Source organism: Siphateles boraxobius, unplaced genomic scaffold, assembly GCF_051911475.1.
Source record: "Siphateles boraxobius isolate OS27281-9 unplaced genomic scaffold, OSU_SipBor_1 74, whole genome shotgun sequence".
Taxonomy (NCBI): domain Eukaryota; kingdom Metazoa; phylum Chordata; class Actinopteri; order Cypriniformes; family Leuciscidae; genus Siphateles; species Siphateles boraxobius.
In genome coordinates this window covers 454,263-526,351 of record NW_027509202.1, presented here as the reverse complement: position 1 = coordinate 526,351, position 72,089 = coordinate 454,263, and the positions used below count along the sequence as shown (strand labels likewise).

Sequence of the window (72,089 nt, the reverse complement as noted above, 5' to 3'; positions counted from 1 at the left end):
ATTACCCGAACACAAGAAAAAAGTGGTTCAGTCTGAATTAGAGGCGATGCTCGAGATGGGGGTAATAGAAGAATCCCACAGTAATTGGGCGAGCCCGATAGTTTTAGTACCTAAAACGGACGGCTCAGTTCGGTTTTGCGTGGATTGCCGCAGGGTTAATGCCGTGTCGAAATTCGATGCCTATCCAATGGCCCGGATTGACGAACTGCTTGATCGGCTCGGCACTGCTCGTTTTTATTCGACGCTGGATTTAACTAAAGGATATTGGCAGATCCCCTTATTCACAAAATTATCGGAATGCATAGTTGATATCAAAAATTGGATGACTAGTAATTTCCTACTACTAAATTCTGAAAAAACAGAGATTCTAATTATTGGACAAAAAACTTCCACACGTAATAACCTTGAATACCGTCTAACACTTGATGGCTGCTCTGTTAAGTCTTCGTCGTCAGTAAGGAACCGGGGTGTGCTCTTTGATACCAATCTTTCATTTGAAAGTCACGTGTCTAGTGTCTGTAAAACCGCATTTTTCCATCTTAAAAATATATCTAAATTACGTCATATGCTCTCATTGACAAATGCGGAACAACTAGTTCATGCGTTCATGACATCAAGGCTAGATTATTGTAATGCTCTACTGGGTGGTTGCCCTTCACGCTTAATAAACAAACTACAGCTAGTTCAAAACGCAGCCGCTAGAGTTCTTACCAGAACCAGGAAGTACGACCATATTAGCCCGGTTCTGTCAACACTGCATTGGCTCCCTATTAAACATCGTATAAATTTTAAAATATTGCTGATTACTTACAAAGCACTAAATGGTTTAGCTCCCCAGTACTTGAGCGAGCTCTTAACGCATTATAGTCCTTAACGTCTATTGCGATCTCAATACTCCGGCCAGTTGATAATACCTAGAATATCTAAATCGACTGCTGGCGGTAGATCCTTTTCCTATTTAGCACCAAAACTTTGGAACAATCTTCCTAACATTGTCCGGGAAGCAGACACAGTCCGTCAGTTCAAAGCTAGACTAAAAACACATCTCTTTGACCTAGCATTCACATAACACTCTATAGACTTCTATAATTCAATATTAGGCTGCATTACATTTACATTTACATTTATTCATTTAGCAGACGCTTTTATCCAAAGCGACTTACAAATGAGAACAATAGAAGCAGTTAAACTAACAGTAGGACAACAATACGCAAGTGCTATAACCCCTCTCAGTTTAACTTTAGTGCTTTTTTTAATTAATTTTTTTAATAGAATAGAAGAGAAGAGAAAGTGTTAGTACTACTGAATCAAGTGCTGCCGAAAAAGATACGTCTTCAGCAGTTTCTTGAAAGTGGCTACTGACTCAGAAGCTCTGGTTGAGTTAGGCAGATCATTCCACCAACAGGGAACAGTCATGGTAAAGGTCTGAGAAAGAGATTTTGTGCCTCTTTGAGATGGTACCACAAGACGACATTCGCTAACAGAGCGCAAGTTTTTGGATGGCACGTAAGTCTGAAGTAATGAGTTTAGGTAAGAGATAGCAGTGCCAGTGGTTGTTCTGTAGGCAAACGTCAGTGCCTTGAATTCAATGCGAGGGGCAACTGGCAACCAGTGCAATTTAGTGAGCAGAGGAGTGACGTGTGCTCTCTTTGGCACATTAAAGACTACTCTGGCTGCAGCATTCTGGATCAATTGTAGAGGTTTAACAGAGCAAGCAGGAAGACCAGCCAGGAGAGCATTACAATAGTCCAGTCTGGATAAAACAAGTGCTTGGACAAGGAGTTGTGTAGCATGCTCTGTAAGGAAGGACCTGATCATCCTAATCTGCAGGACCGGGCAGTTCTAGCAATGTGGTCTGTGAATTTCAACTGATCATCAATTACAACCCCAAGGTTCCTAGCTGACCTTGATGGAGTTATGGATGACGAGCCTAGCTGAATGGAGAAGTTGTGATGAAGTGTTGGTTTGGCCGGGACCACAAGTAGCTCTGTCTTCGGAAGGTTTAGTTGAAGGTGATGGTCCTTCATTCAGCCAGAAATGTCTGTTAGGCAGGCTGAGATACGAGCAGCTACCGTTGGATCGTCAGGCTGGAATGAGAGGTAGAGTTGTGTGTCATCACCGTAGCAATGATAGGAAAAGCCATGTTTCTGAATCACAGATCCTAGTGATGTCATGTAGATGGAGAAGAGGAGTGGTCCAAGCACTGAGCCCTGAGGCACCCCAGTAGCTAGATGTTGGGTCTTATGCCACACCTCTCCATGACACCCTAAAGGACCTACCTGAGAGGTAAGACTCGAACCATTGGAGTGCAGTTCCCGAGATGCCCTTCATCTTTAGGATTGACAGGAGGATCTGGTGGTTAACTGTGTCAAAAGCAGCAGACAGATCCAGCAGGATGAGGACTGAGGATTTGGAAGCTGCTCTTGCCAGTCTCAGAGCTTCAATTACTGAGAGCAGGGCAGTCTCAGTTGAGTGTCCGCTCTTGAAACCAGACTGATTGTTGTCCAAGAGGTTGTTCTGTGTAAGAAAGGAGGAGATCTGGTTGAAAACAACTCGTTCAAGTGTTTTCGCGACAAATGGAAGAAGAGAGACCGGTCTGTAGCTTGTTAGATGTGCTGGATTTAGATTGGGTTTCTTAAGCAGTGGGGTTACTCGAGCCTGCTTAAAAGCTGTGGGAAAAGTACCAGTGTGAAGAGAGGTGTTTATGATGTGCGTGAGTGTACAACTGAGGAAGAAATGGCTTGAAGTAGATTAGTGGGGATTGGATCAAGCGGACAGGTAGTAGGGCGATTGGAAAGGAGGAGTTTAGAGACTTCCGCCTCTGAAAGTAGAGAGAAGGAGGGTAGAATGTGTGCGTTTGTTGGTAAAATGTGTGTGTCAACTTGTGGATTGGTAAATTGGCCGCTGATGGTGGTTGTTTTTTCTATGAAGAATGTGTCAAAATCGTCAGCTGTTAGGGTTGATGAAGGAGGAGGAGGGTTAAGAAGAGAGGAGAAGGTTTTGAAAAGCATGCGAGAGTCAGAAGAATTGAAAATTTTGTTGTGATAGTAAGCCATTTTAGCAGCCATTTTAGCAGTAGAGATATTAGCAGAGAAGGAAGAGAGGAGGGATTGATAAAGACCCAGGTCTGTCGGATCTTTCGATTTGCGCCACATCCTCTCTGCACCCCTGAGTTTAGTACGATGTTCGCGGAAAATATCAGATAACCAGGGGGCAGAGGGTGTGGCGCGGGCTGGCCTGGAGGAAAGGGGACAGAAGTTGTCCAAGCAGGATGTTAAAGTGGAGAAAAGAGTATCAGTTGCACTGTTAGTATTTAGTGTTGAGAGCTGATCAGGTGGAGGAAGTTTGGATGAGACCAAAGAGGATAGGTGAGAGGGGGAAAGTGAGCGTAGGTTCCGTCGAAAGGTGACCTGTGGAGGAGTGTGTGTTGTGTTCTGAGGCAGGTTGAGGTTGAGAGTGAGGAGGAAGTGATCTGAGGTGTGCAGTGGAGTGACCAGTGTATTGTCCGTAGAGCAGTAGCGTGTGTAGATAAGGTCCAATTGGTTACCTGATTTGTGAGTAGCCACAGTAGATACTCGTTTGAGGTCAAATGATGCAAGCAGGGTGTGGAAATCGGCAGCCTGAGATTTTTCTAGGTGGATGTTGAAGTCTCCAAGAATTACAAGAGGAGTACCGTCTTCAGGGAAGGATGAGAGTAGCACATCAAGCTCCTCCAAGAAACTGCCAAGTTGACCTGGGGGACGATATACAACTACAAAATGGATTTTTATAGGACTAGTGATGGTAATTAAATGTGATTCAAATGAGCTGTTGTCAAATAGAGGTGGTAAAGGATCAAATTTCCAGTCATTTGAGATGAGCAGACCAGTACCACCACCCCTTCCGGCCTGAGTCGGGCGGGGGCTGCTTAGATTAGGTCAGCCGGAACTGGGAACACTTCCCTTAAATCCTGATGTACTCGTTACATCATAAGAAGAATGGCATCTAAGCTAATTTTAGTGTCTTTGTTTATCCCGAGGTTTTCCCGCAGCCTGCCGGATCCAGGCCGTTTCCAGATCTGACGAAGTACTTTCGCCTGGACCTGATGACAATGCAGTGCTGAAGTGCCAACTAGCCTCTCCCTATGGAGGATCCCTATACCACTCTACAGATAAAGCGTTGTGGAATTTTTCGGGTTCGTGTACCTACCCAAAGTGATAAGATAAAATAAAATTCTGTATCAAAATTTATAGACAAGTAGTTTGTTTAGGCATTGGTTGTAAGGAATTATAAACCTGCGCACATATATTCAAACGCACATAACTATAGAATCAATTCTTAATGCGCATGTGAACACCATCAGCGTCTATCACAGGTTCACGTTTAAAGTCTGTTTAGAGAGAACGGTGTCGTCTTAGCGGACCCTAATTTAATAACAAATGATCATTTAGACGGAAGTGAATCAATCAAAACTAACTTTAGCTGGAAAAAACATTTTTCAAGAACCACTATAAACCAAACAAATCTCTGTTACCTTAAATTATATGTTTATCTCTGTAAAGTTGCTTTGAAACAATCTACATTGTTAAAAGCGCTATATAAATGAGGATGACAAGGTTTGTGCCTAATTATTCGGACCTTGCCAGCCCGCTGACTGATCTCACTAAAAAGGAATCACCAGATCCGGTTCAGTGGACGGAGCAGTGCCAGCAGGCTTTCACCCAGGTAAAGGCTGCTCTATGTGGTGGTCCGCTACTACAAGCTCCTGATTTTTCTCTCCCCTTTTTGTTACAGACCGACGCGTCGGACAGGGGGCTGGGAGCAGTCCTGTCCCAGGAGATGGAGGGAGAGGAACGGCCGGTGCTGTACATTAGTCGCAAGCACTCAAAGAGAGAGACTAAGTACAGCACCATTGAGAAGGAATGTTTGGCCATCAGGCGGGCCGTCCTCACCCTCCGATATTATTTCCTGGGACGGGAATTCACCCTCTGTTCGGACCACGCACCCCTCCAATGGCTCCACCGCATGAAGGATACCAACGCGCGGATCACCCGTTGGTATCTAGCCTTACAATCTTTTAAGTTCCAGGTGGTCCACAGGCCGGGTGCACAGATGGCTGTGGCTGACTTCCTCTCCAGGATGGGGGGGGGGGAGGAGGGAGGCTGCAGGCCGGACGGCTCCCCGGCCTGAGTCGGGCGGTGGGGGTATGTGGCAAGGGGGGCGTGGTTCAGCGAAGTCTGTGACGGGAGAGAGGATCGGGAGACAGGTGCAGCCTAAGTGGGTTAAGTGTGAATGACAAACACCTGTTTCTTGTTTCAGTAATTGGCGTGGGGAGACGGATAAAAGCCATGAGGAAACAAGAGAGTGGGAGAGAGAGACCGGCAACGACCCGTGGGTGAACTGGACTGAGATGGAGAGAGTGAGAAAGGAGAACGCTGAGAGCGAGTGACTTTGAAACCTGAGTAGCGTCTGTTTTGTCCAGCGCGTGGTGCGCATCTTTTGTTTCTGTTTGAGAATTCTGATTTGAATAAAACACCCACAGTCACCTGAAGCCGACCCTGTCCTCTTCCTTCCCTTTATCTGAACATTTCATCCACTACACTTATAAATAATGTTGAATGAGTGTTTGTATAAATAGATCATGCATTTGTATCATCCAGACACGCATCATCACATGGTCAAAGAAAGAACAGATGACAGAGAGTAACATCATATATATATATATTTAATATAAATATACATTTGTATTCTGTCTTTATTTCTAACTAATCTTTCTTTTTACCTAATCTTTCTTTCTAACTTTTTATTCTTTCTTTCTAAATAATCTTTCTTTCTTTTTTCTTTCTAACTTTTCTTTCTTTCTTTCACTCTTTCTTTCTCTTTTTTCTACTCTTTCTTTCTTTCTTTCTCTTTCTTTCTAACTTTTCTTTCTTTCTTTCTAAATAATCTTTCTTTCTTTTTTCTTTCTAACTTTTCTTTCTTTCTTTCACTCTTTCTTTCTCTTTTTTCTACACTTTCTTTCTTTCTCTCTCTTTCTTTCTAACTTTTCTTTCTTTCTTTCTAAATAATCTTTCTTTCTACCTAATGTTTGTTTCTTTTTTCTTTCGTTCTTTCTTTCATTCTACCTAATCTTTTTCTTTTTTCTTTATTTCTAACTAATCTTTCTTTCTTTCTAACTTTCTTTCTTTCTAACTATTCTTTCTTTCTTTCTGTCTTTTCTTTCTTTCTAAACTTTTCATTCTTTCTTTCTAACTAATCTTCTTTCTTTATAACAAATCTTTTTTTCTTTCTAACTAATCTTTCTTTCTTTCTAACTAATCTTTCTTTCTAACTTATCTTTCTTTCTTTCCTTTTTCTTTCTAACTAATCTTTCTTTCTTTTTTCTTTCTTTCTAACTTATCTTTCTTTCTTTCCTTTTTCTTTCTAACTAATCTTTCTTTCTTTTTTCTTTCTTTCTATCTAATCTTTCTTTCTTTATAACAAATCTTTTTTTCTTTCTAACTAATCTTTCTTTCTTTCTAACTAATCTTTCTTTCTTTTTTCTTTCTTTCTAACTTATCTTTCTTTCTTTCCTTTTTCTTTCTAACTAATCTTTCTTTCTTTTTTCTTTCTTTCTAACTAATCTTCTTTCTTTATAACAAATCTTTTTTTCTTTCTAACTAATCTTTCTTTCTTTCTAACTAATCTTTCTTTCTAACTTATCTTTCTTTCTTTCCTTTTTCTTTCTAACTAATCTTTCTTTCTTTTTTCTTTCTTTCTAACTTATCTTTCTTTCTTTCCTTTTTCTTTCTAACTAATCTTTCTTTCTTTTTTCTTTCTTTCTAACTAATCTTTCTTTCTTTCTAACTAATCTTTCTTTCTAACTAATCTTTCTTTCTAACTAATCTTTCTTTCTTTCCTTTTTCTTTCTAACTAATCTTTCTTTCTTTTTTCTTTCTAACTATTCTTTCTATCTAATCTATCTTTCTTTCTAACTAATATTTTTTCTTTCTAACTAATCTTTCTTTCTTTCTAATTAATCTATCTATCTTTCTTTCTAACTTATCTTTCTTTTTTCTATCTTTCTAACTAATCATTCTTTCTAATCTTTTTCTTTTTTCTTTATTTCTAACTAATCTATCTTTCTTTCTTTCTAACTAATCTTTCTTTGTAACACATCTTTTTTTGTTTCTAACTAATATTTCGTTCTTTCTAACTAATCTTTCTTTCTTTCTAACTAATCTATCTTTCTTTCTTTCTATCTAATCTTTTTCTTTTTTCTTTATTTCTAACTAATCTTTCTTTCTAACAAATATTTTTTCTTTCTAACTTATCTTTCTTTCTTTCTGACTAATCTTTCTTTCTAACAAATCTTTTTTCTTTCTGAGTAATCTTTTCTTTCTTTCTTCAAACTACTTTAAACTTCAAACTATTTTAAACTTCTTCATACTATCTGGTCCGGCTTTTTCAAGCCAACTTAAAGTTTGTCTCATCAAACTTTTTTTTGTAGTTAATATCTTTGATCTTAACTTATAACTTTGCTCACTCTAGAATACAGGTGAAACTCGGAAAATTAGAATATCGTGCAAAAGTTATAATTTTGATGATTATGGCGCACAGCTTATGAAAACCCCAAATTCAAAATCTCAGAAAATCGTCTCGGTTACGTATGTAACCCTCGTTCCCTGAGTAGGGAACGGAGACGTTACGTCGGATGACGACGAATGGGGTTTCGCTTAGAACACCTATCGACTTCGAGTATTACAAAACGAGCCAATGGCAAAGAAATGCCATGGGTCTGCGGAATTTGCATAGCGTATCTCCGCCTTACCTCGTGGGTATAAAAGGAGGACGCCGGCAACAGGCAGATATGTTTCTTCGCTGAGGAGCCAAGACTGAGCTCAGGCGATCCCCGCGGTACAGCGGAAAGTGGCAGGAAGACGTAACGTCTCCGTTCCCTACTCAGGGAACGAGGGTTACATACGTAACCGAGACGTTCCCTTTCGTTGTCACTCCGAGTTACGTCGGATGACGACGAATGGGGTTACCAGTCTAATCACGCCACCTTCTCAGCTGTCTTCCAGTGCCCTGCGTAAATCTGAGATCCCTGTCGTGAGACTGGCACGGACGAAGGACTCCTATTTAGCACAGGAATACCAAGGTACACTGGGGAGCATATCCCAAAGTTTAGGGGAAATATGCAATTACTGCCAACCCAGAGGGGGGGGACTGAGAGAATACACATATGACCCGAAGGAGACATATGGAGAACACTGGGGTGTCCAGCCGCAGGTGGAATATTTCAACCCCAGGGGTGGCAAGGTGGCTTGCCAAGGGAAAGACACATGCTCAAAGAGGCTTACAGTGGAAATACACATGTGGGGGTCGCTCAGAGGAGGGACCATGCACACGGGAGGCACCTAGCCGACACGCAGGCAATAGACACTGGCGCCGACGTCAGGAGTGCTGGAGGAGCTCAGGGCTTCCGGGGAAGCTCACCTGAGGAGAATATCGCACGTATCCAGTCCGTGGAGTGGAATGGCGAGCAAGCGAAGACACCTGAGCGGGTCCGGTACTAGCTGGTTGAAGCGAGTACACGAGAGGACACTGGCTCCACTCGGAGATTAAAGAATCTGGCGAATGTGTTAGGTGTCGCCCAGCCTGCAGCTCTGCCGATGTCTGTTAGCGAGGCGCCATGCACTAGAGCCCAAGAGGATGCCACACTCCGGGTGGAGTGGGCAGTCACACCAAGGGGGCACGGTCGACCTTGCTGCTGGTATGCCAAAGCAATGGCGTGCACTATCCAGTGAGACAACCTTTGCTTTGAGAGAGCCTTTCCCTTCAGCTTCCCACCATAACAGACAAAGAGCTGGTCTGAGGTCGTGAAACACTGCGTCCTGTCTACATAGGCGCGGAGAGCGCGTACTGGACAGAGCAGTGCAAGGCTGGGTCTGCCTCCTCCAGGGGCAGCGCTTGCAGGTTCACCACCTGGTCCCGGAAGGGAGTGGTAGGAACCTTGGGCACGTATCCAGGCCGGGGTCTCAGGATCACGTGAGAGTAAGCCGGCCCGGACTCCAGGCACGCTTCGTCAACGGAGAATGCGTGCAGGTCCCCTACCCTCTTGATGGAGGCCAGTGCAACCAGGAGCGCTGTCTTCATAGACAGGAATTTAAGCTCGACTGATTGCAGGGGCTCAGATGGAGCACTCTACAGGGCAGTTAGAACCACTGAGAGGTCCGAAGAGGGAACGAGAGGAGGGGGCGGATTTAGTCTCCTCGCTCCTCTCAGGAACCTGATAACCAGGTCGTGCTTCCCCACCGACTTACCTTCGATGAGGTCATGGTGTGCGGCAATAGCGGCAACGTAGACCTTCAGGGTGGAGGGAGACAGCCTTCGCTCCAGCCCCTGTTGAAGGAAGGAAGGCACAACGCTGATCGAGCATCTCCGGGGGTCTTCTCGGTGAGAAGAGCACCAGCTGACGAAGAGGTTCCACTTCAACGCATAGACGTGTCACGTGGACGACGCCCTAGCGGAAGTGATGGTAGCCACCACCGCTGGTGGTAGGGTACTCAAACCTGCCTCGTCCCATCGAGGAGCCACACGTGGAGGTTACAGAGATCTGGACGAGGGTGCCATAGGTGGCCCCGTCCCTGAGGAAGAAGGTTCTTCCTCAGAGGGATCGGCCAGGGAGGTGCTGTCGCGAGGAGTACTAGTTCGGAGAACCAGGTCTGGGCGGGCCAGTATGGCACGACCAGAATGACCTGCTCCGCGTCCTCCCTGACCTTGCGCAAGGTCTGCGCAAGAAGGCTCACTGGGGGAAACGCATACTTGCGGCCCTGCGGCCAACTGTGCGCCAGAGCATCCGTGCCGAGCGTGCCCTCGGTCAGGGAATAAAGCTGGGCGCAATGGGTCGAGTCGTGGGAGGCAAACAGATCTATCTGTGCGTCCCCGAACTGGTCCCAAATCAGCTGAACCGACTGGGGATGGAGTCGCCAATCTCCCGGGAGGGGCTGAAGCCGTGAGAGCTCGTCGGCTGCACAGTTCAGGGCTCCGGGGATATAAATGGCATGAAGCGACCTCAGATGCTTCTGACTCCATATGAGGAGGTGGCGGGCGAGTTGCGACATACGGCGGGAGCGTAGACCACCTTGATGGTTGATGTACGCTACAGAGGCGGTATAGTCTGAACGGACTAGTACGTGTTGGTTCTTGAGCACGGCCCGGAAGCGGCGCAAAGCAAGACGTACGGCCAGCAACTCGAGACAATTGACGTGCCAGAGGCGTCGGGGTCCTGTCCAGGAGCCCGCGGCAGCACGTCCATTGCACATGGCACCCCAGCCCGTGGAGGAGGCATCTGTCGTTACAACAACATGCCGCGAAGCTTGTTCCAGTGGTACTCGGCCCGTAGAAAACTGAGGTTCGACCACGGGGTGAAGGTCTGACGGCAGGTCGGAGTAACTGGTACTCGGAGGGTGCCGTGTTGCCATGCCCACCTCGGGACTCGGTCGCGGAGCCAAAGCTGAAGCGGTCTCATATGAAGCAATCTGAGCGGCGAACCACGGCTGCAGATGCCATATGCCCCAGGAGCCTCTGAAGAAACTTCAGTGGAACCGCACTCTTGCGCTTGATAGTCTCAGGCAAGTCAGCAATGGCTGAGTGGAGAAGGCGACCAAGTCCATACCGAGAAAAGAGCTCCTCTGCACGGGGCAAAGTTTACTCCTTCCCCGGTTGACCCGAAGGCCCAGACGAGCTAGGTGCCGAAGCACTGGGTCCCTGTATTCGCAAACCTGGTCTCAGGAGTGAGCTTAAGACAGCCAGTCACCGAGATAGTTCAGGATGCGAACCCCGTGTTCCCATGGAGGAACAAAGGCAGCCTCAACAACCTTGTGAAGGCGCGAAGAGACAGGGCTAGCCCGAATGGGAAAACAGCGTACTGATATGCGCGCGCCCTGACAGCAAACTGTAGGTATGGTCTGAGTCGAGGGAGAACGGAGACATAAAAGTAGGCGTCCTTCAGGTCGATCGCTGCAAACCAATCCTGTGGCCGCACACATCCAGAAATGCGTTTGGCCAGGAGCATCTTGAACGGCAGCCTGTGAAGGGAGCGGTTCGGACCAGGATTGGCCGTAACCCACCAGACTTCTCCGGGACAAGGAGGTAGGGGCTGTACCCCTGGACCTCCTTTCGGCTGGAGGGACAGTCTCAATCGCACCCTTCGCCAGTAGGGTAGCAACCTCCGCTCTCATGATAGGGCATAGCCATCGACCAAAGTGGAGCGGACTCCCCTGAAGTGGGGAGGAGACCGTGCGAACTGAATCGCATAGCCGAGCCGATGGTTCGCGCGGAACAGAAGGGAAGCTCTAGGCAGGCTCCCAACTGTGCCAGCGGCGTCGAGAACCACAGACGTCCCTCCGGTGGTGCAGCGAAGCGGAATGACCGGCCCAGACGTGGACGGCATAGCGGCCCGGTGTGGGGGCAAGGTCAAAACCGCACCCTGACAGAGGAGGCCAGGGAAGGACCAGCGTTCCACAGGGGCCTGCTCTGTCAAGGGTCTGGCGACAGAGGGGGACAGGGGCGAAGCGGTCGTGGACGGCACGCCGTGTCAACCACCTCCGGGACAGAGGGGGACGAGGAGAGCACGGCATGTGGGCGGCGCTCTGTGTCGTCCGAACTCTCTGTGTTCAGAGACGGGAGAGTCAGTTCTTTGGAGAATAAGGATTCTTCCCCGGCCCTCACCCGGGGAAAGGAGTGGTCCTGCTACCAGCTCCTGGAAAGAACTGAGTCCCATCTCTGAGGAGCCCATCCCAAGAGCGCCGCTTAACCCGGCGTGTAGCGGGGGGCGGGGCTGGAGAGGACTGTTTTGGCGTCCGACCGCGGCCTCCAGAGCCGGCCCGGCTGAGCGGGCGGGGTGGGAGCCGCGGGGGAGCGCCCACGGCGGTGGGCAGACCGAGGGACCTGAGCGGACGGCGGGGCCGTCGGGACAGAGTCAACCTCAGTCTGCTCCATCCCCGAGGAGCCCGTCTCAGGAGCGCCGCTTAACCCGGCGTGTAGCGGGGGGCGGGGCTGGAGAGGGGCTGTGGCGTCCGCCCGCGGCCCCCAGAGCCGGCCCGGTGAACGGGCGGGGTGGGAGCCGCGGGGGGGCGCCTTCGGCGGTGGGCAGACCGAGGGACCTGGGCGGACGGCGGGGCCGTCGGGACAGAATCAACGTCAGTCTGCTCATGAGCGGCTGAGAGCTGTTGGTCAAGCCCTCAACCGCACCGCCGGAGAGGCCGACCTGGGATATGGGAATGTCGGACAGACGGGTCCGTGCGACATCCAGCACATCAGACAGGTTCAGCCACAGAATGGTGAGCATCACCTGACCCAGGGAGCGTACGGCCACTTTCGTCGCTCGGAGAGCAAGGTCAGTGACGGCGCGCAGCTCAGTGAAGAGCCCTGGGTCAGTCCCGCCCTCGTGCAGGTCCATGAGCATCTGGGTCAGCCATGGCATGCAGAGAGGCGGCTGCCAGTCCCGTGGCACTACAGGATCTCGCCACAAGCGTAGACGAAAAACTACAGGCCACGGGCGGGTGCTTAGGATTGCGCCGAGAAGAAGCACTCTGAGGACACATAGCATCGCAACAGAGCGTTCAGCCGGGGGAACCCCAGTGTACCCAAGGGCAGCGGCCCCATCGAGGGGAGGAAAGGCGGATGAGATCAGCGAGCGGTCCTGAGAAGACAAGGGGGTCTTCTAGGACTTCGAGATCTCATCATGCACGTCCGGGAAGAAAGGTATTGGGGTTTGCCACGGACGAGGGTCGGCGGCCTTACCCAAAACCAATCGTCCCAGGAAAGCATGGCCGTCATCTCCGGATCAGACTCAGGCACAGCCGTATGCACACCGGAAGGTGGCAGCTGTGACGAGCCCTCACTTCCAGAAGACTCAAGCCCACCTAGTGATGCTGCAACAGACATGGCATCTTCCTCTGTAGCTTCAACTGAAACACGCGTGCCACCAGAGGGTAGACTCGCGGAAATCAGCAGTTCACTAGCGGGCACCGTCATTGAAGAGGGGGGCTGGGGTCACGGACACGTAGTCGGTGCCTTGTTCCAGACCGTAACCCTCAGGTCACCCTGGCCACCAGCCGAAGATCGGGGGGTGGATGAGGGGACTCTCACTCTTGCGAGTTCACCGAGTCTCGACCTATATATGACGCGATGATCACGTTCCCTTGCGAGAACATGAGTCACCCACGAGCGCTGTTCAAGCATGATCAAACACACTAGACAGCGCTCGTGCCCATCAGAGTCCGATACCAGTCCGCTGCAACCAGAAATGCACGGGCGAGCCGTCTTTAAAAAGACGTGCCGCGTGCGAGCTCTTTTATGAGAGGAGAGAAAAAAACTCCGCGATGTTGAAGCGCACAGGGAGACACACACACACTGGCAGATTACTGCACAGATCAGCAGGCACCGTGAGCTCGCTGCAGATCGCCGTCACACCAACACCGGAGAGAGAAGCTCGTCTCGTAGAGCGAAGTCAGAGATGACTGTGGAGTGAAGAAATACTCTTGGCTCCGAAGCGAAAACATATCTGCCTGTTGCCGGCGTCCTCCTTTTATACCCACGAGGTAAGGCGGAGATACGCTATGCAAATTCCGCAGACCCATGGCATTTCTTTGCCATTGGCTCGTTTTGTAATACTCGAAGTCGATAGGTGTTCTAAGCGAAACCCCATTCGTCGTCATCCGACGTAACTCGGAGTGACAACGAAAGGGAACTGAATATTACATGAAATCAATTAAAACAAGGATTCCCTTCAATTACAGCAAATAACCATTTCACAAAATTACATGCAAAACTGTTAAAAAATACAGAATTTACTTTACAGTCAAAATGTATTAAATTACACTATATGACTGTTGATAATGGCTTATTAAACCGTGAAAAAACGGATAAATTATGTCAAATTACAGTATATGACTGTTGATAATGGCTTATTAAACCGTGAAAAAATTGATAAATTATGTCAAATTACAGTATATTACTGTTGATAATGGCTTATTAAACCGTGAAAAAATTGATAAAATATGTCAAATTACAGTATATTACTGTTGATAAAGGCTTATTAAACCGTGAAAAAATTGATAAATTATGTCAAATTACAGTATATGACTGTTGATAATGGCTTATTAAACCGTGAAAAAATTGATAAATTATGTCAAATTACAGTATATTACTGTGGATAATGGCTTATTAAACCGTGAAAAAATGGATAAATTATGTCAAATTACAGTATATTACTGTTGATAATGGCTTATTAAACCGTGAAAAAATTGATAAATTATGTCAAATTACAGTATATTACTGTTGATAATGGCTTATTAAACCGTGAAAAAACGGATAAATTATGTCAAATTACAGTATATGACTGTTGATAATGGCTTATTAAACCGTGAAAAAATTGATAAATTATGTCAAATTACAGTATATTACTGTTGATAATGGCTTATTAAACCGTGAAAAAATTGATAAAATATGTCAAATTACAGTATATGACTGTTGATAAAGGCTTATTAAACCGTGAAAAAATTGATAAATTATGTCAAATTACAGTATATGACTGTTGATAATGGCTTATTAAACCGTGAAAAAATGGATAAATTATGTCAAATTACAGTATATTACTGTGGATAATGGCTTATTAAACCGTGAAAAAATTGATAAATTATGTCAAATTACAATATATTACTGTTGATAAAGGCTTATTAAACCGTGAAAAAATTGATAAATTATGTCAAATTACAGTATATGACTGTTGATAATGGCTTATTAAACCGTGAAAAAATGGATAAATTATGTCAAATTACAGTATATTACTGTTGATAATGGCTTATTAAACCGTGAAAAAATGGATAAATTATGTCAAATTACAGTATATTACTGTTGATAATGGCTTATTAAACCGTGAAAAAACGGATAAATTATGTCAAATTAAATTAAAAAGACAGTCAAAATTGATTAAATTACAGTATATTACAAGAGAATTCAACCAGGCGCTCAGGTGAAGTATATCCGTTATAGGTGCTCTTGGGATAGGGAAGGGTCCAATGAAATAAGATGCAGGTCCCAGGCACTCAAAAAAATGGATAAGGAGGAGAAGGAGAAGGTAAAAAAGCCTTTATTTAAATATGGCTTATTTCATAATAAAAAAGTCACAAGCCAACATGTTTCGACCCACAAATGGTCTTCTTCAGGGGAAAGTAACATACACAATGAGAATGGCGGAAAATTATAAATAGCGTCCCACCTGTAATCAGAAATTTATTTTTATGAAATTAAAATTAATTTCTGATTACAGGTGGGACGCTATTTATAATTTACCTGTCCTGAAAAGATACATAATGCTGAGTATCTTGAGGACATTCAGGATTACGGGTTGATCTGGCTTCAAAATTGCCCCGAGCCTCTTGAGACATTTCTTTATAAACTCAGACCAAGACAAAACATCCCCCAATGTTGGGAATGAACTTACAATAGGAAGGTTTACCTTTCCCTCAGAGTTGTAAGCCCTTATAAAGTCCGAGTTATTACTGTGTTATGAATTAAAATCCCCACCACTAAAAGTCAAAACTCGTTAACAGTTGCAGCAACAGCAGAAACCATGTGATTAACGCGGAAGTTGCCCATCTGTTAAGTGTGTGTGTGTGTTGTGTTTGTGTTTTAATATCATAAATGTATTATAAATGTCACTACTGTCACTTTCAATTTAATGCATCTTTGATGAATAAAAGTAACATTTCTTAAATCATAGTGATTCCAAACTTTTATCATGCAAATCTTAAGACTGATGAAAAAAGCCAGAATCAAGATATGCATGAAACTTTATGACTTATAAATAATGTTGAATGAGTGTTTGTATAAATAGATCGTGCATTTGGATCATCCAGTCACACATCAACACATGGTCAAAGAAAGAACAGATGACAGAGAGGAACATCAGGTTGCAAAATGTTTATTAGGACACTGAAATGGTTGTGGATGTTATTTCAGTCTTTGCCAGGCTGAAACACAGTTTTAAAGCTTCATAAGGTAACAGAAGAACAGCAATACATAAACGAAATAGTTGGTTGGTTCACGTATTAATATTCTGCATAGTCATCCAGCTGCAAGGAAAAACAATGAAATTTCAGCAACAATTATTAGCATTGTATGACTTTTACAACCAAACAGTTCACAACCAGAGAATTGCTGTGCTTTATTCTAACATTACACGAAGTGAATACCTGTAATCATTCAGCCAGGTACGACTGCACAAAACATGCAAACTAATAAAAACATTATAAACTGATGAACACTTGTAGTTGAGGCATAAGTTCTGTTCGCGCTGAAACTATATTTACTTTTTACCATTACTTACGAATATTTACAATTAAACCTGCTCGGGGAACTCATGAATATTCATGTCAGCCCCGCCCACTGAAACCAAAAATCTCGGATCACCGGCGCTAAGTGTATTCCGGTTCTGGGGAGTAAACTACAACTTAGCCTAGTTTTGACGTAAATTAGAGCAGTTACATCTTAGGCACTACTAAATATTTTTGTGTTGCAGCATTAAACTTAGTTGAAGCGCAAATCTATGTATAAACAAAATATTTACGGAAGCCTCCGATCAGTAGGCTAGTAGGCTAGGTAACGTTGGGATAAAATAGCAGACTTGACTGAACTGCATCAATAAGCTCTTCTTTTACCTGACAGACTTACATTTTTAGACGGATATGATAATGCTGACATTTATACACTCGCTTATATTTAAGAGAGAGAACATTATGCGAATAAACTTACTTTGTTAGCGGTCCGTACGGAACATAGCATATTGTGCATGTCATAGTATATAACTATTTCCTATGTTTTTTGTATTAGTATTTATTGATTTATCCTAATATGTTATTTACATATAAACACCTGTTAGTCATGAGTAGCGTCATATTTAATAGGGACGTTTTTCCCCCGTTATTAGGCTAGATGAGGCAAAATAAGTTAGAATGAAGGATAAACCGAAATTCACAGCATTTAAACACAACTTCTGTTAATGTATTTGAAGGCTTTTAGTGAATTATTGAGAGTAAATGACTCGGTTACTAACATAACCTCAGTTCCCTGAGATAGACGAGATGGTAAAAACTCCTTTTTCTCCGATTACTGAAGCATTTTATAAAGTAATGCAGTGCTACTACACAGCCATAACAGTGCTATTTGGAGTTTTCACTTTACACTAAATATATACCATTAGCAAAATACACATAATACAGAAGGATTAGATATGTTCAAACTTTTGGCATATTTACATAGATATAATAATAACAATAATAAACTTTATTTATATAGCACTTTTCAGGCATAAAATGCAGTTCAAAGTGCTAGTCAAATATCAACAGTGACATCACATTCAATAAAACATTCAGATAAAAAACATTACAGGATGAAATACTAAAACACATGAATGACAAACATAAAAGTAGGCTTACAAGTAAGCTACAACACATCTAATGGGAAATGGTAAAACATATAGGAGACAATTTATTATAAGCACAATTCGGAGTAACTAATTAAATGGCAGAGTAAAAAGATTCATTTTTAACTTTCTTTTAAAAATACTAAGATTAATTCCCTAATATCTGATGGCAGTGAGCTCCATAGTTAAGCTGAAGTCTATTCTTTGATTTTTGTGGGCGAGCAGTAAAAAGTGCATTTCAGTCAAGTCTAATTGAGCTTGATTTGTTTTTTCTGCACCTTTCTGGATTAAAAAAGGTCGAATTTTAGTTTTCTTAGATGAAAAAATGAAGATTTTGCCACCTTGTTAATATGGGAGTTAAAACTTCAAACCTGAGTCAAAAATAGCACTTCAATTTAACCAGATTCTGGAGCAACATTTCTCTTTTAGTTTTAGTGCTAACTAGAATATCAGTCTTATCCTCGTAATAATTAATGCCAAGTGCAGCAGGTAGCCTACAATAAAATCAATAAAGGACTAAGCCAGTGCTTCATGTTTCTCAGACACTTGCTCTCCAAGTTTAACATAAAAATCTCTCCCTTTAATATATGTTTTAACCCAATTTAACACACCGATAGCTTTTCCAAACGATTGATTAAAATATAATCCATTAGACTTTTTACATTTGTTTAGTCCCTTTCCCCCCACATGTAGGATTTGATCATCTTTTACCCGCTGTGTGTTCTTGTTCAGCTTTAGATCTGCACTAGTCAGCAAAACTGTAGATTACTGATTAACTGTTAGCAGTTTGTGGGTCAGAAGCTCCTCCGGCAGAAAGTCAGATCCTGATGGAGAAACACGATGCTTCAGGACAGGAGCAGAAGCGATGCATGTCGACCGATGTGCTCCGTTCCTCCACATCAGCAGATGAACGAGTGTGTGTCTCTACGGTACGATCAGGCATCTTCTCTCTTTAATCAGCGTGTTTTACAGAATAATGTAAAATGCATGATCATTATGCTCATGAATGATGCATGATGTCGTTTTGTGTGTTATGCATCCAAATTCATTTTTAAATGTTCATATTTGCTATTATTGTGAAATGTCATGGATTATGGAACAGAGAACAGGGTTTGTTGACTTTATGTGAGCAGAAGGACTTTGTCTTGTGTCTGTATTGGCAAACACTATGATGGTGAACTGAACAGAATCATGAATAATGCTGAAGATTATAAACAAACCTTCAGTATCTGAACACACACTGACACTCATAAAGTTTATTTGCTGGCATCGGTGGTTCCATGACGAGCTTTGGAAACTTTTAAATGCACAAAAGATTCTTTGTAGTGGAAAAAGGTTCTTTAGATCACTGCTTTTCAATCTTTTATATCCACGGATCCAAGATATGATCATCCTCATGCGAACATTTGAAAGGCAACTATACATTTAAATTTATAAAGACCCAATTAATCCTATTAAATAGGATATAATTTTCATTGCATCATTGTATTTTGTACTGTACTGTTGTTAGTTCGATGTATTTTATTAATGTATTTATTTTTTATTTTAATCAAATGTATTTATTTAGTTATCTTGTTAGTTATCTTGTTCTTATTTTTTTAAATCAAGTTTTATTTATTTATTTTATCAAATATATTTATGTTAATTATATTTATTTATTTTCATTAAATGTTTTTATTTATGTAGTTATTTAGTTTTTATTTAAATATTTATTAAAATAAATAACATATATTTATTCATTAATTTATTTTAATTAATTTATATATTTAATATAACATTAATGTAGCATTTATGATAAGTTATAATAAGTTAACCCTTTCATGCATAGAGGTCACTGTAGATTTCAAAAAGCATTCTCTTGTGCATACATGGGTTCTGATGGCAGTGGACACTCGTGCATCATCATACACTGCCTCCTATTGGCGAGCCTTTGTATGTGGAGTTTTTATTATTATTCTCCAAACCAGTCACAAATGCCAAGTTGCTTCAGAATTTCAATCCAATCCTTCTATCCGAGACTCTAGCAAGCAACAACAACACAAAAATTGTACATCAAGTAACATCTAGGGAATCAAATCACAGTTAAATCTTCCAATTACTGATTTTAGATTAGGAGGAAATTCTGATTAATCATCTGTCCACTAAATTGGAGATCCTGCATCACTAGCTATATTTCAGAAATTCATACTGTGATTGTTGTTCAGAAAGTAATCTGATTGCATAATGCAGTTTACTTGTAATGCATTACTTTACTCTTACATCAAAAAAGTATTCTGATAATGTAATGCACATTACTTGTAATGCGTTACGTTACATGTTGCATCAAAAAGTAATCTGATTACGTAATGTCTTGTAATTCATTACTTTATTCTTACATCAAAATATTAATCAGATTATCTGATGTACATTACTTGTAATTCATTACTTGTTACATTAAAAAGTAATCTGAGTACGTAATGCACATTACCTGTAATTAATTTCTTTACTTGTTACATCAAAAAGTAATCTGATAAATGTAAGTAATTTGTAATGCGTTACTTTACCCGCTACATCAAAAGGTAATCTGATTATGTTGTGCATGTTACTTGTAATGCGTTACTTGACTCGTTACATCAAAAAATAATCTGATTACATTATGCATGTTACTTGTAATACGTTACTTTACTTGTTACGTCAAAAAGTAATCTGATTAAGTTATGCATGTTACTTGTAATATGTTACCTTACTCGTTACGTCAAAAAGTAATCTGATTATTACATGTTACCTGTAATCTGATACTCCCAATTCTGTTCATTTCAGATGAGATTGAAAACATCAGTAGATCAATGTATATTTCTGTCTGAGGTTTTCTCAGAGATGAGAGCTATGGTACAAGTTTGTCGTTTTTGAACATAATCAGAATTATCAAGTAATAAGGGTAAATTTACTACTTTGGGTAGACTGGTAATTTATTTGTTTAATTATAATATCTCGTATTTTAATTCTTAGTTCTCTTACGAGAGGTTCTCTCGTATTGCGTAAGTTTAGCTTACGCTACGGGAAAGATTCATCTTCTCAGATACTGAAGCCAAAAAATTATCCTTAATTTTGTATTCATTGTCAATCCAGTGCAGCAGCTAGCAGACCTAGAGCAGGCCATCTCGCGTGCTCATTGGCTGCCCTGCGGGCAACTGCTGCAGCCTACCAGTGAGCCCGGCATGACGTCACGCCCAATGAAGGGTGCCTTCATAGCGTCACAGCCCGCCAGAATGGGCGTGGCTTAGCGTATAAAAGTAGGGGCTGTAGGCTGACTTCCCTGATTTTTCCTCTCTTCAGCGAGCTCTTCGCATCGCTGGATCTGAGAGAAGCGACCGCCGCCGTCAAACAAGCGAAACAGCCAGCTTAGGACAGTGCTGAGGAAGCCGGCCGTCTTCGCCACCTTCAGCCATCCGTGCGAGCTACACTATCCGGCGACATATCCTTTTATCTCTGTATTCTGTGTTCTACACTTCTTAAAAGAGCAGCGAGACGTTTTTTTCAAGATGTCTCGCACTTCCTATGGCTCGTGCAGAGCCGCTCAGAGTTGGAGACCGACCATCTGCGCTCTCTGCCTGGGCCAGGAACACGCAGCCTCGCCCTCTCGATGGAGGATGGGAGCACTGTGAGGAACTTCCGATGTCGACCCTGTGGGCTCGAATCGAAGTCTTTAACCACAGCGCCACGCGGCTAGCTCTCTTTACGTTACAAGAGAGTTTCCCCGCCCTCGCGCCCCCGTTTCGCGTGTCATGCAGAGCCCTCTCGAGCTCTCTGCATGACCCGGACGGGCATCATCTGTGTCACATGTAGGTCCCGTGCCCACTACTTGTGCGCACGCCCTCATACAAACACTGTTCCCAGTTCTGCTCGACCAACGAGCAAGCGGCTAGCTCTCTTTACGTTACAAGAGAGCTACCCTGCCCTCGTGCCCCCGTTCGCGCGTCATGCAGAGCCCTCTCGAGCTCTCTGCATGACCCGGACGGGCATCATCTGTGTCACATGTAGGTCCCGTGCCCACTACTTGTGCGCGCGCCCTCATACAAACACTGTTCCCAGTTCTGCTCGACCAACGAGCACGCGGCTAGCTCTCTTTACGTTACAAGAGAGCTACCCCGCCCTCGCTTCGCCGTTCGCGCGTTATGCAGAGCCCTCTCGAGCTCTCTGCATGACCCGGACGGGCATCAACATACGCGACGTACTGGATGCGTGGTAAGAGCACAAATTTTTATACAGTTCTGCTCGACCAACGAGCACGCGGCTAGCTCTCTTTACGTTACAAGAGAGCTACCCCGCCCTCGTGTCCCCGTTCGCGCGTCATGCAGAGCCCTCTCGAGCTCTCTGCATGACCCGGACGGGCTTGCGCGCCGTCATCGAAATGTCTCGCCCTGTCAGTCCCCTTAGATAAGGCTACTGCAGTGGTGTATTTGGCAGCCAACGAGCCGGTAATGCAACCCGCTCGCCTGCACACATCCGCCGTTCTCGCGGCGACCCAGAGAAATGTCAAGTGAGTATAATGTCTGGTTATCCGGCTCACGCCGTTGGTGTCTTGAGTGTAGAAAAGGTGCCCACATCTCGGTGTTCACCCTTACACACCAACATGATACCCCCCGTGTCTCCCGCAGAGCCCACTCTCATAAAGCTGGCAAATGCCGCTCGAGTGCTAGATTTAGGAAACGTGCCCACAACTCTGTGCTCATGCCTATTTTCTGCCCGCTCTGTCACACGGCCAGAACAGCCTCATACATGTCAGGTTAAGAATGTAAGTTACGTGCCCGCTCACGAGCGCTCACGCTTACTAACAGACACATCGCCTCCGAAAAGACGCGTGTGTCCTGCTGTGGCCAGACCGCCGTCAAAGTTTATTTCCCTGTCAGTCCCCTTCAAACAGGCTACTGCAGTGGTTCATTTAGCAGCCAGCGAGCCGGTTTGTTCACCCTCTCGCCTGCACACAAACGTCGTTTTCAGGGCGACCCAGAGAAATCTCAAAAAGAGTATAATGTCTGGTCCAGCTCACGCCGTCGGTGTTTTAAGTGTAGTGAAAGTGCCCACGCCCCAGTGTTCACCCCTACACAGAAGCACTTCGAATCTCGTGTCACTCACAGAGCACACTCTCATTAAGCGCAAAAAAGTCGCTCGAGTGTTGAATGTAAGAAATGTGTCCACAGGTCTGTGCCCACTATCTGCCCGCTCTGTTACACGATAAAAAAAAAAAAAAGAAGCAAGTTATGAATGTAAGTCTCGTGCCCACCAGAGAGCGTTCACGCTTGCTAACTCAAACCTCCCCCCAGGCTCCGCCCGCGCGTTTAAGTGTTATCACAAAACGCAGGGCATTAATAAGACGCTCCCCATCCATTATGATCGGGGCGTCAAATACACTTGTAAGTCTCGTGCCCGCGCACACGCGCTCACGCTTACAGGAAGCTTTTCCGCCCAGAGCGCTGCTCGCGCTTCAAAAAGTGAAAAAAGAATGTTCCCCATCCCTTATGATTGGGACATCTCACATAAATCAGCCGGTTTTGGCTTTCAGCGAGCAGCCATTGCCCAGAACCGAGAGCGCGCGCGCCGCGCTTTCGGCTCCGGTTCAGTTTCACAAGCCCGCAAATGGCGGCGCAAATGGCACTTCAATTCATTCGCCGTCCCCCGCGCTTTCAAGCCCGGACCGCGACGATAGTGAATGCGGAAGTAGCACACCTGCTTCACGCAGAAATAGCAAAGCTGCTGTGCAAAGGGGCTATAGAAAAGGTACCGCCTTCTCTGAGCGAGTCAGGTTTTTACAGCCGATATTTTCTCCTACCCAAGAAGGACGGAGCCTTCAGACCTATCCTAGATCTGAGACATTTGAACAAAGTGCTTGCGAAAAGACCGTTCAAAATGCTTACGACCAGGAAAATCCTTGCGCACGTTCGCCCGAGGGACTGGTTTATTTCTCTAGATCTGAAGGATGCCTATTTTCAGATTCAGATAATACCCCGTCACAGGCAATTTTTGAGATTCGCCTTCGACGGTCAGGTATATCAATACACCGTCCTGCCGTTCGGCCTGTCCCTAGCACCCCCGTACATTTACGAAGTGCATGGACGCGGCGCTCGTCCTCCTGAGAAATCAGGGGCTGCGAATAATGAACTATCTGGACGATTGGCTGATATTGGCACAGTCAGAGACAGAACTGCTATCTCACAGAACAGTGCTTCTCAGTCACCTGGAAAGCTTGGGTCTCACGGTCAACTGGACCAAGAGCTCATTACTGCCCAGCCAGTCAATTTCCTTTTAGGAATAGAACTGGACTCGGTGACCATGACGGCTCGTTTATTGACACAGTGCGTGCGCCGTGTTCGCCACCCAGCCGCATCTTTCCAGAAGGGCAGCTTTCTCCCTTTGAAAACATTTCAAAGGATGTTGGGCTGTATGGCATCAGCTGCAGCGGTGCTTCAGCTGGGCCTACTGTGCATGCGCCCGCTCCAACGCTGGTTGAATGCTCGCGCGTTCTGCCGAGCCTGGGTTTCTGGCGGCCAGAAAATCAGAGTGACTCAGACCTGCATAGTGGCTCTGCAGCCCTGGTTAGTAGCCGACTGGTACCAGCAGGGAGTGATGATGGGAACCATCTCTTTTTTTTTTCAACATTTTTTTATTGTTTTTTGTTTGGGAACCATCTCTTATCGGAAAGTCATTTCGACAGACGCGTCCAACTCGGGTTGGGGCGCGCTGTTCGAGGGCAGACCGGTCTTCGACTAGTGGTCAGACCAAGAGAAGTGTTTTCACATTAACTGTCTGGAAATGATAGCGATCGAGAACGCACTGAAGCACTTCCTCCCGTTCATACAGGACCAACATGTTCTTGTCCGCTCGGACAACATGTCTGTGGTATCCTATGTAAACCGTCAGGTTGGTGTCAGATCCAGAAATCTCTGCAATCTGACGGAACGCCTCCTTATTTGGTCTCAGATGCCACTGCGTTCGCTGAGGGCGGCGCATGTGCCTGGCCATTTGAACGACGGCCCAGACAAACTGTCCAGGGACAATGTTCCCCCAGGGGAATGGTCCCTGCACCCCCAAACGGTCCAGAAGCTGTGGCGCCTATTCCGCAGAGCGGAAGTCGACCTATTTGCGTCAAAAGACAACGCTCAATGCCCGACGTTCTTCTCGAAGGACGAGGACGCGCTGGCCCAGGTTTGGCCCAGCCTCACGCTATATGCTTTCCCTCCGGTCTCTCTGTTACCACAGGTGATCAAGAGAATCAGGGAAACGTGCCACTCGGTGCTCCTCATAGCCCCGCGTTGGGAGAATCAGATTTGGTTCCCGGAACTAGCACGGCTGTCACTTACAGCTCCGTGGCCGATTCCGGTGAGGGCAGATCTCCTCTCTCAGGCTCGTGGCGCGATCTGACATCCCCATCCAGAGCGCTGGTCTCTGCACGTATGGTCGATCAACGGGTACTCGTTGCCCTGCCAGAAGGAGTGATGAACACGATCACGCAGTCTAGAGCTCCTTCCACGAGAAGGCTCTACGCATCTAAATGGTCGGTGTTCTCCGAATGGTGCACTGACAGAGGTCTGGACCCACGGACATGCGGGATGGCGCATCTGCTCACCTGCCTACAAGAGCTGTTGGATAAGGGGAGGTCCCCATCCACGCTCAAAGTATACGTGGCGGCCGTGGCAGCGTTCGCAGAATCGACGCACGGCCAGTCACTGGGAAGACATGAGTTGGTCATCCGCTTCCTTAGAGGAGCTAGAAGGATGAACCCGCCGCGCCCCCCGTCGGTTCCTATGTGGGATCTTTTATTGGTCCTCGAGGCCCTGAAAGCCTTTCCATTTGAACCACTAGACTCCGTGGGGTTGAAATATCTATCACTGAAAACCGTCTTTCTGACTGCACTGTCATCAGTAAAACGTGTGGGGGGCCTGTATGCGCTGTCTGTCAGCGCGTCGTGTCTTGAGTTTGGGCCGAATGACTCTAAAGTCATCCTCAGACCTAGACATGGCTATGTTCCTAAAGTGATGGGCACTCCATTCAGAGCGCAAGTTATTTCGCTGTCAGCTCTGCCAGCATCTGACAGTGAAAGTGAGGTGAATCTCCTCTGCCCTGTCAGGGCGCTGAGATTTTAAATTACGCGCTCCGCCTCCTTCAGGCGTTCAGAACAGCTTTTTGTTTCGTTTGGTGGGCGCACCAAGGGTCTCGCCTCCTCGAAACAGAGCCTGTCCAGATGGATAGTGGACGCTATAGCAGCTGCTTACGCGTCAAAAGGTCTGCAACCTTTTGCCTGCCCTCTGGGCATCAGGGCTCATTCCACGAGAGGCGTGGCCTCGTCGCGGGCGTGGTCCAGTGGGATTTCTATCCATGACATATGTGTAGCGGCGGGCTGGAGCTCTCCGTCTACCTTTGTCCGGTTTTATAACCTAGAAGTTCCTGCCTTGCAGGCTAAACTTTTGTCAGTTTGAAGGAGAGGTGTATTCTGCTCAGATCACTCTCACGTGACTCAGCTCTCCTGGTTGAGCTGCACAAGTAGGGTATGTGCCATGTGCCTATACAGACCGGCACGCTGCTCTGTAATCCCTATGTGTGCTTATGTACAAGTGATGGCCCGCGTGGCTGGCCACCTTATTGTTTCCACTTATGGGGTTCCCATGAAAGTTTGGGGTCTCATGGTGGATGCTTGGCGCGCACGGCGTTGACAAAGTGTTCCCGTAGCGTAAGCTAAACTTACGCAATACGAGAGAACCTCTCGTAAGAGAACGATACTCGGTTACTAACGTAACCTCGGTTCTCTCTAGAGAGGGAACGAGTATTGCGTAACCGGCCGTGCTCGCGCCACGAGTGACTTCGCTTCAGTCGACGAAAAACCAGGGAAGTCGGCCTACAGCCCCTACTTTTACACGCTAAGCCACGCCCATAGTGGCGGGCTGTGACGCTATGAAGGCGCGGGCGCCCTTCATTGGGCGTGACGTCACACCGGGCTCACTGGTAGGCTGCAGCAGTTGCCCGCAGGGCAGCCAGTGAGCATGTGAGATGGCCTGCTCTAGGTCTGCTAGCTGCTGCACTGCGTTGACAATTTTTTGGCTTCAATATCTCGAGAAGATGAATCTTTCCCGTAGCGTAAGCTAAACTCACGCAATACTCGTTCCCTCTCTAGAGAGAACCGAGGTTACGTAAGTAACCGAGTATCGTTTTAATTATTATTTTTTTTACACTGCTTTTTCCCGTACAGCACCCCAGTTTGAAAACCTCGGCTTTAGATTATTAAAATGTTCTTCACTCTAAGAAAAAAATATTCTTTTAAAAACATATCCCTGAAAGGTTAAAAAATTGCACACAAAAAAAAAATCGCTGGCATCACTTTGAAAAACACTCTTTGGAAGCTTTATTTTATGAGTGAAGAGCTGCTCTTAATGTTCCTGAATGAAACATCTTCATCATTCAGAAGCAAGAACTGAGCTTTACTCCATGAGACTGAGTTTTGCTGAAAGACTCTTATTTCAGTAACACTAAACCACAGCATGAATGCTCTATTGTAACGAGAAGAGACGGGTCAGGTTAAATAAGACGTGACGTACATGCAGTGGACACGGCTAGAGCAGGTATTTCTCTAGTAAAACATTCTGGCTAAATTAACTCAAGAAATGGATACAAGTGCTTTAATGAGATTTTTCTAGAAGATGTTTAAAGCTCATCAGAGGATCTCTGTAGGCTGAACTGTTTAAGGTAACATGAGATGTTTGTCAGTTGTGATGTGCTGGTATTTATTTACTTCACCTGCCGCAAACTGATGTTTGACTGGATGCATTTGTGTTTTTGTATGTATATGTTTTCACAGTCAGTATGCTGAAAACGGAGACGAGGAGGAAGGAAACAAAATGACGAGGCCTGACGCTTTCATCTCGCTGGACGCTGAAGCTGATGTCTCTGCAAGAAGAAGAAAAACAACCCTTGTTCGGTTAGAGATGTTCTTCTTGTTGTTTTCCAGCACAAATATCTAAACATTCTTAAATCAAGATACATTTACTGGAGAAGAAGCAAAATGACTGAAGATAACAAGACTTGTTAAATGAAAAATGCATAAAAATTAAGCAAATTTATGTTTAAAACAAGAACAAATGGGGTCAGAAAAAATAATCTTTGAATTAAGATTATTTTTCTGATTCCATTGGCTGATATTTGTTTTTGTTTTAAGCTCAAACTCACGTCATTTAAAAAAAAAAAAAAGTTTGATTCTCCAGTATCTTGATCTAAGAATGTTGAGATATTTGTGCTGGAAAACACAAACATCTCAAAGTTTGTTTTTCAGTGTAAATATGGTTTTAAATAAGTCTAATGCGTTCACACAACAGCTTCACTCCAGATTTGTCTGTGCTTCTCTTGATTCAGATCCAAAACACTTGATCCTTCACTTCTTCTGCAAGTCCAGAGTGACTCTGAATCCAAGTGTGAACGCAGAAAACCGCAGTCCTGTCATGTGCGTCTGTGTTCCTCCACTGTTCACCACTGTTTACATGGACAATTTTATTTACAATGTTAACTGTGATTTTCAATCCACAAGAAAAGGTTCTATATGGAACCTTAAAGGTTCCGTCAGGCGCTTCACAAATAGATTCCATCATGGGATCCTTTTATGGATTTAGTTTTGATTATTTAATGTTGTTTTTATTCATTTTTGTTTTTCATTTAATTTGATGAATTAATGAATTCATAAACATACTTCATCTCTAGAAAAATATTAAAATAACCTGTTAAACATGAATATATTATGCAAGATTTCTCCTTATATAGTGGTGCAAATGGTTCTTTAAAACTGAGTCAAGAACCCTAGAGCTCTCTCTATATATATATATATATATATATGGAACCCGATTTAACCGTTTGTGTTGTGTTTCAGTCTCTGCGCACTAATTCCCAGTACCACAAAGTTTTTAAAGACATTAGCGAAGATGAACATCTGAGACAGAGTACGTATTGTCAGTTTGATGTTTGACCATGATTATTTCACTTTTAATGAACACACACAGAAGCTTTGATTGGTTTATTCCTGCGTGGTGTGCCAGGTTACACATGCGCCCTGCAGAAGGACATCCTGTACCAGGGGCGGCTGTTTGTATCCGACAACTGGATCTGTTTCCATTCCAAAGTGTTCGGAAAAGACACTAAGGTAAAACCTGAAACTTTGAGGTCAGTAATGGCTCGTTTCCACTGAGCAGTACGGTACGGTACAGTACGGTTCGGGTCAGTAAACCATGATCCAGCTAGCGTTTCCACCGCCAACAGTACCCTACTTGATAGGCGTGGTGTTTGCCGGAAAGAAGCCATCAACGTCATTTTCGCGCGAAGAAGAAAGCGACAAAGTAAACACCAATGGATGGCATACAGCAGATCTTGTCCTTGCTTCTCGGCATGTTTGTCACAAGAAGACAAGCGCCGACATTAGGCATTTCTCAATACCAAGTATGTAAAGTTCTCAGCAGAAGGACTCCTGAGGACGCGAGTCCGGTAATTCTCCAAATGGAACAGCGCATTCGTGCAAGCGTCACTCAGCTCGCTCTGCATGTACATTTGAGGCAACAGTAAAAATGTTGGCTTTTTGGTACCATTCACAACTTTTGACAGTGGAAACGCAAATAATTGCGTACCTTACCGAACTGTACTGTACCGTACCGTACCGCTCAGTGGAAACGAGCCATAAGATTCTGAAAGAGTCTCTTCTGCTCACCAATGCTGCATTTATCTGATTAAAAAATACAGTAAAAACAGTGAAATATTATTATAATGTAAATCAGCTGTTTTCCATGTGAATATATAGTAAAGTGTAATTTATTCCTGTGATCAAAGCTGAATTTTCAGCATCATTACTCCAGTCTTCAGTGTCACATGATACTTCAGAAATCACTATAATATGATGATTTGATGATCAAAAACATTATAAATGTTCATATTTTTGTGATATATTTTATTTTTCAGGATTTTTTGATGAATAGAAAGTTCAAAAGAACAGCGTTTGTTTCAAATAGAATCTTTTGCAACATTATAAATGTCTTTACTTTCACTTTTGATCAATTTAACATGTCCTTGATGAATAAAAGTATTAATTTATTTTAAACATCTTTTACTGACCCCAAACTTTTGAACTGTAGAGTATTTTATATTATATCCCAGCGGACAGGAGATGTTCTCAGAACGTGGCAAAATTCTCTCAAAGTTATGAACAAACGTCGATAGCAATCGTTCATGGAAGCATTCGGAAACATTCAGTTGAAAGTCCCTCTAATGTTTTTTTTTTTTTTACTTGTTTCAGAGAACATTCAAAAGTAACACTCCCATAATGTTTGAAGAATGATACAATGTAATGTTTCCTTAACGTTCACATAACCAAGAAAAAAATGTTTTGACGTTAATAACAACGTTTTTATTATTTAATGGGAACGTCAGCAAAATGTTCTTAAAGCATATTTTTATTATCTGTTTTTCATCGTATTGTTCATTTCCTTCAGATTGCAATTCCAGTGGCTTCAGTGACCATCATTAAGAAAACTAAGACGGCCATCTTGGTGCCGAACGCACTGGTGATTTCTTCAGCACTCGAGCGGGTAAAACTGGTTTGGCTTTCATGTGAATCGGCGGGTGATTGTGGCTGTTTTACTAATCACTGTTATTGTGATTTTTCCAGCATGTTTTTGTTTCGTTTCTGTCTCGAGACACAACTTTCAAAGTTTTGATGTCCGTGTGCCCTCAATTGGTTGTAAGTTCTTCAGTCACACACATTAAATTGAGTTCAGCTGAATCGTTTAGCTTCTGATAAATGTGGCCCGTCTGCAGGAGAAGAGTCCTGGAATCAGTCAGAACACCCTGAGAGCGGATCCGGCGTCTCTGCCCGCGGTAAGACCTTTCGGGCCCTAGTCTCCTTCATTTATACAGCGCTTTAACAATATGTTTCACAGCAGCTTTACAGTGATAACAGGAGATTACAGTAACAGAGATTGTTTTGGCTTTACAGCAGATCTAGAATAAAGTTATTGTCCAGATAAAGTTAGTTTTGATTGATTCACTTCCGTTGTAAAGATCATTAGTTATTAACTTAGCGGCCGCTAACACACACCGTTCTAACAGAAAACACTTAAAGCGCTCCGGCCGCTCATTTGCACAACAACAGTTCGAGAACGCAAACTTTGAAACAGGTTCAAGGTGCAAGCATTGAATAATTTTGGGAAAAAAATATCATCTCCGTGCAAACTTAAAAAATGCGAATATGTGAAAATGCTGACAGCGTGCACATGCGTGTTACGTGTTTAGTCTATAGGTATGCGCATTTGAATATAAATGTGCAAAGGGAAGTAGTCTTTCTCTACAATTTATACCCTATCTTACACCCGGTCCAAAATCCCCAGAGTTAAATTAACCTTGATCTGATATGGTCCGACTCTAAAAAGTGTTAAAGTAACTCTGAATCAGAGTTAAAGTTAATGAGATAATTAAGTGATGATTAAGCATAAATGATGAACACCTGCTGTTAACAATCACTGAAGGAAAAAGAAACAAGAACAGCCACAGCCTTATGCTGCGTTCACACCGAACGCGAATAGAGCGTCAAATGTCTATCGCGACTAGTTGGACACTTGAATATTTTGAATCCATTCGTGCCTCCAGAGCGAATAGGATGCATGTAAAAAGCAAAAAATTGACATCTAATACGCGTCCACCGCGCGGTGCTAAACGGCTCATTCGCGCCGCAGGACATCTAGTCCCGCGTAAACGCGGCTTTACATTGACTTAACATGGAAATCACACGCCAGACGCTCTATTCGTGTTTGGTGTCATAGGCTGTGTTTACACTGACGCAACAAATCCGATCTTTCACTCACATCTGACACAGATCGGAATTGGTTGCACACGTGTAAACACAAAAATCCGCATGAGATCCGATTTTTCCGCATCCGATCTGAGCCACTTCCAAATGTGGTTTTAAATCAGAGACGTATCAGATATCTGGACATCCGACCTCCGTCTAAACACACATATCCGATTATTCCTCTTTGTATTCCAAGCCACCGCAAGGACGACACGTTTATTCACAAAGATAGCTTTTTAATGTTGTGTTATGAGGCAGATGTGCCTGTGTGCGCTCACTCACAGCTTTGGGAACTTTATATTTATCTTTGTAAAGAAAAGAAATTGCACGAACACCGAAACATTCAAGGGTAACACTTTATTGCGATAGTCCACTTTAGACATTCAACTAACTATAAGTAACTTTGCAACTACATGTCAACTAACTATCATTAGAGTATTAGTAGACTGTCTGCTTAATATCTGCTAACACTTTATTTTGTTGGTCCCCCAACAGATATTCTACTGACTATAAGTAACTTAGCAACTACAAGTCAACTTGTTCTCCTTACCCCGAACCCTAACACCTAACCCTAACCTAACAGTCTACTGACAGTCTACTACAGCCTACTAATACTCTAATGATAGTTAGTTGACATGTAGTTGAAAAGTTACTTATAGTTAGTAGAATGTCTAAAGTGACTATCGAAATAAAGTGTAACCCATTCAAGAGCTGGTTTTCAACCTCTGCCCGTGACTTTTTAAAATAAAACCGCTTCGCTACTGAAAGCTACATTATATTTCTCAGCAATGAGGTGATAACTTCACTGTAATTAACACAACAAGTTTCACTACTGTACTCACTCGTACGCTTACGTGCGAGCGCGCTCTCGCTCTCTGGTTAATTCATTTGAAATATATATTGGGCTACTTTATTTCACTTCAGAATTCTAGATCTGAGGTAGATAAGTGAAAAATATTTTGTTTTTATTGACTATATCTGTTCCGTCAGATTTTGCGCTGCAAAATATTCATGAGCCATGACAGTTGTTATCTTGTCCATTCTGGAAAATAATCATGACTCCCCGACATATAATTTTAATATCACGGCCATTCAAAACGAGGACCTACCATGTGGATAGTAAAACGATCACCGAAGATCATTGGTGGGAATTAATGTAAACACAGACATCAGATTCAAGTCTTGTCTAAAGTGAGTGTCAACAGTCGGGCCAAAAAATCGGATCGGATCTGTGCATTATCATTGTGCAAGTGTGTTTCGCTAGTTTCAGCCCGACGCAGTTTTTCATTTCCACGTCCTGGGCCACGTTGTTTAAATAGCAAATACATATTATGCGCCCATCTGTGGCCCATGAGCTGCTGGTCTGAGAACGAGGCGCATTGTTGGTGTGTTGCTGTTTTGAGGAACTGAAATAGACGGAGCCATTGACCAATCGAAACCTGCTCTAAAGTCAAGCAATATTTTATTTGTTATTTAAAGAGCACGTTAGTAATATGCGCCAATAGGCGGTTGAAAAACGTGCTACACTCTGCTTATTACACACACACACACACACACACACACATGCCAAACATTAAAAATAAATGGATTACAATGTAAAAGATAATTGCTGTGTACATAAAGATAGTGAATCCAGCTGGTCCCGTAGATGGTCTGCTTGCGCTTTAACCTCTCACACACACACACACACACACACACACACACACACACACACACACACACACACACACACACACACACACACACACACACACACACACACACACACATAACCTCGAGCAGGAGCAGGTCCTTTTCCTCTCTGGAGAAGCGTTCTGTTTGTTTCTGCTTGCAAATTCCTCCGTGTAAATAGCGAATCAGCCACAGCGCAGCGCAACTGGCTTTAAAGGGAATGTGAGATGAGACTCTGATTGGTTTATTGCACGTTACGCCCAAAACACTCATTAAGAGAATAGGCACGACCCGTTTAGACCATGCGCCGGGACTGCCGACCATTTTTCCTTTCGTTAAACTAACAAAAGTGGATTCAGACACGGCCCAAGTGCACTTTAGACCATGTGCTTAGATCCTTAAAATAGGGCCCTTCAGTTCATTCCTACATCCAAGCGTTTTCCTGTGGGATATTCAGACGCTGCATGATGTCTGTGCGCAGGATTTCCCTGCGGATTTGTCGGATGTGGACGCTCCGGTCGGACCCACGGCTCAGCTTGTGGAAGACAGCAGCAGCTCCGACTGTCCAGAGTCACCGGCATTCGTGAAAACGCTGAGTGAGTGTTTCAATGACTTACTGAAGTCTGCTGTTATCTAGTCTTTATTCACTTCCCGTAGAGAAAGAGAAGTAGGGGAGGGCGGAGCACAACCTAACGCTTTTAGACTTTCTCAGTTTGTGTAGACCTACTTAAGGTTGAGGGAATTTTTATTTTTCACCACATTAATTTCACACGTCTAGTTCATTTATGTGATTTTGTATGGAAGCTTGTTTCCGCCACAGAATGAAAAATAAAAAAGGTAATTGCGACTTTTTACCTCACAATTCTGATATAAAGTCAGAATTGCGTGATATAAAGTCGCAATTGTGTGTTATAAAGTCAGAATTGCGTGTTATAAAGTCAGAATTGCGTGATATAAAGTCAGAATTGCGTGATATAAAGTCGCAATTGTGTGTTATAAAGTCAGAATTGTGAGATATAAAGTCGCAATTGCGAGTTATAAAGTCAGAATTGTGAGATATAAAGTCAGAATTGCGTGATATAAAGTCAGAATTGCGTGATATAAACTATTCTGAGAGGAAAAAAGTCTGTCTTTTTCCCCCCATAGAATTGGACTTGATAACTCGCAATTGCGAGTTTATATCTCACAATTCTGACTTTACATCTCACAATTCTGACTTTATATCACGCAATTCTGACTTTATAACACACAATTCTGACTTTATATCTCACAATTCTGACTTTATATCTCACAATTCTGACTTTATATCACGCAATTCCGAGTTTGTATCTCACAATTCTGACTTTATAACACGCAATGCTGACTTTATAACACGCAATTCTGACTTTGTCTCACAATTCTGACTTTATAACTCGCAATGCTGACTTTATAACACGCAATTCTGACTTTGTCTCACAATTCTGACTTTATAACTCGCAATTCTGACTTTATATCTCGCAATTCTGACTTTATAACACGCAAATCTGACTTTATGTCTCACAATTCTGACTTTATAACACGCAAATCTGACTTTATGTCTCACAATTCTGACTTTATAACTCGCAATTGCGACTTTATATCTCGCAATTCTGACTTTATAACACGCAATTCTGACTTTATGTCTCGCAATTCTGACTTTAAATCTTTTTCCAATCTCCATTGTATTAACTCACATTTTTAATGTAAATTAATTAAACATTTTAAGGCAACCAGGTAACTTACTGTTTTAAGTTAAACTAACAATAACTTTTTACAGTGTACAGTTTCTTGATTTACCCTTGAACACATGCCGTTGTAACATGGCCATATGGCAGATTAAAATGTTATCTGATCTAATCAAAAAATATTCAAGACAAACTAAAATATTTTCTCAATAAAATACAATAATTAACTTTTTCATATAAAATAATGCCATCTTTGAATAATTTTAAATAAAATAATTTTTGAGTTTGACAACAAACACTGCAAAACACAGCTAAACAGCATAGTTCAAAGCTCTCAGTCTTTATTCACCATTTTCTCATGGTTTCTCAATAGAATTCATAAAAGTATAAAATAAAATATTATAGTTCTAATGGAGGCTCATTGTAACGTAGTGTAAACCCTGCACAACTGGGGTTTAAACCCGCGAGTGTTTTCTGCTGGTTGGATCAGCATTAAAGAACTATCTCAACTCTTAAATAACAGATTGGAGATTAAAATAATATCAGATTTGTCTAATTTTAAATAAAAACAAAAAACAGAGATGAAAAATTAACATAAGACATTACAGGTGCTGGTCATATAATTAGAATATCATCAAAAAGTTGATTTATTTCAGTAATTCCATCCAAAAAGTGAAATTAGGATATTATGTTCATTCATTACACACAGACTGATATATTTCAAAAGTTTATTTCATTTAATTGTGATGATTAAAACTGACAACTAATGTAAATCCCAAATTCAGTATCTCCGAAAATTAGAATATTACTTAAGACCAATACAAAAAAAGGATTTTTAGAAATGTTAGCCAACTGAAAAGTATGAACATGACATGTATGAGCATGTACAGCACTCAATACTTAGTTGGGGCTCCTTTTGCCTGAATTACTGCAGCAATGCGGCGTGGCATGGAGTCGATCAGTCTTAGGCACTGCTCAGGTGTTATGAGAACCCAGGTTCCTCTGATAGTGGCCTTCAGCTCTTCTGCATTGTTGGGTCTGGCGTATCGCATCTTCCTCTTCACAATACCCCATAGATTTTCTATAGGGTTAAGATCAGGCGAGTTTGCTGGCCAATTAAGAACAGGGATACCATGGTCCTTAAACCAGGTACTGGTAGCTTTGGCACTGTGTGCAGGTGCCAAGTCCTGTTGGAAAAGGAAATCTGCATCTCCATAAAGTTGGACAGCAGCAGGAAGCATGAAGTGCTCTAAAACTTCCTGGTAGACGGCTGTGTTGACCTTGGACCTCAGAAAACACAGTGGACCAACACCAGCAGATGACATGGCACCCCAAACCATCACTGACTGTGGAAACTTTACACTGGACTTCAAGCAACGTGGATTCTGTGCCTCTCCTCTTGTCCTCCAGACTCTGGGACCTTGATTTCCAAAGGAAATGCAAAATTTACTTTCATCAGAGAACATAACTTTGGACCACTCAGCAACAGTCCAGTTCCTTTTGTCTTTAGACGCTTCTGACGCTGTGTCTTGTTCAAGAGTGGCTTGACAGAAGGAATGCGAGAGCTGAAACCCATGTCTTGCATACGTCTGTGTGTGGTGGCTCTTGAAGCACTGACTCCAGCTGCAGTCCACTCTTTGTGAATCTCCCCCACATTTTTGAATGGGTTTTGTTTCACAATCCTCTCCAGGGTGCGGTTATCCCTATTGCTTGTACACTTTTTTCTACCACATCTTTTCCTTCCCTTCGCCTCTCTATTAATGTGCTTGGACACAGAGCTCTGTGAACAGCCAGCCTCTTTAGCAATGACCTTTTGTCAGTTTTGTCAGTGCCACAGACTGATCGACTCCATGCCACACCGCATTGCTGCAGTAATTCAGGCAAAAGGAGTCCCAAATAAGTATTGAGTGCTGTACATGCTCATACTTGTCATGTTCATAGTTTTCAGTTGGCCAACATTTCTAAAAATCCTTTTTTTTGTATTGGTCTTAAGTAATATTTACATTTTCGGAGATACTGGATTTGGGATTTTCATTACTTGTCAGTTTTAATCATCACAATTAAATGAAATAGATATTTGAAATATATCAGTCTGTGTGTAATGAATGAATATAATATCCAAATTTCACTTTTTGACTGGAATTACTAAAATAAATCAACTTTTTGATGATATTCTAATTATATGACCAGCACCGGTACTTTTGCTACGGTTAAATAAATGTTCAGTGATATCTTCCAAAGATTTCTGAGTTTTGGCGCAATTTTTACTCCATATAGTGTTGAAATGGTAACTAAGTTTCATCATGCTGGGATGTGTGGAAGCATTTACAGTAAAACAAATATTTCACAATTTCCTTTAGTATGTTAGTCAACACATCACAATAGTGCACTTCTTTAAAGCATGACAAAAGATTATAAAACATTTTTATTTAAAATGTACTTTACAGTAAAACATTTTATATTTTACTAAAATTTCACATCATCACAAACAGCACTTTTTGTGTTTAGAAACATACTCTTTTAAGGGGCCTTTTACTTCATTAATATTAAAGAATCTCCAAGCGCTGTGTTTAAAAAATATACTTTTAAGATTTGAAGAACACTACAAGTGCACTTTCAATATAATTAAGTGCACTTAGTTGTACACTTAAAAGCATACTTAAAGAATATTTTTTTGTAGAGTCTCTGTATGATTCATTCACAGAATTTCCAAAACGATCCCAAGCTTTTATTGAAGGGACTAAACGAGATGGTGAACTGGATTCTCATCCGCAACAAGAAATCGAAGCTAAAACAAACTTACCGTACACTGGTAAAACACACACACACACACACACACTCTCACTATCTCACTCACTCAAACACACTCTAACTCACTCATCAAACACACTCTCACTCTCAAACACACTCACACCCTCAAACACTCACACCCTCGCTCAAACACACTCTCACTCATCAAACACACTCACACCCTCGCTCAAACACACTCACTCATCAAACACACTCTCACTCATCAAACACACTCTCACTCATCAAACACACTCTCACTCATCAAACACACTCTCACTCATCAAACACACTCTCACTCATCAAACACACTCTCACTCATCATACACACTCACTCATCAAACACACTCACTCATCAAACACACTCACTCATCAAACACACTCTCACTCATCAAACACACTCTCACACACTCTCACTCATCAAACACACTCTCACTCATCATACACTCTGACTCATCAAACACACTCTCACTCATCAAACACACTCTGACTCAAACACACTCTAACTCATCAAACACACTCTCATTCATCAAACACACTCACACCCTCAAACACACTCTAACTCATCGAACACACTCTGACTTATCAAACACACTCTCACTCATCAAACACACTCACTCATCAAACACACTCTCACTCATCAAACACACTCTCACTCATCAAACACACTCTCACTCATCAAACACACTCTCACTCATCAAACACACTCTCACTCATCAAACACACTCTCAATCTCAAACACACTCTCACTCATCAAACACACTCTAACTCATCAAACACACTCTGACTTATCAAACACACTCTCACTCATCAAACACACTCACACCCTCAAACACACTGACTCATCAAACACACTCTCACTCATCTAACACACTCTCACTCTCAAACACACTCTCACTCTCAAACACACTCTAACTCATCAAACACACTCTAACTCAAACACACTCTCACTCATCAAACACATTCTCCCTCATCAAACACATTCTCACTCATCAAACACACTCTCACTCATCAAACACACATTTACTCATCAAAAACACTCACTCAGCAAACACACTCACTCATCAAACACACTCTCAGTCATCAAACACACACTCACTCATCAAACACACTCTCACTCATCAAACACACTCTCACTCATCAAACACACTCTCAATCTCAAACACATTCTCACTCATCAAACACACTCTAACTCATCAAACACACTCTGACTCATCAAACACACTCTCACTCATCAAACACACCCACACCCTCAAACACACTGACTCATCAAACACACTCTCACTCATCAAACACACTCTCACTCTCAAACACACTCTCACTCATCAAACACACTCACACCCTCAAACACACTGACTCATCAAACACACTCTCACTCATCAAACACACTCTCACTCATCAAACACACTCTCACTCTCAAACACACTCTAACTCATCAAACACACTCTAACTCAAACACATTCTCACTCATCAAACACATTCTCCCTCATCAAACACACACTCACTCATCAAACACACTCACTCATCAAACACACTCACTCATCAAACACACTCACTCATCAAACACACTCACTCATCAAACACACTCACTCATCAAACACACTCACTCATCAAACACACTCACTCATCAAACACACTCACTCATCAAACACAGTCTCAGTCATCAAACACAGTCTCAGTCATCAAACACACACTCACTCATCAAACACACTCACACCCTCAAACACACTCTAACTCATCGAACACACTCTGACTTATCAAACACACACTCACTCATCAAACACACTCACTCATCAAACACACTCACTCATGAAACACACTCACTCATCAAACACACTCACTCATCAAACACACTCTCAGTCATCAAACACACACTCACTCATCAAACACACTCACACCCTCAAACACACTCTAACTCATCGAACACTCTGACTTATCAAACACACTCTCACTCATCAAACACACTCTCACTCATCAAACACACTCACACCCTCAAACACACTCACTCATCAAACACATTCTCACTCTCAAACACACTCTCACTGATCAAACACACTCTCACTCTCAAACACACTCTCACTGATCAAACACACTCTCACTGATCAAACACACTCTCACTCTCAAACACACTCTCACTCTCAAACACACTCTCACTCTCAAACACACACTCACTCATCAAACACATTCACTCATCAAACACATTCACTCATCAAACACATTCACTCTCAAACACACTCTCACTCTCAAACACACACTCACTAATCAAACACATTCACTCATCAAACACATTCACTCATCAAACACACTCTCACTCTTAAACACACTGTCACTCTCAAACACACACTCACTCATCAAACACACTCACTCATCAAACACACTCACTCATCAAACACACTCTCACTCACTCATCAAACACACTCTCACTCTCAAACACACACTCACTCATCAAACACACTCACTCATCAAACACACTCACTCATCAAACAAACTCTCACTCTCAAACACACTCACTCATCAAACCCACTCACTCATCAAACACACTCTCACTCTCAAACACACTCACTCATCAAACACACTCTCACTCTCAAACACACTCACTCATCAAACACACTCTCAAACACACTCTCACTCTCAAACACACTCTCACTCATCAAACACACACTCACTCATCAAACACACTCACTCATCAAACACACTTACTCAAACACACTCACACCCTCAAACACACTCACACCCTCAAACACACTCACTCCCTCAAACACACTCACTCCCTCAAACACACTCACTCCCTCAAACACACTCTACCTCATCAAACACTCTCACTCATCAAACACTCTCACTCATCAAACACACTCTCACTCATCAAAAACATTCACACCCTCAAACACACTCTCACTCATCAAACACACTCTCACTCATCAAACACACTCTCACTCATCAAACACACTCTCACTCATCAGACACACTCTCACTCTCAAACACTCTCACTCATCAAACACATTCACACCCTCAAACACACTCACTCATCACACACACTCACTCATCAAACACACTCTCACTCATCAAACACACATTCACACCCTCAAACACACTCACTCATCAAACACACTCTCACTCTCAAACACACTCACTCTCAAACACACTCTACCTCATCAAACACACTCACTCATCAAACACACTCACTCATCACACACACTCACTCATCAAACACACTCTCACTCATCAAACACATTCACACCCTCAAACACACTCACTCATCAAACACACTCACTCCCTCAAACACACTCACTCATCAAACACACTCACACCCTCAAACACTCTCACTCATCAAATACACTCTCTCATCAAACACACTCACTCATCAAACACACTCTACCTCATCAAACACTCTCACTCATCAAACACACTCTTACTCATCAAACACACTCTCACTCATCAAACACACTCACACCCTCAAACACACTCACTAATCAAACACACACTCACTCATCAAACACTCTCACTCATCATACACACTCTCACTCATCAAACACACTCTCACTCATCAAACACACTCTGACTCATCAAACACACTCTAACTCATCAAACACACTATCACTCATCAAACACACTCACACCCTTAAACACACTCACTAATCAAACACACTCTCACTCATCAAACACTCTCACTCATCATACACACTCTCACTCATCAAACACACTCTCACTCATCAAACACACTCTCACTCATCAAACACACTCTGACTCATCAAACACACTCTAACTCATCAAACACACTCTCACTCATCAAACACACTCTCACTCATCAAACACACTCACACCCTCAAACACACTCTAACTCATCGAACACACTCTGACTTATCAAACACACTCTCACTCATCAAACACACTCACTCATCAAACACACTCTCACTCATCAAACACACTCTCACTCATCAAACACACTCTCACTCATCAAACACACTCTCACTCATCAAACACACTCTCAATCTCAAACACACTCTCACTCATCAAACACACTCTAACTCATCAAACACACTCTGACTTATCAAACACACTCTCACTCATCAAACACACTCACACCCTCAAACACACTGACTCATCAAACACACTCTCACTCATCTAACACACTCTCAAACACACTCTCAAACACACTCTCACTCTCAAACACACTCTAACTCATCAAACACACTCTAACTCAAACACACTCTCACTCATCAAACACATTCTCCCTCATCAAACACATTCTCACTCATCAAACACACTCTCACTCATCAAACACACATTTACTCATCAAACACACTCACTCAGCAAACACACTCACTCAGCAAACACACTCTCACTCATCAAACACACTCTCACTCATCAAACACACTCTCAATCTCAAACACACTCTCACTCATCAAACACACTCTAACTCATCAAACACACTCTGACTTATCAAACACACTCTCACTCATCAAACACACTCACACCCTCAAACACACTGACTCATCAAACACACTCTCACTCATCAAACACACTCTCACTCTCAAACACACTCTCGAACACACTCTCACTCATCAAACACACTCTAACTCAAACACACACATTCTCCCTCATCAAACACATTCTCACTCATCAAACACACTCACTCATCAAACACACTCACTCATCAAACACACTCACTCATCAAACACACTCTCAGTCATCAAACACACACTCACTCACTCATCAAACACACTCACACCCTCAAACACACTCTAACTCATCGAACACACTCTGACTTATCAAACACACTCTCACTCATCAAACACACTCTCACTCATCAAACACACTCACACCCTCAAACACTCTCACTCTCAAACACACTCTCACTGATCAAACACACTCTCACTCTCAAACACACTCTCACTCTCAAACACACTCTCACTCTCAAACACACTCTCACTCTCAAACACACTCTCACTCTCAAACACACTCTCACTCTCAAACGCACACTCACTCATCAAACACATTCACTCATCAAACACATTCACTCATCAAACACACTCTCACTCTTAAACACACTCTCACTCTCAAACACACTCTCACTCATCAAACACACTCTCACTCATCAAACACATTCACTCATCAAACACACTCTCACTCTTAAACACACTGTCACTCTCAAACACACACTCACTCATCAAACACACTCACTCATCAAACACACTCACTCATCAAACACACTCTCACTCACTCATCAAACACACTCTCACTCTCAAACACACACTCACTCATCAAACACACTCACTCATCAAACACACTCACTCATCAAACACACTCACTCATCAAACACACTCACTCATCAAACACACTCACTCATCAAACACACTCACTCATCAAACACACTCACTCATCAAACACACTCACTCATCAAACAAACTCTCACTCTCAAACACACACTCACTCATCAAACACACTCACTCATCAAACCCACTCACTCATCAAACACACTCTCACTCTCAAACACACTCTCACTCTCAAACACACTCACTCAAACACACTCACTCATCAAACACACTCTCAAACACACTCTCACTCTCAAACACACACTCACTCATCAAACACACTCACTCATCAAACACACTCTCACTCTCAAACACACTCTCACTCATCAAACACACTCTCACTCATCAAACACACACTCACTCATCAAACACACTCACTCATCAAACACACTCACTCATCAAACACACTCACACCCTCAAACACACTCACACCCTCAAACACACTCACTCCCTCAAACACACTCACTCCCTCAAACACACTCACTCATCAAACACACTCTACCTCATCAAACACTCACTCATAAAACACTCTCACTCATCAAACACACTCTCACTCATCAAACACATTCACACCCTCAAACACACTCTCACTCATTAAACACACTCTCACTCATCAAACACACTCTCACTCTCAAACACTCTCACTCATCAAACACATTCACACCCTCAAACACACTCTCACTCATCAAACACACTCACTCATCAAACACATTCACACCCTCAAACACACTCACTCATCAAACATACTCACTCATCAAAGACACTCACTCCCTCAAACACACTCACTCATCAAACACACTCACTCAAACACACTCTCACTCATCAAACACACTCTTACTCATCAAACACACTCTGACTCTCAAAAACACTCACTCATCAAACACACTCTCACTCATCAAACACACTCTCACTCATCAAACACATTCACACCCTCAAACACACTCACTCATCAAACACTCTCACTCATCAAACACACTATCACTCTCAAACACACTCACACTCATCAAACACAGTCTCACTCATCAAACACACTCACTCATCAAACACACACTCACTCATGAAACACACACTCACTCATGAAACACACTCTCACTCATCAAACACTCTCTCACTCTCAAACACACTCTCACTCTCAAACACACTCTCACTCTCAAACACACTCTCACTCATCAAACACACTCACTCATCAAACACACTCACTCATCACACACACTCACTCATCAAACACACTCACTCATCAAACACACTCACTCCCTCAAACACACTCACTCATCAAACACACTCTACCTCATCAAACACTCTCACTCATCAAACACACTCTCTCATCAAACACACTCTCACTCATCAAACACACTCTACCTCATCAAACACTCTCACTCATCAAACACACTCTCACTCATCAAACACACTCTCACCCATCAAACACACTCACACCCTCAAATACACTCACTCATCAAATACACTCACTCATCAAACACACTCACTCATCAAACACACTCTACCTCATCAAACACTCTCACTCATCAAACACACTCTCACTCATCAAACACACTCACACCCTCAAACACACTCACTAATCAAACACACTCTCACTCATCAAACACAGTCTCACTCATCAAACACACTCTAACTCTCAAACACACTCACACCCTCAAACACACTCTCACTCATCAAACACACTCTACCTCATCAAACACTCTCACTCATCAAACACTCTCACTCATCAAACACTCTCACTCATCAAACACACTCTCACTCATCAAACACACTCTCACTCATCAAACACACTCACACCCTCAAACACACTCTCACTCATCAAACACACTCTCACTCATCAAACACACTCTCACTCATCAAACACACTCTCACTCATCAAACACACTCTCACTCTCAAACACTCTCACTCATCAAACACATTCACACCCTCAAACACACTCACTCTTCAAACACACTCACTCATCAAACACACTCACTCATCAAACACACTCACTCATCAAACACACTCTCACTCATCAAACACACTCTCACTCATCAAACACCCTCTCACTCATCAAACACACTCTCACTCATCAAACACACTCTCACTCATCAAACACACTCTCACTCATCAAACACACTCTCACTCATCAAACACACTCTCACTCTCAAACACACTCACACATCAAACACACTCTCACTCATCAAACACACTCTCACTCATCAAACACACTCTCACTCATCAAACACATTCACACCCTCAAACACAATCACTCATCAAACACACTCTCACTCTCAAACACACTCTCACTCATGAAACACACTCTCACTCATCAAACACTCTCTCACTCTCAAACACACTCTCACTCTCAAACACACTCTCACTCATCAAACACACTCACTCATCAAACACACTCACTCATCAAACACACTCACTCATCAAACACACTCACTCATCAAACACACTCTCTCATCAAACACATTCACACCCTCAAACACACTCACTCATCAAACACACTCACTCACTCAAACACACTCACTCATCAAACACACTCTACCTCATCAAACACTCTCACTCATCAAACACACTCTCACTCATCAAACACACTCTCACTCATCAAACACTCTCACTCTCAAACACACTCTCACTCTCAAACACACTCTCACTCTCAAACACACTCTCACTCTCAAACACACTCTCACTCATCAAACACACTCACTCATCAAACACACTCACTCATCACACACACTCACTCATCAAACACACTCACTCATCAAACACACTCACTCCCTCAAACACACTCACTCATCAAACACACTCTACCTCATCAAACACTCTCACTCATCAAACACACTCTCTCATCAAACACACTCTCACTCATCAAACACACTCTACCTCATCAAACACTCTCACTCATCAAACACACTCTCACTCATCAAACACACTCTCACTCATCAAACACACTCTCACCCATCAAACACACTCACACCCTCAAATACACTCACTCATCAAATACACTCACTCATCAAACACACTCACTCATCAAACACACTCTACCTCATCAAACACTCTCACTCATCAAACACACTCTTACTCATCAAACACACTCTCACTCATCAAACACACTCACACCCTCAAACACACTCACTAATCAAACACACTCTCACTCATCAAACACAGTCTCACTCATCAAACACACTCTAACTCTCAAACACACTCACACCCTCAAACACACTCACTCATCAAACACACTCTACCTCATCAAACACTCTCACTCATCAAACACTCTCACTCATCAAACACACTCTCACTCATCAAACACACTCTCACTCATCAAACACACTCTCACTCATCAAACACACTCACACCCTCAAACACACTCTCACTCATCAAACACACTCTCACTCATCAAACACACTCTCACTCTCAAACACTCTCACTCATCAAACACATACACACCCTCAAACACACTCACTCTTCAAACACACTCACTCATCAAACACACTCACTCATCAAACACACTCACTCATCAAACACACTCTCACTCATCAAACACCCTCTCACTCATCAAACACCCTCTCACTCATCAAACACACTCTCACTCATCAAACACACTCTCACTCATCAAACACACTCTCACTCATCAAACACACTCTCACTCATCAAACACACTCTTACTCATCAAACACACTCTCACTCTCAAACACACTCACACATCAAACACACTCTCACTCATCAAACACACTCTCACTCATCAAACACACTCTCACTCATCAAACACATTCACACCCTCAAACACAATCACTCATCAAACACACTCTCACTCTCAAACACACTCTCACTCATGAAACACACTCTCACTCATCAAACACTCTCTCACTCTCAAACACACTCTCACTCTCAAACACACTCTCACTCATCAAACACACTCACTCATCAAACACACTCACTCATCAAACACACTCACTCATCAAACACACTCACTCATCAAACACACTCTCTCATCAAACACATTCACACCCTCAAACACACTCACTCATCAAACACACTCACTCACTCAAACACACTCACTCATCAAACACACTCTACCTCATCAAACACTCTCACTCATCAAACACACTCTCACTCATCAAACACACTCTCACTCATCAAACACTCTCACTCATCAAACACTCTCACTCATCAAACACTCTCACTCATCAAACACTCTCACTCATCAAACACACTCTCACTCATCAAACACACTCTCACTCATCAAACACACTCACACCCTCAAACACACTCTCACTCATCAAACACACTCTCACTCATCAAAAACACTCTCACCCATCAAACACACTCACACCCTCAAACACACTCACTCATCAAATAAACTCACTCATCAAACACACTCACTCCCTCAAACACACTCACTCATCAAACACACTCTTACTCATCAAACACACTCTCACTCATCAAACACACTCACACCCTCAAACACTCACTAATCAAACACACTCTCACTCATCAAACACACTCACACCCTCAAACACACTCACACCCTCAAACACACTCACACCCTCAAACACACTCACTCATCAAACACTCTCACTCATCAAACACACTCTCACTCATCAAACACATTCACACCCTCAAACACACTCACTCATCAAACACTCTCACTCAAACACACTCTCACTCATCAAACACACTCTCACTCTCAAATACACTCATCAAACACACTCTCACTCATCAAACACTCTCACTCATCAAACACTCTCACTCATCAAACACACTCTCACTCTCAAATACACTCATCAAACACACTCTCACTCATCAAACACACTCTCACTCATCAAACACACACTCACTCATCAAACACACTCTCAGTCTCAAACACACTCACACCCTCAAACACACTCACACCCTCAAATACATTCACTCAACAAGCACACTCACACCCTCAAACACATTCACACCCTCAAACACATTCACTCATCAAACACACTCACTCATCAAACACTCTCACCCTCGCTCAAACACACTCACACCCTCACTCAAACACACTCACCCCCTCAAACACACTCACTCATCAAACACACTCACTCATCAAACACACTCTCACTCATCAAACACACACACACACGCACACTCAGTGATTTCTGCAGTGTTTTTCAGGATCTTCAGGGACGGTGGAGCTGGAGTTGATGAAGACTCTGAGGCCGGTGTCTCTCTCTCTGAACACTCTGATGTTGATCTATCTCTCTCTGTGAGTCTGATCATCTCAGTGTTTATTCCGTCTCTGTGAGTCTGATCATCTCAGTGTTTATTCTCTCTCTGTGAGTCTGATCATCTCAGTGTTTATTCTCTCTCTGAGTCTGATCATCTCAGTGTTTATTCTCTCTCTGTGAGTCTGATCATCTCAGTGTTTTTTCTCTCTCTTTGAGTCTGTTCATCTCAGTGTTTATTCTCTCTCTGTGAGTCTGATCATCTTAGTGTTTATTCTCTCTCTGTGAGTCTGTTCAACTCAGTGTTTATTCTCTCTCTGTGAGTCTGATCATCTCAGTGTTTATTCTCTCTCTGTGAGTCGGATCATCTCAGTGTTTATTCTTTCTCTGTGAGTCTGATCATCTCAGTGTTTATTCTCTCTCTGTGAGTCTGATCATCTCAGTGGTTATTCTGTCTCTGTGAGTCTGATCATCTTAGTGTTTATTCTGTCTCTGTGAGTCTGATCATCTCAGTGTTTATTCTGTCTCTGAGAGTCTGATCATCTCAGTGTTTATTCTCTCTCTCTGAGTCTGATCATCTCAGTGTTTATTCTGTCTGAGAGTCTGAACATCTCAGTGTTTATTCTGTCTCTGTGAGTCTGATCATCTTAGTGTTTATTCTGTCTCTGTGAGTCTGATCATCTCAGTGTTTATTCTCTCTCTGAGAGTCTGATCATCTCAGTGTTTATTGTCTCTCTGAGAGTCTGATCATCTCAGTGTTTATTGTCTCTCTGTGAGTCTGATCATCTCAGTGTTTATTCTCTCTCTGTGAGTCTGATCATCTCAGTGTTTATTGTCTCTATGAGAGTCTGATCATCTCAGTGTTTATTCTCTCTCTGCGAGTCTGGTCATCTCAGTGTTTATTCTCTCTGAGAGTCTGATCATCTCAGTGTTTATTCTCTCTCTCTCTGTGAGTCTGATCATCTCAGTGTTTATTCTCTCTCTGTGAGTCTGTTCATCTCAGTGTTTATTCTCTCTCTGTGAGTCTGATCATCTCAGTGTTTATTGTCTCTCTGAGAGTCTGATCATCTCAGTGTTTATTCTATCTCAGTGTTTATTCTCTCTCTGTGAGTCTGTTCATCTCAGTGTTTATTCTCTCTCTGTGAGTCTGATCATCTCAGTGTTTATTCTCTCTCTGTGAGTCTGATCATCTCAGTGTTTATTCTCTCTCTGTGAGTCTGATCATCTCAGTGTTTTTTCTCTCTCTGTGAGTCTGTTCATCTCAGTGTTTATTCTCTCTCTGTGAGTCTGATCATCTCAGTGTTTATTCTCTCTCTGTGAGTCTGTTCATCTCAGTGTTTATTCTCTCTCTGTGAGTCTGTTCATCTCAGTGTTTATTCTCTCTCTGTGAGTCTGTTCATCTCAGTGTTTAATCTCTCTCTGTGAGTCTGATCATCTCAGTGTTTATTCCGTCTCTGTGAGTCTGATCATCTCAGTGTTTATTGTCTCTCTGAGAGTCTGATCATCTCAGTGTTTATTCTCTCTCTGTGAGTCTAATCATCTCAGTGTTTATTCTCTCTCTGTGAGTCTGATCATCTCAGTGTTTATTCTCTCTGAGAGTCTGATCATCTCAGTGTTTATTCTCTCTCTCTGTGAGTCTGATCATCTCAGTGTTTATTCTCTCTCTGTGAGTCTGTTCATCTCAGTGTTTATTCTCTCTCTGTGAGTCTGATCATCTCAGTGTTTATTCTCTCTCTGTGAGTCTGTTCATCTCAGTGTTTATTCTCTCTCTGTGAGTCTGTTCATCTCAGTGTTTATTCTCTCTCTGTGAGTCTGTTCATCTCAGTGTTTAATCTCTCTCTGTGAATCTGATCATCTCAGTGTTTATTCTCTCTCTCTGTGAATCTGATCATCTCAGTGTTTATTCTCTCTCTGTGAGTCTGTTCATCTCAGTGTTTATTCTTTCTCTCCGAGTCTGATCATATCAGTGTTTATTCTCTCTGTGAGTCTGATCATATCAGTGTTTATTCTCTCTCTGTGAATCTGATCATCTCAGTGTTTATTCTCTCTCTGTGAATCTGATCATCTCAGTGTTTATTCTCTCTCTGTGAGTCTGTTCATCTCAGTGTTTATTCTCTCTCTGTGAGTCTGATCATCTCAGTGTTTATTCTCTCTCTGTGAGTCTGATCATCTCAGTGTTTATTCTCTCTGTGAGTCTGATCATCTCAGTGTTTATTCTCTCTCTGTGAGTCTGTTCATCTCAGTGTTTATTCTCTCTCTGTGAGTCTGATCATCTTAGTGGTTATTCTGTCTCTGTGAGTCTGATCATCTCAGTGTTTATTCTCTCTCTGTGAGTCTGATCATCTTAGTGGTTATTCTGTCTCTGTGAGTCTGATCATATCAGTGTTTATTCTCTCTCTGTGAGTCTGTACATCTCAGTGTCTATTCTCTCTCTGTGAGTCTGATCATTTTAGTGGTTATTCTGTGTCCGTGAGTCTGATCATCTCAGTGTTTATTCTGTCTCTGTGAGTCTGATCATATCAGTGTTTATTCTCTCTGTGAGTCTGATCATATCAGTGTTTATTCTCTCTCTGTGAATCTGATCATCTCAGTGTTTATTCTCTCTCTGTGAATCTGATCATCTCAGTGTTTATTCTCTCTCTGTGAGTCTGTTCATCTCAGTGTTTATTCTCTCTCTGTGAGTCTGATCATCTCAGTGTTTATTCTCTCTCTGTGAGTCTGATCATCTCAGTGTTTATTCTCTCTGTGAGTCTGATCATCTCAGTGTTTATTCTCTCTCTGTGAGTCTGTTCATCTCAGTGTTTATTCTCTCTCTGTGAGTCTGATCATCTTAGTGGTTATTCTGTCTCTGTGAGTCTGATCATCTCAGTGTTTATTCTCTCTCTGTGAGTCTGATCATCTTAGTGGTTATTCTGTCTCTGTGAGTCTGATCATATCAGTGTTTATTCTCTCTCTGTGAGTCTGTACATCTCAGTGTCTATTCTCTCTCTGTGAGTCTGATCATTTTAGTGGTTATTCTGTGTCCGTGAGTCTGATCATCTCAGTGTTTATTCTGTCTCTGTGAGTCTGTTCATCTCAGTGTTTATTCTCTCTCTGTGAGTCTGATCATCTCAGTGTTTATTGTCTCTCTGTGAGTCTGTTCATCTCAGTGTTTATTCTATCTCAGTGTTTATTCTCTCTCTGTTAGTCTGTTCATCTCAGTGTTTATTCTCTCTCTGTGAGTCTGATCATCTCAGTGTTTATTCTCTCTCTGTGAGTCTGTTCATCTCAGTGTTTATTCTCTCTCTGTGAGTCTGTTCATCTCAGTGTTTAATCTCTCTCTGTGAATCTGATCATCTCAGTGTTTATTCTCTCTCTGTGAATCTGATCATCTCAGTGTTTATTCTCTCTCTGTGAGTCTGTTCATCTCAGTGTTTATTCTTTCTCTGTGAGTCTGATCATATCAGTGTTTATTCTCTCTGTGAGTCTGATCATCTCAGTGTTTATTCTCTCTCTGTGAATCTGATCATCTCAGTGTTTATTCTCTCTCTGTGAGTCTGTTCATCTCAGTGTTTATTCTCTCTCTGTGAGTCTGTTCATCTCAGTGTTTATTCTCTCTCTGTGAGTCTGATCATCTCAGTGTTTATTCTCTCTCTGTGAGTCTGATCATCTCAGTGTTTATTCTCTCTGTGAGTCTGATCATCTCAGTGTTTATTCTCTCTCTGTGAGTCTGTTCATCTCAGTGTTTTTTCTCTCTCTGTGAGTCTGTACATCTCAGTTTTTATTCTCTCTCTGTGAGTCTGATCATCTTAGTGGTTATTCTGTCTCTGTGAGTCTGATCATCTCAGTGTTTATTCTCTCTCTGTGATTCTGATAATCTTAGTGGTTATTCTGTCTCTGTGAGTCTGTACATCTCAGTGTCTATTCTCTCTCTGTGAGTCTGATCATTTTAGTGGTTATTCTGTGTCTGTGAGTCTGATCATCTCAGTGTTTATTCTGTCTCTGTGAGTCTGATCATCTTAGTGGTTATTCTGTCTCTGTGAGTCTGATCATCTCAGTGTTTATTCTCTCTCTGAGAGTCTGATCATCTCAGTGTTTATTCTGTCTCTGTGAGTCTGATCATCTCAGTGTTTATTCTCTCTCTGTGATTCTGTACATCTCAGTGTTTATTCTCTCTCTGAGTCTGATCATCTCAGTGTTTATTCTGTCTCTGTGAGTCTGATCATCTCAGTGTTTATTCTCTCTCTGTGAGTCTGTTCATCTCAGTGTTTATTCTGTCTCTATGAGTCTGTTCATCTTAGTGTTTATTCTGTCTCTGTGAGTCTGATCATCAGTGTTTATTCTCTCTCTGAGAGTCTGATCATCTCAGTGTTTATTCTCTCTCTCTGAGTCTGATCATCTCAGTGTTTATTCTCTCTCTGAGAGTCTGATCATCTCAGTGTTTATTCTATCTCAGTGTTTATTCTCTCTCTGAGAGTCTGATCATCTCAGTGTTTATTCTGTCTCTGTGAGTCTGATCATCTTAGTGGTTATTCTGTCTCTGTGAGTCTGATCATCTCAGTGTTTATTCTCTCTCTCTGAGTCTGATCATCTCAGTGTTTATTCTGTCTCTGAGAGTCTGATCATCTCAGTGTTTATTCTCTCTCTCTGAGTCTGATCATCTCAGTGTTTATTCTGTCTGAGAGTCTGAACATCTCAGTGTTTATTCTGTCTCTGTGAGTCTGATCATCTTAGTGTTTATTCTGTCTCTGTGAGTCTGATCATCTCAGTGTTTATTCTCTCTCTGAGAGTCTGATCATCTCAGTGTTTATTGTCTCTCTGAGAGTCTGATCATCTCAGTGTTTATTGTCTCTCTGTGAGTCTGATCATCTCAGTGTTTATTCTCTCTCTGTGAGTCTGATCATCTCAGTGTTTATTGTCTCTCTGAGAGTCTGATCATCTCAGTGTTTATTCTCTCTCTGCGAGTCTGATCATCTCAGAGTTTATTCTCTCCGAGAGTCTGATCATCTCAGTGTTTATTCTCTCTCTCTGTGAGTCTGATCATCTCAGTGTTTATTCTCTCTCTGTGAGTCTGTTCATCTCAGTGTTTATTGTCTCTCTGAGAGTCTGATCATCTCAGTGTTTATTCTATCTCAGTGTTTATTCTCTCTCTGTGAATCTGATCATCTCAGTGTTTATTCTCTCTCTGTGAATCTGATCATCTCAGTGTTTATTCTCTCTCTGTGAGTCTGTTCATCTCAGTGTTTATTCTCTCTCTGTGAGTCTGATCATCTCAGTGTTTATTCTCTCTGTGAGTCTGATCATCTCAGTGTTTATTCTCTCTCTGTGAGTCTGTTCATCTCAGTGTTTATTCTCTCTCTGTGAGTCTGTACATCTCAGTGTTTATTCTCTCTCTGTGAGTCTGATCATCTTAGTGGTTATTCTGTCTCTGTGAGTCTGATCATCTCAGTGTTTATTCTCTCTCTGTGAGTCTGATCATCTTAGTGGTTATTCTGTCTCTGTGAGTCTGATCATATCAGTGTTTATTCTCTCTCTGTGAGTCTGTACATCTCAGTGTCTATTCTCTCTCTGTGAGTCTGATCACTTTAGTGGTTATTCTGTGTCCGTGAGTCTGATCATCTCAGTGTTTATTCTGTCTCTGTGAGTCTGTTCATCTCAGTGTTTATTCTGTCTCTGTGAGTCTGATCATCTCAGTGTTTATTGTCTCTCTGTGAGTCTGTTCATCTCAGTGTTTATTCTATCTCAGTGTTTATTCTCTCTCTGTGAGTCTGTTCATCTCAGTGTTTATTCTCTCTCTGTGAGTCTGATCATCTCAGTGTTTATTCTCTCTCTGTGAGTCTGTTCATCTCAGTGTTTATTCTCTCTCTGTGAGTCTGTTCATCTCAGTGTTTAATCTCTCTCTGTGAATCTGATCATCTCAGTGTTTATTCTCTCTCTGTGAATCTGATCATCTCAGTGTTTATTCTCTCTCTGTGAGTCTGTTCATCTCAGTGTTTATTCTTTCTCTCCGAGTCTGATCATATCAGTGTTTATTCTCTCTGTGAGTCTGATCATCTCAGTGTTTATTCTCTCTCTGTGAATCTGATAATCTCAGTGTTTATTCTCTCTCTGTGAATCTGATCATCTCAGTGTTTATTCTCTCTCTGTGAGTCTGTTCATTTCAGTGTTTATTCTCTCTCTGTGAGTCTGATCATCTCAGTGTTTACTCTCTCTCTGTGAGTCTGATCATCTCAGTGTTTATTCTCTCTGTGAGTCTGATCATCTCAGTGTTTATTCTCTCTCTGTGAGTCTGTTCATCTCAGTGTTTTTTCTCTCTCTGTGAGTCTGTACATCTCAGTTTTTATTCTCTCTCTGTGAGTCTGATCATCTTAGTGGTTATTCCGTCTCTGTGAGTCTGATCATCTCAGTGTTTATTCTCTCTCTGTGATTCTGATAATCTTAGTGGTTATTCTGTCTCTGTGAGTCTGTACATCTCAGTGTCTATTCTCTCTCTGTGAGTCTGATCATTTTAGTGGTTATTCTGTGTCTGTGAGTCTGATCATCTCAGTGTTTATTCTGTCTCTGTGAGTCTGTACATCTCAGTGTCTATTCTCTCTCTGTGAGTCTGATCATTTTAGTGGTTATTCTGTGTCTGTGAGTCTGATCATCTCAGTGTTTATTCTGTCTCTGTGAGTCTGATCATCTTAGTGGTTATTCTGTCTCTGTGAGTCTGATCATCTCAGTGTTTATTCTCTCTCTGAGAGTCTGATCATCTCAGTGTTTATTCTGTCTCTGTGAGTCTGATCATCTCAGTGTTTATTCTCTCTCTGTGATTCTGTACATCTCAGTGTTTATTCTCTCTCTGTGAGTCTGATCATCTCAGTGTTTATTCTGTCTCTGTGAGTCTGATCATCTCAGTGTTTATTCTCTCTCTGTGAGTCTGTTCATCTCAGTGTTTATTCTGTCTCTGTGAGTCTGATCATCTTAGTGTTTATTCTCTCTCTGAGAGTCTGATCATCTCAGTGTTTATTCTCTCTCTGAGAGTCTGATCATCTCAGTGTTTATTCTATCTCAGTGTTTATTCTCTCTCTGAGAGTCTGATCATCTCAGTGTTTATTTTGTCTCTGTGAGTCTGATCATCTTAGTGGTTATTCTGTCTCTGTGAGTCTGATCATCTCAGTGTTTATTCTCTCTCTCTGAGTCTGATCATCTCAGTGTTTATTCTGTCTCTGAGAGTCTGATCATCTCAGTGTTTATTCTCTCTCTCTGAGTCTGATCATCTCAGTGTTTATTCTGTCTGAGAGTCTGAACATCTCAGTGTTTATTCTGTCTCTGTGAGTCTGATCATCTTAGTGTTTATTCTGTCTCTGTGAGTCTGATCATCTCAGTGTTTATTCTCTCTCTGAGAGTCTGATCATCTCAGTGTTTATTGTCTCTCTGAGAGTCTGATCATCTCAGTGTTTATTGTCTCTCTGTGAGTCTGATCATCTCAGTGTTTATTCTCTCTCTGTGAGTCTGATCATCTCAGTGTTTATTGTCTCTCTGAGAGTCTGATCATCTCAGTGTTTATTCTCTCTCTGCGAGTCTGATCATCTCAGTGTTTATTCTCTCTGAGAGTCTGATCATCTCAGTGTTTATTCTCTCTCTCTGTGAGTCTGATCATCTCAGTGTTTATTCTCTCTCTGTGAGTCTGTTCATCTCAGTGTTTATTCTCTCTCTGTGAGTCTGATCATCTCAGTGTTTATTGTCTCTCTGAGAGTCTGATCATCTCAGTGTTTATTCTATCTCAGTGTTTATTCTCTCTCTGTGAGTCTGTTCATCTCAGTGTTTATTCTCTCTCTGTGAGTCTGATCATCTCAGTGTTTATTCTCTCTCTGTGAGTCTGATCATCTCAGTGTTTATTCTCTCTCTGTGAGTCTGATCATCTCAGTGTTTTTTCTCTCTCTGTGAGTCTGTTCATCTCAGTGTTTATTCTCTCTCTGTGAGTCTGATCATATCAGTGTTTATTCTCTCTCTGTGAGTCTGTTCATCTCAGTGTTTATTCTCTCTCTGTGAGTCTGTTCATCTCAGTGTTTATTCTCTCTCTGTGAGTCTGTTCATCTCAGTGTTTAATCTCTCTCTGTGAGTCTGATCATCTCAGTGTTTATTCCGTCTCTATGAGTCTGATCATCTCAGTGTTTATTGTCTCTCTGAGAGTCTGATCATCTCAGTGTTTATTCTCTCTCTGTGAGTCTAATCATCTCAGTGTTTATTCTCTCTCTGTGAGTCTGATCATCTCAGTGTTTATTCTCTCTGAGAGTCTGATCATCTCAGTGTTTATTCTCTCTCTCTGTGAGTCTGATCATCTCAGTGTTTATTCTCTCTCTGTGAGTCTGTTCATCTCAGTGTTTATTCTCTCTCTGTGAGTCTGATCATCTCAGTGTTTATTCTCTCTCTGTGAGTCTGTTCATCTCAGTGTTTATTCTCTCTCTGTGAGTCTGTTCATCTCAGTGTTTATTCTCTCTCTGTGAGTCTGTTCATCTCAGTGTTTAATCTCTCTCTGTGAATCTGATCATCTCAGTGTTTATTCTCTCTCTCTGTGAATCTGATCATCTCAGTGTTTATTCTCTCTCTGTGAGTCTGTTCATCTCAGTGTTTATTCTTTCTCTCCGAGTCTGATCATATCAGTGTTTATTCTCTCTGTGAGTCTGATCATCTCAGTGTTTATTCTCTCTCTGTGAATCTGATCATCTCAGTGTTTATTCTCTCTCTGTGAATCTGATCATCTCAGTGTTTATTCTCTCTCTGTGAGTCTGTTCATCTCAGTGTTTATTCTCTCTCTGTGAGTCTGATCATCTCAGTGTTTATTCTCTCTGTGAGTCTGATCATCTCAGTGTTTATTCTCTCTCTGTGAGTCTGTTCATCTCAGTGTTTATTCTCTCTCTGTGAGTCTGTACATCTCAGTGTTTATTCTCTCTCTGTGAGTCTGATCATCTTAGTGGTTATTCTGTCTCTGTGAGTCTGATCATATCAGTGTTTATTCTCTCTCTGTGAGTCTGTACATCTCAGTGTCTATTCTCTCTCTGTGAGTCTGATCATTTTAGTGGTTAATCTGTGTCCGTGAGTCTGATCATCTCAGTGTTTATTCTGTCTCTGTGAGTCTGTTCATCTCAGTGTTTATTCTCTCTCTGTGAGTCTGATCATCTCAGTGTTTATTGTCTCTCTGAGAGTCTGATCATCTCAGTGTTTATTCTATCTCAGTGTTTATTCTCTCTCTGTGAGTCTGTTCATCTCAGTGTTTATTCTCTCTCTGTGAGTCTGATCATCTCAGTGTTTATTCTCTCTCTGTGAGTCTGTTCATCTCAGTGTTTATTCTCTCTCTGTGAGTCTGTTCATCTCAGTGTTTAATCTCTCTCTGTGAATCTGATCATCTCAGTGTTTATTCTCTCTCTGTGAGTCTGATCATCTCAGTGTTTATTCTCTCTCTGTGAGTCTGTTCATCTCAGTGTTTATTCTCTCTCTGTGAGTCTGATCATCTCAGTGTTTATTCTCTCTCTGTGAGTCTGATCATCTCAGTGTTTATTCTCTCTGTGAGTCTGATCATCTCAGTGTTTATTTTCTCTCTGTGAGTCTGTTCATCTCAGTGTTTTTTCTCTCTCTGTGAGTCTGTACATCTCAGTTTTTATTCTCTCTCTGTGAGTCTGATCATCTTAGTGTTTATTCTGTCTCTGTGAGTCTGATCATCTCAGTGTTTATTCTCTCTCTGTGATTCTGATAATCTTAGTGGTTATTCTGTCTCTGTGAGTCTGTACATCTCAGTGTCTATTCTCTCTCTGTGAGTCTGATCATTTTAGTGGTTATTCTGTGTCTGTGAGTCTGATCATCTCAGTGTTTATTCTGTCTCTGTGAGTCTGTACATCTCAGTGTCTATTCTCTCTCTGTGAGTCTGATCATTTTAGTGGTTATTCTGTGTCTGTGAGTCTGATCATCTCAGTGTTTATTCTGTCTCTGTGAGTCTGATCATCTTAGTGGTTATTCTGTCTCTGTGAGTCTGATCATCTCAGTGTTTATTCTCTCTCTGAGAGTCTGATCATCTCAGTGTTTATTCTGTCTCTGTGAGTCTGATCATCTCAGTGTTTATTCTCTCTCTGTGATTCCGTACATCTCAGTGTTTATTCTCTCTCTGTGAGTCTGATCATCTCAGTGTTTATTCTGTCTCTGTGAGTCTGATCATCTCAGTGTTTATTCTCTCTCTGTGAGTCTGTTCATCTCAGTGTTTATTCTGTCTCTGTGAGTCTGATCATCTTAGTGTTTATTCTGTCTCTGTGAGTCTGATCATCAGTGTTTATTCTCTCTCTGTGAGTCTGATCATCTCAGTGTTTATTCTCTCTCTGAGAGTCTGATCATCTCAGTGTTTATTCTATCTCAGTGTTTATTCTCTCTCTGAGAGTCTGATCATCTCAGTGTTTATTCTGTCTCTGTGAGTCTGATCATCTTAGTGGTTATTCTGTCTCTGTGAGTCTGATCATCTCAGTGTTTATTCTCTCTCTCTGAGTCTGATCATCTCAGTGTTTATTCTGTCTCTCTGAGTCTGATCATCTCAGTGGTAATTCTCTCTCTGTGAGTCTGATCATATCAGTGTTTATTCTCTCTCTGTTAGTCTGATCATCTTAGTGTTTATTCTGTCTCTGTGAGTCTGATTATCTCAGTGTTTATTCTGTCTCTGTGAGTCTGATCGTCTCAGTGTTTATTCTCTCTCTGTGAGTCTGATCATCTTAGTGTTTATTCTGTCTCTGTGAGTCTGATTATCTCAGTGTTTATTCTGTCTCTGTGAGTCTGATCATCTCAGTGTTTATTCTCTCTCTTTGAGTCTGATCATCTTAGTGTTTATTCTGTCTCTGTGAGTCTGATTATCTCAGTGTTTATTCTGTCTCTGTGAGCCTGATCATCTCAGTGTTTATTCTCTCTATGTGAGTCTGATCATCTCAGTGTTTATTCTCTCTCTGTGAGTCTGATCATCTCAGTGTTTATTCTCTCTCTGAGAGTCTGATCATCTCAGTGTTTATTCTCTCTCTGTGAGTCTGATCATCTCAGTGTTTATTCTCTCTCTGAGAGTCTGATCATCTCAGTGTTTATTCTATCTCAGTGTTTATTCTCTCTCTGAGAGTCTGATCATCTCAGTGTTTATTCTGTCTCTGTGAGTCTGATCATTTTAGTGGTTATTCTGTCTCTGTGAGTCTGATAATCTCAGTGTTTATTCTCTCTCTCTGAGTCTGATCATCTCAGTGTTTATTCTGTCTCTCTGAGTCTGATCATATCAGTGGTAATTCTCTCTCTGTGAGTCTGATCATATCAGTGTTTATTCTCTCTCTGTGAGTCTGATCATCTCAGTGTTTATTCTGTCTCTGTGAGTCTGATCATCTCAGTGTTTAATCTCTCTCTGTGAGTCTGATCATCTCAGTGTTTATTCTCTCTCTGTGAGTCTGATCATCTCAGTGTTTATTCTGTCTGTAAATCTGATCATCTCAGTTTTTATTCTGTCTCTGTGAGTCTGATCATCTCAGTGTTTATTCTCTCTCTGTGAGTCTGATCATCTTAGTGTTTATTCTGTCTCTGTGAGTCTGATTATCTCAGTGTTTATTCTGTCTCTGTGAGTCTGATCATCTCAGTGTTTATTCTCTCTCTTTGAGTCTGACCATCTTAGTGTTTATTCTGTCTATGTGAGTCTGATTATCTCAGTGTTTATTCTGTCTCTGTGAGTCTGATCATCTCAGTGTTTATTCTCTCTCTGTGAGTCTGATCATCTCAGTGTTTATTCTCTCTCTGTGAGTCTGATCATCTCAGTGTTTATTCTGTCTGTAAATCTGATCATCTCAGTGTTTATTATGTCCCCGTGAGTCTGATCATCTCAGTGTTTATTCTGTCTCTATGAGTCTGATCATCTCATTGTTTATTCTGTCTCTGTGAGTCTGATCATCTCAGTGTTTATTCATCAGTCCGGACTCTAAGCTTCATCTGCTCTTCATCTCTCAGGGTTTGTGTCCTGCTGTTGTCCTCCTGTTACATGGCCTTTAAGATCGTGTCTCTTGAGGAACGTCTGACAACTCTTGTGTCAATGGAGTTTCCCCATAAAAGGTAAAGGTGAAAATGATTTAATTGCTTTCATTCATCATAGCATTTTTTTTAAATTTCTTACACACTAATAGTTCATTCACTCATAATCTTTAGACCAAGTCTGCAAAACGTCTCAGGTTACGACTGTAACCATAGTTCCCTGAGAAAGGGAACGAGACGATGCGTCAACGACGCTTTGGGAACGCTCCCAGCGTGAATGCGTCTGAAGCATCTATGTCAACTAGTCCAATGGAAGGAATGAATGTCACGGGCGGGTGACGTCATGACCAGGAAGTGATAAAAGAACATCCGGTGCAAACCGGCATTAGCTTCAAAAATTGCAGAAGCAAGCCGATCACAGGGATGCAGGAAGTATGGCAGGGTGATGCATCGTCTCGTTCCCTTTCGTTCCCAGTCGTAACCTGAGACGTTCCCTTTCGAGGGAACTCGCGATGCGTCAACGACGCTTTGGGAACGAGAATACCCAAAACGCCAGACTTTCAAATGCCTGAGTGTCAGCCTGTTGTCACACTGCACCAAGCACCTGGGATCCTGGGGCAGCATCCAGGTCCAAGCTGTAAAACCTCATGAATGTGAGCGGTGAGGACCAGCCCGCCGCATCACAAACGTCTTGGAGAGAACTCCAGATAATACGCTTAGAAGCCATACTCCTAGTGGAATGAGCCCTGACCACCAAATGGTTGGCCAGAAGACTCACAAGCAAGAAGAATAGTCTCGACTATCTATATGCTCAATAGGTTGGATTTTCTCGACAGAGAAGTCCGATGAACATAAGTGTCCAGTGCTCGCACTGGCACAAGAGGTTCAGCTTTTCCTGGTCCGAAAAATGGGGGAGGACAGAAACCTGCAGCACAATAGGCCTCGGAATAATGGTAGGCACCTTTGGAACATATCCATGTTTCGGGTAAGATTGCCTTGGCCATCCCGGTGCACTCAAGGCAGGTGGGGACCGAAAGGGCCTGAAGGTCTGACTCTTATAGGGACGAAATAGCTAGCAGAAAATAGTCTTAAAAGAAAGGAACTTCTCTGAGACCAAATCTAAGGGCTCGAAGGGAGCCCCAGATAGGCCTTCTAGAACTATTGCAAGGTCCCAAGCCAGCACCTTAGTGCAAGTTGCATGCCTCAAAGTGCCACGAAGGAAACGAGTGATCAGGGGGTCTCGACCCAAAAATGTACTACCCACCAGGGCGTGGAAAGCCGCAATGGCCGCCACACATATTATACCTTAAGCGTGGAAGGACATAGACCTGATACAAAGCGTTCTTGCAGAAACTCGAATACTGTGTTTACTGAACAGTTAACCGGATCCCACTGACGCTGGTAACACCAAGAAGTGAAAAACTCTCGAAATAGTGAATATAGTTTCCTCGTAGCGGGAGCTCTGGAGCTTAGAATGGTCTAAACAACCTCGGTTGAGAGACCACTCTCTATGAGTTGGGCCCCCTCAGAGGCCAAACCCACAGTTCCCAAATCCCCTGCCGGGGGTGCAATATTGCATCCCCTGCCTGAGACAGAAGGTCTCTCCTGATCGGGACCTCCAAGGGAGGTCCGTCGAGGAGAAAAATTAGGTCCGCAAACCAAATTCAGCTCGGCCAGGGTGGTGCTACTAAATAGGCTTATTCCATCCTGGCGGATTCACTCCAGAACTCCTGGGAGCAGAGCAACGGAGGGAAATGCGTACAGACGTAGCCTCGGCCACGTCTGCACCATAGCATCCAGCCCCGAGGGGACTGGTTGAGTGAGGGATAACCAGAGTGGACAGTGCGTCGTATGCTGAGACGAGAACAAATCCACTTCTGCCTGGCCGTAAAACTCCCATATTTGCTCCACCGCCTCGGGGTGGAGTCCCCTGGCCTCAGCCCCTGCCTCGACAGGGGGTCTGCTCCAATATTCTGGCCCCCCCTGGAATATACACTGCCCTCAGACGAGTAATTTCTTGAGGGACCAAAATAAGAGGCCACCAACGTGTTGTCTGTGGGTCAAGAACCAGAGTTTCCTCCATATAACCAAGGCGCGGGGATACTGCCGCGTGATCTTGATCGTAAGGAGTGGGTTTCCCCTCAGGGAGAACCCTCTGGTCCTGAGCCACCTCTGTAAAGGTCTCACGTACAGCAGGTCAAAGGGTATCACATTGGACGCTGCTGCCCTGAGGCCTAACAGTCACTGTTCCTGAACAACACATGATGGCCCCTCAGGTCTGGGAGGAGATGTCTCAACGCATTGAAGACGACCATCATCTCTAGGCAATTCATGTGCCAAGAGAGATGATGACTCCTCCACAAGCCCTGAGCTGAGCGGCCTTCCAATACCGCTCCCCAGCCGGTGAGGGAAGCATCTGTCGAGATCACAACTCGATGGCAAAGAGCTCCCAACACCGGACCCTGGGTTAAGAACCAGTGTTTCCTCCATATAACCAAGGTGCGGAGACACCGCCGCGTGATCTTGATCATACGAAGTGGGTTTCCCCTCGGGGAGAACCCTCTGGTCCTGAGCCACCACTGTAAAGGTCTCATGTACAGCAGGCCAAAAGTTATCCCGTTGGACGCTGCTGTCACAAGACCCAACAGTCTCTCTAACTGTTTTACAGTGCGTGACTGGCCTAGCCTCAGCTCTTTTGTGGCTGTTAGGATAGCAGCTACACGAACGGGCGACAGAGTGGCCCGCATCGTCACTGAATCCCATACCACACCAAGGAAAGTGGTTCTCTGTACAGGAGAAAGCACACTCTTCTTGGCATTGAGCCTCAACCCCAACATCTGCATAGGAGCGAGAACGACACCTCGGTGCCGAACCGCTAACTGTTCTGATTCCGCTAGAATCAGCCAGTCATCTATGCAATTCAGAATGCATATGCACTGCAGCCTGGCGGGGCCAGAGCTGCGTCTACACGCTTCGTGAATGTGCGGGGTGATAGAGCTAGACCGAAAGGAAGTGCCTGATACTGGTGTTCTTTGCCCCAAAGAAAACCTCAGGAACCTCCTGTGCTGAGGGAGGATGGAGATATGGAAGTATGCGTCTTTTAGATCTATCGTGACAAACCAGTCCTCGGATCTGATTTGAGTCACGATCTGTTTGAGTGTCAGCATTTTGGACTTGAGTTCCAGCACCAAACACTCCAACAGACGAAGATCTAGTATGTGACGCAGCTCTCCATCCTTTTTTGGAACAATGAGATAACGACTGTAAAGACCCGACGCAATGTCGGGTGAGTACACCTGCTCTATAGCTTTCTTTGCTAACAGGGCCTTTACCTCTTGCTCCATTACCAGAGCCTGCTCGGAATGCACTAACGTGAGCAACACCCCGTTGTAGCCTGGAGGACGAGAACCAAATCTGCCTCTTACTACTAACTGCAGGACCCATAGAGATATATTTGGCAGTAGCTTCCGCGCTGCCAGAAAATCTACCAAGGGAACCAGCCCCTCGAGGCTGGCCTCTGGTGTAATAAAGACAGCCAGTTCGGGGACCTGAAGCATACTGGCAGGAACCACCCGAACTGACTGTTTTCGAACCCCCCTCAGAGGGCGCATTCCGACGCAATGTCGAGTTGACGCTGCGCCAGAAGCTCGCTGGAGACCGCTGCGCCCCGAAGCACCAAGGGTGGCGGGGTTGGCAGAACGGTCCCCTGAGGGCACCGAGATGGAAAGGGCACCGTATAATGAGGTGTACACCATTCCACCCCGGTTGGGGCTGCCCTCACCGGTCTGACGCCGGTGGCGCCAGACCTTTTCTTTTGAGCCGCAGCCTTCTCAGCGTGAAGAACGGTCCTCGGATCCGGCTTCTGCTTTGAAGGCTTTGGCTGCTGTGTTGTGTATGAGAAACTAGACGGCTGGAGCTGCTCACGCCCAGCAGCCCCAGGGGGTTGGACATAGCGAGGGAGAGATTATCTTGTATCTTTCTCTATGATTCCCATCAAATTGAGCCAGAGGTGTCTCTCAGTGACCACAAGGGCTGCCATGCCTGAGAGATAAATCTGTGGCCCGACGGAGTTCTCAAACCCCATCGGGCCAAACTCCCTCACTTCTGTCCAAATACCGCAGCAGGTCAGCCTGATATGCTTGTAGCACTGCTATGGTGTGCAAGCAGGCCCATGCTAGACCCACTGCCATATATGCTTTTCCCACTAGATTAAAAAATAGTTTTCTTTAATGGTTTAGTGAGAGAAGCCGACGCCTTCAGGTACGATACTGAACCGGGAGACAGATAGCTCGCAAGCGTCTGTTCTACCCGGGGTATTGCCCCATAGCCATACCCTCTTAACCCCCAAATATCTGAATATACATGAATGTGGGGGCTAAAAGACAAGAGGAGTAAGGCTTTTTCCATGATCTAGACAGCTCGCTGTGCAGATCGGGAAAAATGGAAGGCCCCGTGATGGAGGTGGAAAAATAGAGGGAAGGAAACTCGTTTAATTTATTTTATTTTTAGGACGAGTGCCCCCTTATTTCTGCTGGCCATAAATATTTAATTTATCTACAGCCTTAGTAAACACTTCCACCAGCTTATTATTTTTTATATATATTTTTTATATATATTCACTTTATTTTATATATAATATATAAACTATCATATATATATATATATATATAGGCTATATATATTTCTCATACGCTGGGGAAAGAGATGGCAAATTCACTTCCCCCATGATTGTGTCACTTTCAATGCCCAGCACATCTACCTCCCCGGAGGTAGAGCACTGAAGCATTGATTTCTCTCTCTCCCCGGGCGGAAGAGACCGCAGCGCGGGCTTCCGAGACCGGCGAGAGAGCACTGGATCCCTCGTGGAAAGGGAGGAGATAAGATCCGCGGACCCGTCTCCAACCCCGTAAAGAGATCCTATTCGCGATCCACAGGAATGCATTCTCCGCGCTGCCTCGGCAGACGCGGGACCTGTCACCCTGAGAATTGCGAGCCCGGACACTTTCCTCGAAAAGTGACAGGCGGGAGCGGAGCATGCGAAGCGAAAGCTTCTCACAATGTTGGCAATCAGCCCCCTCGGAGGCTGATACCGCATGCTCTACTCCCAAACACATCACACAAAGCTCGTGTGTGTCCCTACTCGTTAAATAGCGCGAGCAGGGAGAACACAGAGTTTGTGCAATTGTTTAGTTTCCATAAATATATATATCAGACAGACAACAGTAAATATAACAGACAGTTTGACACAGATCGCTTGCTGAGGCAACAGAAGCTAATGCCGGTTTGCACCGGATGCTCTTTTATCACTTCCTGGTCATGACGTCACCCGCCCGTGACATTCATTCCTTCCATTGGACTAGTTGACATAGATGCTTCAGACGCATTCACGCTGGGAGCGTTCCCAAGGCGTCGTTGACGCATCGCGAGTTCCCTCGAAAGGGAACTGCAAGCACATTATGCTTTACACTCAAAGGTTGCATTTGTAAAACAACTTTTTGCAAAACTTTCACAGTTCTTTACAGTAGACACTGTATTCTGAACTAACAGCTCTTGTGTTCCGTTTAGAAAATAAATGCCACACTCATTTTCATAATGTTTTGTGGCTTTGTGTGTAGAGTTTAGAGAAAAGAAGCCATTGTTTGATAAATTGTGCGAGCTATTTTAAAAAACAGAAATTAAATTGTATTAGAGTTATTTTGTCAAGCCCCAGCTAACAGGGAACATTCTCAGAACGTTCAGAGTTATCTGGTCTTTAATAATGTTCTCAAAACGTTAGCACAAAAATATTATTTATACATCATTTATGGTGCGATTTTCTGATGAGCATTAGTTTTTTGAATGTTGCTACTTGTTTCAGAACATTCACAAGTAACATACCCATAATGTTTAAAGAATGATACAATGGAATCTTCGCATAACCAAGAGAACGTTTTTTAAACGTTTAAAAATCTGGGCGTTTTGAACATTCAAAAGTAACTTTTTCATAACGGAATGGGAACCTTAGCGAAATGTTTTAGAACATATTTTTGTTATCTTACAGCCACTTCATTTTTAGCTCAATGTTATGGGCATTATTTGAAATGCTCAGATTGTCATATGGCTAAAAGCTGTGCATGTGGTTATGATTCCAGAGATGAATATCTGTCCTCTGGAGACATCGCTGAGATCTACTCGGTTCTTTCTGCAAATCTTCTAAAGCTGGAAAAGGTTTGTCTGCATGAACGTCTCAGATCTTAACCTGATCTGTTTGTGCCAGGACTGAGATGAGGTGTTTTTTAGGGGTTTATAGTTTTTTCTCGATTGCTAAAACGCATTTCTTGAAACTATGCCTTGTATTCTCAAAACAGTAAACACACATCCATAACATCTCACCCAATTCCTCAAACATCCTATTTTCAGGTTCAAAACCATTCAGTCTTGCTGAAAAAACAAACTTTGCTCCCAGACATCACAAACAAGCCCCCACAAACACACACACTACAACATAGTCTTACACACTAGTGCAATAAATTTAAAACAACATTTCCAAAACTGGTACGTTATGTTGCTTGTGGCAGACTTTTTTTGTGATTTCTGTGCTCAATTTTTGGAAAAATCTGCGGAATTATGCAGAATGGTTTTAATAATTATATATAATATTATATATATGTATATATATATTTATACAATACAATATATTATTGTTTATAGCAATATATTACATTTTTTTTTAATTTTTGGAAAATCTGTGGAATTATTTTAAATGTGTTAAGATCTTCAGTTTTATTTTAGACATTTTAAACATTCACTTTCTCATTTAAAAAAACAAAACATCAATCAGAGCAGCCTACTACCCCTCACAATCGCGCACGCGCAGGGTGTACTTGTCAATGACGGTCGGGCACTACAATCTGCGGAGGTTTCTGCGGAAGTCTGCGGGCACGTATTCCGTGCGGGCCTGAACATGGGCAACTAGAGTGTCTTGTCTCCTTCCCCTTCCTCATCCTCTTCCTTCACCTCTTCCTCCAGTCCCTACTGCTCTTCCTTCCTCCTCATCCTCCCTCCTCCTCCTCTCTCCTCATCCTTCTCATCCTCCTCCTCCCTTCTCATCCTTCTCCTCCTCCTCCCTCCATCCTCTTCCTCATCTTCCTCCCTCCTCCTCCTCATCCTTCTCTTCCTCCTCATCCACCCTCCTCCTCCTCCCTCCTCCTCCTCATCCTCCTCCTCCTCCCTACATCCTCCTCCTCATCCTCCTCCTCATCCTTCTCATCATCCTTCTCCTCATCCTCCTCCCTTCTCATCCTCCTCCTCCTCCTCCTTCTCATCCTCCTCCTCATCATCCTTCTCATCCTCCTCCTCCCTTCTCATCCTTCTCCTCCTCCTCCCTCCATCCTCCTCCTCATCTTCCTCCCTTCTCCTCCTTCTCTTCCTCCTCATCCACCCTCCTCCCTCCTCCTCCTTCTCATCCTCCTCCCTACATCCTCCTCCTCCTCATCCTTCTCATCATCCTTCTCCTCCTCCTCCTCCCTTCTCATCCTCCTCCTCCTCCCTTCTCATCCTCCTCCTCCTCCTCCTTCTCATCCTCCTCCTCCCTTCTCATCCTTCTCCTCCTCCTCCCTCCATCGTCCTCATCTTCCTCCTCCTTCTCTTCCTCCTCATCCTCCCTCTTCCTCCTCCCCCTCCCCTCCTTCTCCTCATCCTCCTCGTCCCTCCATCCTCCACCTCCTCCTTCTCTTCCTCCTCATCCTCCCTCCTCCTCATCCTCATCATTCTTCTCATCATCCTTCTCCTCACCCTCCTCCTTCTCCTCCTCCCTACATCCTCCTCCCTCCATCCTCCTCCTCCTTCTCTTCCTCCTCATCCTCCTCCTCATCATCCTTCTCCTCATCCTCCTCATCCATCTCCTCCTCATCCTCCTCCTTCTCCTCCTCCTCCTCCTCCTCCCTACATCTTCCTCCTCCCTCCATCCTCCTCCTCCTCTTCCTCCTCATCCTCCCTCCTCCTCATCATCCTCCTCATCATCCTTCTCCTCATCCTCCTCCTCCTACTCACTACATCCTCCTCCTTCTCTTCCTCCTCATCCTTCCTCCTCCTCCTCCTCCTCCTCATCCTCCTCCTCCTCCTCCTTCTCCTCATCCTCCTCCCTTCTCATCTTCCTCCTCATCCTCTGCGTCCTCATCCTCCTCCTCGTCCTCCTCCTCCTCAGCATCCTTCTAATCCTCCTCCTCCTCATCCTCCTCATCATCATCCTTCTCATCCTCCTCCTCCTCTTCCTCCTCCTCCTCCTTCTCCTACTCCTCCCTCCTCCTCCTCTTCCTTCTCCTCCTCCTCCTCCCTCCTCCTCCTCTTCCTCCTCATCATCCTTCTCCTCCTCCTCCCTCCTCCTCCTTATCCTCCTCCTCCTCCTCCTCATCCTCCTCCTCCTCATCCTCCTCATCCTCTTCCTCCTCATCCTCTTCCTCCTCATCATCCTTCTCCTCCTCCTCATCCTCCTCCTCTTCCTCCCTCCTCCTCCTCCTCCTCCTCCTCCCTCCTCATCCTCCTCCTCCTCCTCCTCCCTCCTCATCCTCCTCCTCCTTCCTCCTCCTCCTCATCCTCCCCCTCATCCTTCTCCTCCTCCTCCTCCTCCTCATCATCCTTCTCTTCCTCCTCCTCCTCCTCCTCCTCCCCATCCTCCTCCTCTTCTTCCCCATCGTCCTCCTCCTCCTCTTCCTCCTCCTCCTCCTCTTCCTCCTCACCATCCTTCTCATCCTCCTCCTCCTCCCCCTCATCATCCTTCTCATCCTCCTCCTCCTCTTCCTCCTCATCATCCTTATCCTCCTCCTCCTAATCCTCCTCTTCCTCTTCCTCCTCATCATCCTTCTCATCCTCCTAGTCCTAATCCTCCTCCCTCCTCCTCCTCCTCATCCTCCTCCTCCTCCTCCCTTCTCACCCTCCTCCTACCTCCATCCTCCTCCTCATCTTCCTCCTCCTCCCTCCTCCTCATCATCCTTCTCATCCTTCTCCTCCTCCTCCCTCCATCCTCCTCCTCCTCTTCCTTCATGGATTTTTGTGTAGAGTTTTGAAGTGACAGTTCAACAAATCTGACTTGTGTCAAATCAGGGCAATAGTGTTTATAGTTTAGGGAAATGGGTGTGCTTTTTGATAAATGTCGTTATGGTTCTGAAATTTTAGTTCAAAAGCCTGGTTATAGTATTTAAGCAATCAAGAAAACTGTAAACATTTGTGAAGATAATATCATAAAACAGTTTTAGATGATCCCAGCAAACAAAAACATGTTTTAAGAACGTTTAGCTAAAGTCCAGTTTGTTTAAAAAAAAAAGAAATTTTGTTTTTTTTCTTGGTCACGCGAATGTTAAGGAAACATTCCATTTTATTATTTCACAAACATAACTAGAACATTTGTTTATAACTTTGAGGGAACCTTAACAGCTCATTCCATAGTGATTATGATCATGAGTGATTATGTGAGACAATTATTCTTCTCCAGATTCACAGAAACCTGCAGAGACTGATGGAGAGCGTGTCTGATGTCTGACGGAAGATCAATGCCAGTCACTGTCAGGATTTAAATTTGTTTCCTACAGTGAAAAAAAAAATCTTTTATAAGTACAAGTTATGCAATGTACAATCCGTTTTATGCAAACATTTGAATAACTGATCTCAGTAATGAATTTAAACATGAAATAAACATCAGCTGAGACAGTGTTTTCTCACAGGAATCTCATATGACTGAAGTATTTTTTAAAAAGAGTATGAGATAAAATTATATGAATATTTGATACTTTGTATGCTGTACAGTAATCCAGCTGACAAAAACTAAGAATGTTCTAAGAATGTTTTTCGTTTCCACGAAAATGTTATTTCTGAATGTTCTCTGATGTTCAAATCCAGTTTTTAAAATGTTTCTCTTGGTTATGTGAATGTTTTAGGAACATAAACGTTCCATTGTATTCTTCAAACATTATGAACCGTTACTTTTGAATGTTCTCTGAACTTTGCAAACGTTATTAAACGTTCTATTAACGTTACTGGAAGAATGTTTGTTAATAACCAGAACGTTCCCTGTTAGCTGGGAATTCGCTTGCTGAATCTCATCAGATCTTTAAGTAAGAGAAAACTGGGTAACACTTTATTTTACAGTGTCCTTGTTACATATGTTACATGTACTTACTATAGTAATAAGAGTAAATTATGCATAATTACATGCAACTAACCCTCAACCAAATCATAATCCTACCCTAACCCTATAGTGAGTATATGTAGTTGCTTAATATTACTCAGTACTTAAATATATGATTACATTGCAATTACACCTTAAAGTGTAACCGAAAACTATATTATTCTAATTTGAAGTGAATAAAGTTTTTCTATGCTATGAATGTTACGGTTTGATGTGATGTGCAATAACTGCTCAGGAATGTTTTGAAACGCTTGTCGTGATGATTGTGATTTAGATCTCAACAACATTTGAACAACCTGAAGACTTTCACAGCGAAAACAAATCCCTGCTGCTTTTAATTGTCAAGATGATACATATGAAACTAATATGAACAAAAACAGAGCGTCTGCATTACTCTTATGATCTTGTGTTCCCTGGACTTGTGTGGACTTTTGTTATTTCCTGTTTTGCGCCATGTTTTGTAGTTTTTCTTGTTGATTAGATCCTGATTGTTCCCACCTGTGTCTTGTTTGCCAATCAATCACCCCTTGTGTATAAAACCCCAGTTTCTCATGTTCTTTCGCTGTTTTCTTTGTTGGGGTTCTCAGTTCTTCTCCCTGGTTTTCTCATGTTTAGTTTGGTTTACTTTGTTTGTTTTTATTTTAAAGTCCCCCTGTGGTGTAAATCCAGCTTTTAATGTTGTTTATGTGTCTATGTGGTGTTTTTAATCTGCTTTAAGACAAACCATGTGTAAATGCATAAGTCGACAGCATTGCTGAGTATTTTCTCCTTAAAACTGCAGTGAACCAAAGACAGTCTCAAAAACAAGCTTTGAAATCGCTGGTGTTTCTGACGTCACAAACTACCTTGTAACCAATCAGATCAACGTGTGATCGTCAACGAGTGGATCTCTGAGTGAGTGAGTGAGTGGAGGCGGGGCTCATTTGCATATTCATAGAACCGCGCATACTAAACGAGACAAGGGTGTCGAGTTACATTCAAGATATTTTAAGACATGAAGGAATTTCTTTTAAGGAAAAAACATTTAAATATGTCGTTTTGGCGATCAAAGATCACGACTTTGTCGAATCCTGATTTTCTTATTCTCATGAAACAATGTTGTTCTGAGGGTGGTGGTTTGCGAAGGATCTCTTTCAGTTCGGCACTGTAAAGAGTGTGACAGTGAAAGAGTGTGTTGTGTTCTATGCTAATGTGACTGAATGTCATCTCTCCTCTCCACAGAAAACTATTGTTTGTCTCGTAGCTGGAATGAGGACGAGTGACGAGCTCGGGGGAGTTTGATGCTTTCAGCTCCCAAACATCCTGAAAATACACGTGACATTGAGTTCACTTCTTTATTTGCCCATGAAGATTTTAGATTTAAATGAGAATTGCACATTTGAATCTGGTTAATTTTTTCTTGTTAATCCGTCTTTGCATTAAAAAAAACTATTTTCAGAACAAATATTCCCTCCCATCTAACAGCGACTGTTCTCACAACTTTGATTAACATACTGGCGATGTTCTCTAAAAAAAAAAAGTTCTTCCAGTAACGTTAATAGAACGTTCATGTTATCTGATCTTTAATAGGCTTATTTTCTCAAAACGTTAGCACAAAAACGCCAATCATGGAATGTTTTTCTAAAACAATTTAGTTGGACGTTCGTCAAACGTTTTCTAAATGTTACTAATTATTTCAGAAAGTTAAAAGAACATTTGAAAGTAATTCTCATAATACTTGCAAAATTATCAAATACGGTCTCATAACTTTCTAGTATAATAATCTCTAAGGTTCGCATTACCATGAAAAAAAAGTTTAGTTAAAAAAAATTAAACTAGCTAATTTTTTTATTTTATTTTATAAAATTGTATATTTATTTTTAATATAAAAATAACTTTTTATATAATGTTTGTTCGCTGGAAGCTCATAAAATGTTTAATTACAGAAGAAATTTACTGTGTTTTAAAGGTTTTAAACATTGTTAATAGCTAATGCTTGTCA

The 72,089-nt window shown here is 42.7% G+C and overlaps 1 protein-coding gene across 3 annotated transcripts; it reads left to right on the top strand.

Moving 5' to 3' along the window:
- The first annotated feature begins 18,149 nt into the window (after nucleotides 1-18,149).
- On the top strand, nucleotides 18,150-70,664 carry gramd2b (GRAM domain containing 2B). 3 transcript variants are annotated; one of them, XR_013197392.1, is made up of 14 exons: nucleotides 18,150-18,381; nucleotides 27,283-27,398; nucleotides 27,830-27,917; nucleotides 28,338-28,407; nucleotides 28,504-28,607; nucleotides 29,944-30,039; nucleotides 30,120-30,191; nucleotides 30,269-30,328; nucleotides 33,451-33,565; nucleotides 37,377-37,484; nucleotides 47,896-47,996; nucleotides 59,926-60,027; nucleotides 66,078-66,153; nucleotides 69,416-70,301. XR_013197392.1 is itself a non-coding variant. In XM_077217546.1 (14 exons), exons 1-14 carry the CDS (start codon nucleotides 18,280-18,282, stop codon nucleotides 69,461-69,463), a joined length of 1,248 nt encoding a protein of 415 aa, XP_077073661.1. In that variant the 5' UTR covers nucleotides 18,153-18,279; the 3' UTR covers nucleotides 69,464-70,664. The 3 variants fall into 3 exon arrangements, 2 of the variants coding, with proteins under 2 accessions (XP_077073661.1, XP_077073662.1); XM_077217546.1 differs by having other exon boundaries at nucleotides 18,153-18,381; nucleotides 47,906-47,996; nucleotides 69,416-70,664; XM_077217547.1 differs by having other exon boundaries at nucleotides 18,187-18,381; nucleotides 27,279-27,398; nucleotides 47,906-47,996; nucleotides 69,416-69,591.
- The last annotated feature ends 1,425 nt before the right edge of the window (nucleotides 70,665-72,089 follow it).

What these genes read in the sequence shown, in the direction of transcription:
- gramd2b (XM_077217546.1), top strand. Translation starts at nt 18,280, where the DNA reads ATGGAGAAACACGATGCTTCAGGACAGGAGCAGAAGCGATGCATGTCG. An exon ending in GAAAACCGCAGTCCTGTCAT is followed by an intron (nt 27,918 to 28,337) that starts GTGCGTCTGTGT and finishes GTTGTGTTTCAG; the next exon opens with TCTCTGCGCACTAATTCCCA. An exon ending in ATGTTGATCTATCTCTCTCT is followed by an intron (nt 47,997 to 59,925) that starts GTGAGTCTGATC and finishes TTCATCTCTCAG; the next exon opens with GGTTTGTGTCCTGCTGTTGT.